General features: G+C 47.6%; 2 protein-coding genes and 1 long non-coding RNA gene across 5 annotated transcripts; all 3 read left to right on the top strand.

Moving 5' to 3' along the window:
* Positions 1-35,881: 35,881 nt before the first annotated feature.
* Positions 35,882-43,094, top strand: LOC123168402 (uncharacterized). 2 transcript variants are annotated; one of them, XM_044586273.1, is made up of 9 exons: positions 35,884-36,372; positions 37,111-37,248; positions 38,582-38,650; positions 38,725-38,796; positions 39,051-39,133; positions 39,210-39,341; positions 42,078-42,288; positions 42,527-42,658; positions 42,869-43,094. In XM_044586273.1, exons 1-8 carry the CDS (start codon positions 35,941-35,943, stop codon positions 42,569-42,571), a joined length of 1,182 nt encoding a protein of 393 aa, XP_044442208.1. In that variant the 5' UTR covers positions 35,884-35,940; the 3' UTR covers positions 42,572-42,658; positions 42,869-43,094. The 2 variants fall into 2 exon arrangements, with proteins under 2 accessions (XP_044442209.1, XP_044442208.1); XM_044586274.1 differs by lacking the exon at positions 37,111-37,248 and having other exon boundaries at positions 35,882-36,372.
* Positions 43,095-47,691: 4,597 nt separating this feature from the next.
* LOC123165419 (3-ketoacyl-CoA synthase 11) lies at positions 47,692-50,199 on the top strand. Of its 2 annotated transcripts, none has more exons than XM_044583057.1 (2): positions 47,692-47,922; positions 48,364-50,199. In XM_044583057.1, exon 2 carries the CDS (start codon positions 48,368-48,370, stop codon positions 49,931-49,933), a length of 1,566 nt encoding a protein of 521 aa, XP_044438992.1. In that variant the 5' UTR covers positions 47,692-47,922; positions 48,364-48,367; the 3' UTR covers positions 49,934-50,199. The 2 variants fall into 2 exon arrangements, with proteins under 2 accessions (XP_044438992.1, XP_044438993.1); XM_044583058.1 differs by having other exon boundaries at positions 47,700-47,922; positions 48,367-50,199.
* Positions 50,200-53,859: 3,660 nt separating this feature from the next.
* LOC123165243 (uncharacterized) lies at positions 53,860-63,419 on the top strand. The gene is made up of 4 exons (XR_006482873.1): positions 53,860-53,989; positions 55,224-55,226; positions 62,467-62,471; positions 63,406-63,419. It is a non-coding gene; the product is annotated as an uncharacterized lncRNA (long non-coding RNA).
* The last annotated feature ends 8,670 nt before the right edge of the window (positions 63,420-72,089 follow it).

The raw sequence follows: 72,089 nt of genomic DNA, 5'->3' as shown, positions 1-72,089 counted from the left end.
AGATCATGTGTTGTGAGATCGACAAGGTAAACTGATTCGAGAATGGTTAATAAAATCTAAGACCATTGCATATTAAGGTCAAAATAGTGCTAGCAATATACAAGTCTCATACGATGCCATTTCAATGATTGTACCACAAAAGCTCGAAATGTTACAAGGTTCAAATTCCAGAGTTATATGGCTCAAATTCGAAGGCTACAAGGTTCAAACCGATATTAGAAATGAAATTCACCTCATCAGCTGCAAACGCTTGCGCTGATGCGCTGAACATGGATATCAGAGTGGTTCAAACTAATATCACCGCTTCTAAGTCTGGCTTCGAAACCTCACAATTTTTGCAAAGGGGTCAGCCACTGAGAAGTCATGTATGGGGTTGACCCGATGACTTCCGATTACTCTGTCATCTGAAGTTCCAAAATGAAATTCAGCATTTTTGGAGCCTACTCCATTCTGCCGCAGGCGCCAGCGCTGATCAACAGACCATTCATTTTTGCGAAATAAATGTAGGGCAAACCAAATTTCCTTCAGCACCCTTGCTCTGAGAACAAAGAACCTGGCGAATATAATCTCCGGTAAGGTCCCTCGGTAGGAATTCAAAGTAATTTCTGAGAGATGCAGATCTAGGCATTCGACGTGATTGTTATATTGTATCACATTATCCACCACTAGGCCTAATCTTATCTGCAAAAGAAGAAAACGTGTTAGTGCCTACATGCAGTTTTGAACATTACTACAGGCTTAGCTATTTGGTTTGCAGGATTTGTAAAATGCACTAACATGCCATCTTCGATCTGACATGATTAACATGGGCATTTGATTACATTCTAGAAAAATGTAGCCTTCTTCACAAGAGGTTGGAGTGGATGAAAAGTTCCCTAAGAAAACTAGTACAGATGAATCCAAAGGAGAAATGCTTATTGAATGTAACCATATGTATCAAGCAACCAATATGGGGGGGCATGTATGTACTGAAATCCTCCAAAAGAACCTTCAGAAATCGTAGTACATTGTCATTGTAAACTTGGAAAAAGGTGTCACAAATTGAACTCCCTTATGGTTAACATTTAACAGGAAAGGAACATCACCTCGATATATAGCTTCTCCAGGCACAGAAAGCATCTCAGGAAACTGACAACTTGCTCTAGGTCGGGCCCGATAGATTCTAGTCCAAGACCTTCACTATGTGCAGTTTCAGGGTCAAGCTTGTCGGAATCATTTTCTGAATGACAGACGAACAAACATCTTCAAAATTAGAAATAATGTTAATTTGTACAAGGAGAGGTAGAAGGCGGCTGTTGTACCTGAACGGGTGTGGATCCAATAACAAGTTCGGAGTATTTGTGAGACGAGTAGCCCACCACTGTCAATTTCGGCGCAGAAATGACATTGATTCTTGTTGGACCTTCTTGATCAACTACAAGTAATCTCTCAAGTGCAGGTGTGTCCTGGACGACCATACCATGGTCCACCTTTTGTGATGTCTTCCTACCGCACCAGCAACACACATAAATAGTCCGTAGAGTCATGGAGGTGATGTGGAAGTTACTCAACCCATTGATCGCCTGAAGACGAAGGTACTCGAGTGCAGTACAGCCACGGAGCAGGCGCTCCATGTCACCCTTTGAGAGGCAGACGGCGACGAGCTCGAGGTGCTTCAGTCATGTTAGAATAAGAGCGGGTGCGTCATTAAGGGGCGGGAAATGGCAGTTCCTGAACTTGGCGACGTGCAGCATGGGCGCGAGGCGGAGTGCGGACGTTGGCAGCGACTGCATATGCCCATCATCAAAAGTGAGCTCCTCGAGCTGATCTAGGGCGGGGGATCAGAAACAGTCGTCAAGCTTGGCTTGGTCCTTGCCGTTGGAATGGAACTTGCCCGCTCTAAGGCCTTTGCTTGGGCCAAGGTGACTGCCGAGGATCTTGGAGAACGCATCCAAGCTTTTGCGATAGCCATGGCAAAGCTCGTGGGTGTCGATGAGGTCGAGAGGGCTGGAGTTCCATAGGGGGCGCCACCGCCGGGAAAGGAGGGTTGTCCGCGCCCCATATTTGATTGGGAGGAGGGAGATGATGACTCTCAACATATCATCGGGGAGGCTGCTGATTAAGTCTAGGCCTGCTGGAGTCGCTTGCAGTTCTAGCTCGCCCCGCCTCCGCCTGTTGGCAGCCCCGTTCTCCACCTCCGGAGTCTCCTTGTCAACGGCGCTTTCTGATAGAAATGGGAGTACAGGGAATATTTAGTTAAAACAGGGCAATAGAAAAGTGTATTGGTAACTAGAAGTTATTAGGTAGGAATATAGTAAGAAAAGGGAATAACAATTGGTTGCTTAAATACTACACAATTCATTTGACATTGTTGGGTAAGTCAACATAAGCAGATAGTTGAAAAGAAAACTTACTTCAAACAAAGTCTGGACGGATGATTTTGTCGGGGAAGTTAGCATATATCTCATGACCAGGCCCTTCTATGTGCAGTGCAATTTTAGTGCGAGCTTTCAGTACATAAAACTTTGCAATTTCATTTCAAAAGCCAGTGCCAAAATAGGAGTCACCATGTTCATCAAGTCTTACAGTAGAAACGATTGTAAATCCATGGTTTGTGTGCAGTATGACATTCCTGGAGCCTTGATGTATGTAAAGGGAAAAATTGTGCACTACATAATCTGTTGCATAGCGAGGGATGTCCTGCAGAAAATGGTAGGATTGTTAAAGAAAATATGGTAACATGAAAATATGGGCCCAAATTGAAAGAATTGTACAGTAGTTGAAATCGAAGGACAAAAGTCTATAATTAAACAAATAGGGTAAACATGATGTCATGGAAATATGAGAGTAATCGAAAGAACAATACATCATTAATTTGCCTAATATAGAAAGAAGAGGGGGGAAATCCCCTTTGACGTATATGGTGCATGTGGCACCTTTTATCCAAATGTAGCAATATTTAGAATATGTTCAGGAAAGTAGGCCATGCCAACCGATTTAGGGTGAGATTGAACATACCGCGCGCGTCCTCAAGTTATCTGGTATGATGAGATGGAATCTCTGGCGGCGGTCGCCAAGTCCTGAAGTGTCGTCGCACTGTACATTCTATGAATGAAAGAAAACCCTCAAATCAACTCAAATAAAAATGAATTCACGGTGATTTCCGTCGGGTGATTAAAGGAGGCAGATGAACTGGGATAAGAGATGAGATAATATCACATTAAATTAGTTACCTTGTCGTCCATGAGAAAGAACCCTCAGTACGGCAGATTCCCCAACCGAGCGGAGCTGGGTCAACCGCGAGCAGCATCGAGAAAGTCGATGGCGATAGGCGGCGGCAAGCGGAAGTGGTGAAATGCGGTGGGCTTTGCCGACAGCCTGGCGGCGGCGGCAGGCGTTGAGCTAAGTGTTTACCGCCGCGATAGGCGGTGCCATGGCATAGACGCGGAGGAGCTTGTGCAGGTGTGAATGGGGAACGTACCGGAGGGGCCGAGGGGGTGGCGGGCGGGGTGAGGGTTTTTGTGACGTGGGGATGGTGAGGGTTTCCTTTTTCTTTTTTGAATTGGGTGGTGAGGGTTTTCTGTCCCACAAAGAATTTTGGGGGCGACGGTTTGCTATAGCGAACCGTGTGTGATTGACGTAGCAGGCAAAATGAAAGTCATTGCACACGGTTCCAATTTTGGGAACCGTGTGTGATTGACGTACTACCTCCGTCCTGGTTTATTGGTCCCCCCCGTTGTAATTTTTACCAAAATTTGGAGAAATATTTAACATACTCAGACATAGATAATAAGCGTACACGTACATAAGCATAGTTCAACCATAAGTACATAGTTCAACCGTCATTAAGCATACTCAAGCGTACATAGTTCGATCCATCCCACATCTCATCTCACATGCAACCGGCACGATCCTAAAGCTTCTCCAGGTACTCGGCGTATCTGTCGTGCGCCACCCTGCGAGAATACCTCTGCTTGAAGGAGCCAATGGCCCGTCCTCTTGCATGCGCTAGAACACTTAGATACGTGTCATGAATCTTGTGGTTGCAAAATGGGCATCCATAGCCGTCGTTCCAGGTCCTAATACGCCTGTTATGCATTCCCGCATAAAGCTCCCTCAAGAGTCGCCTCTTGTACCTCCTCCAGGCATCTTCATCCTCGCTGTCCACATCCTCAGACAGCACCTATACAAATAGTAAAACAAATTTGGCATCAAATCACTGATTACATGCCGTGAAGTAGGATTAGGAATTTATGGCTATTTGTTTATACATATCCAGAGATTTGGTTCGATTTTTAAGCACAGTCGTCTATGTACAGACCAATCTTGAAGAAAATAATGGCACAAACATAGGTAGGTCATTCAAAATCAATTGTCAAGTCCTGGCTAGGAATTATTAGCACGAACACTAACCCTAGTCGGATTACTAGCAGAAATCATTTGCACAGATGAAAAAACTAATCACTTATCACCTGTACCATTCAAACAATCAATACACTACACGGATCTAACGAAACTTACTCAGATTTCGTGGATTGGGAGAACATAACCACAGAATTTCTATTCCAAAAAGGGGGAGGCAGGAGTAACCAGAGAAACCCTATGATCTATTTGACACATAAATGGGTATAGATGACTAACCAGCTGTCCGTCATCGTCGGAGTCGTCGCCGGAGTGGTCGCCGGAGTGGTCGTCGGAGTCGTCGCCGGAGTGGTCGTCGGAGTCGGTGTGGAACTCCGCCTCCGGCTGTGGAAGCTCGAAGCCGTCGACAACGTCAGGGTGCAGCGATAACTCGTCGGCGGTGACGGCAACCTCTGTCTCCATCTCCACACCATGCTCCAGTGCTTTAGCAGCCCCGGCATCGCCACTCCCTCCGATGGGGCGCTTCGGCGGCATCCTCATACACTGACGGCTTTGAGGACTGAGAGCGGCGTCGAGGATGCAAGCGGAGAGAGAGGATTGTGTGTGCGTAGCGAGGATGGGGAGTGCGGCCGCTCAGGCGCACCATTAATATGGAGTAGTGGGAGTTGTGGGAGAGAGGCGGGCGGCGGTCAAACCGATGGCTCGCCTCCCGCTGAGCCTGCGCACCGGACTGCTGGCATGCCTACCAAAGTTTCACACAGCTACTCGCACGCCTCACGATGACACTGCGCAGCGAGCACACCTCCGTCAATTCACACACATGCGCACACGCCTCCCCGTCTGCCTGCGCGGCGGACTGCTCGCATGCGTCCCGTCAACTCACGCCTGCTCGCACGCCACACGGGTCGCGCGACGGCATGTATATTGTTTTTCTATTGGATGATTAATGCTGCCGCTTTATTGCTTAACCGAAGCATGGCACGTATCCATTGTTGGTCTAACGCTCACGGTTCGAATAAATAATCTGTTTGGGATATTGGTTCCCAATTATTAATAATCTCCCGTCTGTAATTAGATAAAGATTACATCAAAACTGGTCTCAAATTTGACCCCAAAAAAGTACAATGCCACTTCGTATTGGTGTCCATATGACAACACGATAAGTTTCATGAACTTCAAATAAGTTTTGGATGTACTAGAATTTAAAAATAAAGATTCTCAATGTTTGAAATTTGTTGCACGGGGAGTAAACATGCACCCAGTGAGACACATGTGTTTTCGCAATCCATTTAGGTGCACTGTCACGTGTGCATGTAGCTCAAATTTGATTTTTGCACATTATACCCATAGAAAATCAATCAATCAATGTACTAAAATGTCTTAATGATCTCTGTGATTTTTTTTGAAATTAAAATGTCCCTCCTTTGGTAACATGTATGTTCACCGCGGGATAATTCATTTAACATGCATCATAGTTGTGGTGGATTCGCGGTGTGTGTGTGGGTGTGTGCGTCTGGGGGTGGCGGGTGGCTCGCATTACACTACGAGTTGTGAGCCACCGTGTGGGTTGGCCGTTTTGTTAGGAAGGCTGGTGCCACATCAGAGTCGTGAAATCATTATTTAAAACATTACACAACCCTTTCATACATAAATGTTTTGGCCACATGCAGTCGATGGTTGTCCTACACGACACTCGATACTCGCGTGTGACGCTTTCTGTGGGCCCGCGAGGTCATCGTCCATCACTTTGACGAACAGCCGGCAGTGAGGTTAATTTGACCAGCAAGGTAGAATCTTTTTTGTTTGTTTTATGGTGGTATATAGTACGCGTCGAAGAGGTGGGAGGGGACTAGCATATATACTATACGTATGCGTCCGTGAACAAGTACACCTCACTCAGTGTCGGGACTTTTTGGTTACCGAGGCACGTGCCACATCAAAATTGTGAAATTGGTTATTCAAACATCACACAACACCTTTTTGGGCCACATGCATATATATCCTAGCTAGGACACTCACGTGTGACGCTTCCATATGTGGGCCCACGAGGCCATCGTCGATGCATGCATGCATGCATCACTTTGACCTACATCGGGAGAGGTTAATTAATTTCACCATCAATGAGGATTCTTTTGGGTTGTACATATATTACGGCAGGAGCATATAGTATGCGGTGGAGAGGGGGAAGGGGACCATCATATGTAGTACGCTTGATATGAACCTCGCTCTGTGTGGGTACGGTTTTTGAGGCATGTGGCACATCGAAGTTGTGCATTTTGGGTATTCAACATATATATGTTTGGACCACATGCAAAGCGGTAATGGTTGTCCTCTCCACCCACTTAAGCGGTTATCAGCGATATCGATGCTTTCCATCTGTGGGCCCGCTTGGACCATCACTTCTTTTTGCCTGACAACAAGAGAGGTTAATTTGACTTAGGAGGGGATTATTATTTTTTCTCTGGGATGACATGCATGATACACTTTGAGCACACACACATGCATGTGTACGCATGAATCCCTCCCATCGAGTCGAAGTGGCTAGTACAATGACACCATCATGAACCGATCTCGCTATGTATGGGGGGCGAGTGTATGATTTTTGACACACGCGCCAGATCAATGTTGTGTATTCAAACATGCATGCACGCATCACCTCCATACATATGCATGTAGTGGTTGCCTTCGAACGATCCCTCGCGTGGTTATCGGTGACAAGCCTATATATTCGTGGGCCCGCGTGGACATCCATGATCACCTTGACCAACAACAAGATAGGTTACCATGGCGGATTCTTCATTTGGTTCGTGTTATCGTAGTATAGGCCATGGTGAGATCAGACCTAATTAAGTTTGAGCGCATATACTATGCACGCATGCATGCATATATGAATCCCCGTCGTTGGCTTGAAGTGTGGTGTAACATACATATGCATCGTCAACCTAACCCTCACTCAGTGTGGGGATTTCTAGTTCGAAATCACGGTGCCACATCAAAGTTGTTCCATTGTTACTCAAACACACCTCTCCATGCATATGTTTGGGCCACATGCATGCAGTGGTTGTCTTCGGGGACTAGCTACTTGCGTGATTATTGGCGAGCTAGCCCATCTCCAGGGTCGCATGGACGGCCATCACTTTGACCAACAACAAGAGAGAGGTTGTATGACCAAGGTGGATTATTCTTGGTCCGTTTTATGATCCATCTTGGTGAGACATATGCCTCTCTGGCCCGCCGAATGAAAGTGTGTGTGGGGGGAGGTTGCTACATCGCACTTTGCTAGGTGAACCTCGGTTCGGAGGCATGCATTCATAGCTTTGTTAGGATTCCCTTCGTGGCCACACGAGGGGCGTGGGGGGCTGCTAGCTACTTCGCACTTTGCTAGGTGAACCTCGGTTGGGGGGAGGGGGGCATGCTCATAGCTTAGGATTCCCTTCATGCCGACACGAGGGGGGCTGCTAGCTACTTCGCACTTTGCTAGGTGAACCTCGGTTGGGGGGCATGTGCATTCATAGCTTAGGATTCCCTTGGTGCCGACACGAGGGAGGGGTGGCTGCTAGCTACTTCGCACTTTGCTAGGGTGAACCTCGGTTGGGGGGAGGGCATGCATTCATATCTTAGGATTCCCTTCGTGCCGACACGAGGGAGGGGGTCTGCTAGCTACTTCACACTTTGCTAGGTGAACCTCGGTTGGGGGGCATCTGCATTCATAGCTTAGGATTCCCTTCGTGCCGACACGAGGGAGGGGTGGCTGCTAGCTACTTCGCACTTTGCTAGGGTGAACCTTGGTTAGGGGGGAGGGCATGCATTCATAGCTTAGCTAGGATTCACTTCGTGCCGACACGTGGGAGGGGGGCTGCTAGCTACTTCGCACTTTGCTAGGTGAACCTCAGTTGGGGGGCATGCATTCATAGCTTAGGAATCCCTTCGTGCCGACACAAGGGAGGGGGCTTCTAGCTCTACTTCACACTTTGCTAGGTGAACCTCGGTTGGGGGGCATGCATTCATAGCTTAGGATTCCCTTGTGCCGACACGATGGAGGGGGCTGCTAGCTACTTCGCACTTTGCTATGGTGAACCTCAGTTGGGGGGCATGCATTCATAGCTTAGGATTCCCTTCGTGCCGACACGAGGGGGAGGGGGGCTGCTTGCTACTTCGCACTTTGATAGGTGAACCTCGGTTGAGGGGGAGGGGCATGCATTCATAGCTTAGGATTCCCTTCGTGCCGACACGAGGGGGGTGGGGGCAAGCAATACCATGCGCTTTGCGAGAGAGGTGCCACATCAAAGTTGCATTTGGTATTTGAAAATAAAACCACCATTTTGATACATAAATTTGGTCCGCATGCAAGTGTGTTCGTGTTCTGACCCTCTCCCGCATCATTTTGCGCCAAATTTATGAACATTAGACAAGTCAGATGACACAACAGACACGGTTCACTCAAACTAATCGTGTGCCACGCCGGTGCACCTGTCACGCACACATCCGCACAGACACGGTTCACTTTTGGCAACTTTTTATACTATTTTTGGGACTAACATATTGATCCAGTGCCCAGTGTCAGTTCCTATTTGTTGCATGTTTTTTGTTTCGCAGAAAATCCATATCAAACGGAGTCTAAATGGGATAAAAACTGACGGAGATTATTTTTGGAATATATTTGAATTTTCGGAAGAAGAATCAACACGAGACGATGCCCGAGGGGGGCACGAGGCAGGGGGCACGCCCCAGGGGGGTGGGCGCACCCCTGACCCTCGTGGCCACTCCGTAAGGTGGTTGGTGCCCTTCTTTCGCCGCAAGAAAGCCAATATCCGAATAGAAATCGTGTCCAAATTTCAGCCCATTCGGAGTTACGGATCTCCGGGAATTTAAGAAACGGTGAAAGGGCAGAATCAGGAAACAGAGAGAGACAGAGAGACAGATCCAATCTCGGAGGGCTCTCGCCCCTCCCATGCCATGGAAGCCAAGGACCAGAGGGGAAACCCTTCTCCCATCTAGGGAGAAGGTCAAGGAAGAAGAAGAAGAAGAAGAAGAAGGGGGCTCTCTCCCCCTCTCTCCCGGTGGCGCCGGAACGCCGCCGGGGCCATCATCATCACCGCAATCTACACCAACACCTCCATCATCTTCACCAACATCTCCATCGCCTTCCCCCATCTATCTACGCAGTCCACTCTCCCACTACCCACTGTACCCTCTACTTGAACATGGTGCTTTATGCTTCATATTATTATCCAATGATGTGTTGCCATCCTATGATGTATGAGTAGATTTTCGTTGTCCTATCGGTAATTGGTGAATTTCTATGATTGGTTTAATTTGCTTGTGGTTATGTTGCTGTCCTTTGGTGCCCATCATATGAGCGCGCGCGTGGATCACACCATATGGTTAGTTGTATGTTGATAGGACTATGTATTGGAGGGCAAGAGTGACAGAAGCTTCAACCTAGCATAGAAATTGATGCATACGGGATTGAAGGGGGACCAATATATCTTAATGCTATGGTTGGGTTTTACCTTAGTGAACGTTAGTAGTTGCGTATGCTTGCTAATAGTTCCAATCATAAGTGCATAGAATTCCAAGTGAGGGATGACATGCTAGCAGTGGCCTCTCCCACATAAAACTTGCTATCGGTCTAGTAAAGTAGTCAATTGCTTAGGGACAATTTCGCAACTCCTACCACCACTTTTCCACACTCGCTATACTAACTTTATTGTGTCTTTATCTAAACATCCCCTAGATTTTATTTACGTGCTCTTTATTATCTTGCAAACCTATCCAACAACACCTACAAAGTACTTCTAGTTTCATACTTGTTCTAGGTAAAGCAAACGTTAAGCGTGTGTAGAGTTGTATCGGTGGTCGATAGAACTTGAGGGAATATTTATTCTACCTTTAGCTCCTCGTTGGGTTCGACACTCTTACTTATCGAAAGAGGCTACAATTGATCCCCTATACTTGTGGGTTATCAAGACCTTTTTCTGGCACCGTTGCCGAGGAGTTATAGCGTGGGGTGAATATTCTCGTGTGTACTTGTTTGCTTTACACTAAGTAGTTTTTATTTTGTGCTCTTGTTTTCTATCTTTAGTTATTAAATTAGTTGTACCTACTACACCAATGGTTAAAGGACCACTCAAAATCTATCACACTCCTGAAGCTTTTTACTTGGATCATCTTCGATCCCTATGTGCTCGTGCTGAAACCCCAACTAGCTTAGTTGAGGTCAAATCTTTAGATGAGCATGCTTGTTATGTGCGACACCGCTTATCTCAAAAAGGGAAACTTTTACTAGATCAAATTCATCATTTGCAATGTTATGCTTGGAATTTATGTGAAATATATGATTGTACTTGTTGTTCTGAAGACCCTAAGAAACACCTTCCCTACCAATGTGAGTTTACTAATAATGGATCGTATCTTCGTATGCTAAGGGTGTTTATAATTACTATGATGTTCAACAAATTGAAGAATTTGTTGCTTTTAAGGGTGCTTATGAAATTGCTTCTTTGATTGGAAAGTATGATGCTACTCTTTACAAATCTGAAATTTTTTCCATACTTCAATATTGTTATGATAATTATGCTTCTAATGCCTATGTTAAACCATATATTGAGGACTCCACCGCTGTCCAAGAAGAGACTAATATTTTGCAGGAGTCTATGGAAGAAGAAATTGATGAAACTGTGAGCTCATTGGATGAAAAAGATGATGAGGAGAGCGAAGAACAAAAGGAGGAAGAGCGGATTAGCTACCCGTGCCCACCTTATAATGAGAGTAACTCTTCAACTCATACATTGTTTCATTTCCCTTTGTGCTTACCGAAGGATGATTGCTATGATGATTGTTATGATCCCGTTGATTATTTTGAAATATCCCTTTTTGATGAACTTGATGCTTGCTATGCTTGTGGCCAAGATGCCAATATGAATGATGCTTATGGAGATGAACTTGCTATAGTTCCTTATGTTAAACATGAAATTGTTGCTATTGCACCCATGCATGATAGTCCTATTATCTTTTTGAATTCTCCCGACTACACTATATCAGAGAATTTTGCCCTTATTAAGGATTATATTGATGGGTTGCGTTTCACTACTACACATGATGATTTTGATAGATATAATATGCATGTGATTGCTGCTCCAACTTGCAATTATTATGACAGAGTAACTACATCTCCGCCTCTCGATGTTTTCAATATGATAAAATTGCAAGAAATTGTTTATACTATGCATTGGCCTTTACTATGTGTGCATGAATTGATCTTTTATGACATGTCGATGCATAGGAAGAGAGTTAGACTTCGTTGTTGCATGATATATGTTACTTTGTGCTCACTACTAAATCAAAAATCATTGTTAATTAAAATTGGCTTTGATATACCTTGGGATCCGGGTGGATCCATTACTTGAGCACTATATGCCTAGCTTAATGGCTTTAAAGAAAGCGCTGCCAGGGAGACAACCCGGAAGTTTTAAAGAGTCATTTATTTCTGTTGTGTGATTTTATAAAGTTTAAAAACAAAAATAATGTGCCAAGATTTGCCTTTAGGATGTTTACATTGCTTGTTGGTTTGTGCGGTGCAAGACGGAAACTTTGCTTGTAGTGCGCGATTTTACATTTTTTTTACTGGAATGTCAAACAGTTCTGAAACTTCTTGCACTGTCTTTCTATACAAATTTTTTATTTTTCCTAATTTTTTCAGAATTTTTGGAGTACCATAAGTATGGTGAATGTTCAGATTACTACAGACTGTCCTGTTTAAGACAGATTCTGTTTTTGATGCATAGTTTGCTTGTTTCGATGAAACTATCAATTTCTATCAGTGGATTAAGCCATGGAAAAGTTATATTACAGTAGCTAAAATGCTAAAACAAAATATGAATTGGTTTGCAACAGTACTTAGAGTAGTGATTTGCTTTATTATACTAACGGATCTTACCGAGCTTTCTGTTGAGTTTTGTGTGGATGAAGTGATCGAAGATTGAGGATGTCTCGATGTGAGGAGAGTAGGAGAGGAAAGAGCTCAAGCTTGGGGATGCCCAATGCACCCCAAGTAAATATTCAAGGAGACTCAAGCGTCTAAGCTTGGGGATGCCCTGGAAGGCATCCCATCTTTCTTCAACAAGTATCGGTATGTTTTCGGATTCATTTCGTTCATGCGATTTGTGCAAATCTTGGAGCGTCTTTTGCATTTAGTTTTCACTTTTCTTTTATGCACCATGCTGGTATGAGATAGTCCATGGTCGATTTATAGAATGCTCATTGCACTTCACTTATATCTTTTGAGTATGGCTTTATAGAATGCTTCATGTGCTTCACTTATATCATTTGAAGTTTGGATTGCCTGTTTCCCTACACATAGAAAACCGCCATTTGTAGAATGCTCTTTTGCTTCACTTATATTTGTTAGAGCATGGGCATATCTTTTGTAGAAAGAATTAAACTCTCTTGCTTCACTTATATCTATTTAGAGAGATGACAGGAATTGGTCATTCACATGGTTAGTCATAAAATCCTACATAGAACTTGTAGATCACTGAATATGATATGTTTGATTCCTTGCAATAGTTTTGCGATATAAAGATGATGATATTAGAGTCATGCTAGTGGGTAGTTGTGGATTGTAGAAATACTTGTGTTGAAGTTTGTGATTCCCGTAGCATGCACGTATTGATTGTCTTCCTTATGAGTGGCGGTCGGGGACGAGCGATGGTCTTTTCCTACCAATCTATCCCCCTGGGAGCATGCGTGTAGTACTTTGTTTCGATGACTAATAGATTTTTGCAATAAGTATGTGAGTTCTTTATGACTAATGATGAGTCCATGGATTATACGCACTCTCACCCTTCCATCATTGCTAGCCTCTTCGGTACCGTGCATTGCCCTTTCTCACCTCGAGAGTTGGTGCAACCTTCGCCGGTGCATCCAAACCCCGTGATACGATACGCTCTATCACACATAAGCCTCCTTATATCTTTCTCAAAACAGCCACCATACCTACCTATTATGGCATTTCCATAGCCATTCCGAGATATATTGCCATCCAACTTCCATCATCATCATATAAATGACTTGATCATTTATTGTCATATTGCTTTGCATGATTGTAAGATAGCTAGTATGATGTTTTCATGGCTTGTCCTTTTTTTGATGTCATTGCTACGCTAGATCATTGCACATCCCGGTACACCGCCGGAGGCATTCATATAGAGTCATATCTTTGTTCTAGTATCGAGTTGTAATATTGAGTTGTAAGTAAATAAAAGTGTGATGATCATCATTATTAGAACATTGTCCCATGTGAGGTTATCAAAATAAAAGTGGCCAAAGAAGCCTCTAAAAATGAGAGAAATGAGAGAAGGGACAATGTTACTATCCTTTTACCACACTTGTGCTTTAGAGTAGCACCATGTTCTTCATATAGAGAGTCTCTTGAGTTACACTTTCATATACAAGTGGGAATTTTCATTATAGAACTTGGCTTGTATATTCCAACGATGGGCTTCCTCAAATGCCCTAGGTCTTCATGAGCAAGCAAGTTGGATGCACACCCACTTAGTTTCAGTTTGAGCTTTCATACACTTATAGCTCTAGTGCATCCGTTGCATGGCAATCCCTACTCCTCAGATTGACATCAATTGATGGGCATCTCCATAGCCCGTTGATTAGCCGCGTCGATGTGAGACTTTCTTCCTTTTTGTCTTCTCCACACAACCTCCACCATCATATTCTATTCCACCTATAGTGCTATGTCCATGGCTCACGCTCATGTATTGCGTGACTGTTGAAAATGTTTGAGAACGTCAAAAGTATGAAACAATTGCTTGGCTTGTCATCGGGGTTATGCATGATTTGAATATTTTGTGTGGTGAAGATGGAGCATAGCGGGACTATATGATTTTGTAGAGATAACTTTCTTTGGCCATGTTATTTTGAAAAGACATGATTGGTTTATTAGTATGCTTGAAGTATTATTGTCAATCACTCGTGTCTTAATATTCATGCCATGATTAGATTACATGATCAAGATTATGCTAGGTAGCATTCCACATCAAAAATTATCTTTTTTATCATTTACCTACTCGAGGACGAGCAGGAATTAAGCTTGGGGATGCTGATACGTCTCCGTCGTATCTATAATTTTTTATTGTTCCATGCCAATATTATACAACTTTCATATACTTTTGGAACCTTTTTATACTATTTTTGGGACTAACATATTGATCCAGTGCCCAGTGCCAGTTCCTGTTTGTTGCATGTTTTTTATTTCACAGAAAATCCATATCAAACGAAGTTCAAACGGGATAAAAACTGACGGAGATTATTTTTGGAATATATGTGAATTTTTGGAAGAAGAATCAACGCGAGACGATGCCCGAGGGGGCCACGAGGCAGGGTGCGCGCCCCTGACCCTCGTGGCTGCTCCATAAGGCGGTTGGTGCCCTTCTTTCTCCGCAAGAAAGCCAATATCTGGATAGAAATCGTGTCCAAATTTCAGCCCATTCAGAGTTACGGATCTCCGGGAATTTAAGAAACGGTGAAAGGGCAGAATCAGGAAACACAGAAACAAAGAGAGACAAAGAGACAGATCCAATCTCGGAGGGGCTCTCGCCCCTCCCATGCCATGGAAGCCAAGGACCAGAGGGGAAACCTTTCTCCCATCTAGGGAGAAGGTCAAGGAAGAAGAAGAAGAAGAAGAAGAAGAAGAAGAAGAAGAAGGGGGCTCTCTCCCCCTCTCTCCCGATGGCGCCGGAACGCCGCCGGGCCATCATCATCACCGCAATCTACATCAACACCTCCGTCATCTTCAGCAACACCTCCATCACCTTCCCCCATCTATCTACAGCGGTCCACTCTCCCACAACCCACTGTACCCTCTACTTGAACATGGTGCTTTATGCTTCATATTATTATCCAATGATGTGTTGCCATCCTATGATGTCTTAGTAGATTTTCGTTGTCATATCGGTAATTGGTGAATTGCTATGATTGGTTTAATTTGCTTGTGGTTATGTTGTTGTCCTTTGGTGCCCATCATATGAGCGCGCGCGTGGATCACACCATAGGGTTAGTTGTATGTTGATAGGACTATGTATTGGAGGGCAAGAGTGACAGAAGCTTCAACCTAGCATACAAATTGATGCATACGGGATTGAAGGGCGACCAATATATCTTAATGCTATGGTTGGGTTTTACCTACATGAAAGTTAGTAGTTGCGGATGCTTGCTAATAGTTCCAATCATAAGTGCATAGAATTCCAAGTCAGGGATGACATGCTAGCAGTGGCCTCTCCCACATAAAACTTGCTATCGGTCTAGTAAAGTAGTCAATTGCTTAGGGACAATTTCGCAACTCCTACCACCACTTTTCCACACTCGCTATACTAACTTTATTGTGTCTTTATCTAAAAAGCCCCTAGATTTTATTTACGTGCTCTTTATTATCTTGCAAACCTATCCAACAACACCTACAAAGTACTTCTAGTTTCATACTTGTTCTAGGTAAAGCGAACCTTAAGCGTGCATAGAGTTGTATCGGTGGTCGATAGAACTTGAGCGAATATTTTTTTCTACCTTTAGCTCCTCGTTGGGTTCGACACTGTTACTTATCGAAAGAGGCTACAATTGATCCTCTATACTTGTGGGTTATCAGCGTGCGCACGCGCACACAGACACACATACACACACACCCTCCCTCGCTCGAAACCCTAGCAAAGTCCCCCCCCCGCCGCTGCCGCAAGGCCTCCATTGTCAACATCTGCCGGTTTGCCCGTGTAGCTTACCCACCGATCTCCATACTCAGGCCGCCCTGAGTTTCTTAGATGACGCCTGCCAAACGCCTCCTTTCCCACAGATCCCATCCCGATCCCCCACTCCAGAGCATCGCAGCCTAAGCCCGGTTATGCTTCTCGTGGAGCGCGAGGAGCGACTGGCCCAAAAGAGGTGTATAGCCGTCTCTTCGCCCGACGTCGCCGAGGAAGCTGCCGACCATTACAGGCGGCATGCACTCAAGCAGCGGGCTAGAGTATGCGGGCATGTCTCGTCCGCCGGCTACGACATCAAGGTCATCGACAGCGACGCCCTGAGGCGGGCTGTGTCACAGGTTAAGTGGCCCGCCCCTAACCCCTCGGGTTCAACCGCCGTCGATCTCATCCATGGCCCCGCCGCTGATCTCCTCTGGCTCGCTGTCAACAATTTGCCATTCTACATCGCCATCGAGCCCCTTTTGTCATTTCTGAAGGACACGTTCTGCGACGCTGGCTTGGGATCCACAGCTTCCAAGTCAGGCCTTATCGACGGCGACCACGAGGAGGGCACCCTCTCCGGCTCTTCCAAGGGGAAAGAGCCCATCTGCTCTTCCAAGGGGAAAGTGCCCGTCTGCGACATCAGGGAGGGCACCCTACAGCCGTCCTCTTCTAAGGGGAAGGAGCCCATCTGCGACAACATGGAGCGCATCCAGGGTCCGTGCTCTTCCCACGGGAACGAGCCCATCCGTGACAAGTGAGGAAACCCATGATTTGTTTTGCCGTGCCTCTTCACAGGGGGGAACCCATGATTTGTTCTGTCGAGTCCCTTTTGTAGTGTAGTGAGAATATGTCCAGTTTTAATTGTTGTATCTGGTTGTTTGCAGTATGCCTTGTTTCTTTCAGTTGTTCATAATGTGATGCTCTATATGTGCAATTATTTATTGTGCAGTACATTTCATCAATCCAGTTTTAAACATACCGATAGGAATGCATATATTTGCTTGTTGTTAAGCCTGTTATAGCTAGCATATGCCTCTTTTAAAGTTTTTTGATTGTTCGGTTGTTTGTAGTTAGCATATGTTCAGTTTCAAATGATATCTTTGGTTGTTCGTAGTATGCCTTGTTTATTCCAGTTATTCACAACGTGATGTTCTATATGTGCAAGCATGAACTGTGCAGTTCAATTTCATCAGTACCAGTTTCAACAATACCACTATGAATGACTACATTTGGTTGCTGCATCTTGTAGTTAACACGCCTTTCCATTTTTATTTAACCATAACCAGTATACTTAGACCGGCACAATACCAGTTTGAATGACCATGTTTGCTTGTTGTTAAATGTTTGGCCTGTTGCAGTTAGCACACCTTTCCACTTGTTTTGCTTTACTAGCGTGCTTAAACCTGCACACTGAAGCTATCTTTTGGAGATTATTTTGTCTGCCATGTGTAATTTTGGTTGATGTTTAGCCTGTTGTGCTTAACATGCTTCTTGATGTACCTACACAGGACAATTTTGGGAACGACTGCTGTTTTCTATCAAGGTTAGTTTCATCCCATGGCTTATATCTGCTCACTGTTCAGGATATTGGTAGCTGGTACCATATAAGCCGGCGGCTGATAAGGGACTAATCGATGAATCGGACTTTTAACTGAATATATCTGCAACCCATTTTTCCTTAGGTTAACTAGGGCCACATGTAATATATCTGAGGCTACATAGCAACATGCACTGTACTTAATGTCTAAATATGCAATCCTAGGCTACACAGCAACAAGGAAGAGTGTTACATTAATGTTTTAATGATGTCTAGATATACGTAGAAGAGCAGCAACAGCAACAACACAGCCCTGTTTGGATACTCAACTTAGCTAGAGGTTAGAGTTAATTTCTAGCTCATTACTAACCCTGAACTAACTCCATCCAAAGAGTTGTTTGAGTGGCAGGGTTAGATTGACAATAAATGCACTAGGAGAACTAGCTCCAATTAGCACCTCTTGGGTTGGATACTAGTTTTTTTGGGTAGGTTATAGATGCAACTAGCTCAAACTAGCCCTCATGTTTAGATATACTTTAGGGCTATTTGAGCCCGAACTAGCTCAAACTAACTGTAACCTGTGGATACAGCAGCAGATGATTTGAGAATGAACTAAACTCCTTCCGGCCCATAATATAAGATGTTAATTCATCTAATATGTGAGTATATTGGATGTTATAAGATACTCCCTCCGTTCCTAAATATTTTTCTTTTTAGAGATTTCAAATGGACTACCACATACGGATGTATATAGACATATTATAAAAGAGTGTCGTACTACATCATTGTGCAATTGCTGTTTAGCTTCTAATATTAACTTGGTGCTTTTAGGTACATATGTCATTGGTAAAGATCCGCGTTTCGACCCTTTCTGCGTATGGGGCAATGAGATATCGATGAACCAGCATCAAGTGAGGAAGCTGATAAAGATTGTTAGTAAAATGGGTCCAACAATGGCAATTAAACTATTTGTTTACACTTTATTCAAGACAACGGCGAACTGCAGGATGGTAAGTAAGAACTCTGCAGCCTTCATTTTACTGCCCATAATGAGTTGTGTTAGATGAAAATGTCTGAATCTTTTTCCTTTGCAGTGGTTGCCAAAGCAGTTTACTCAAGATTACCTCTCAAACTACATGATTGGTGGGCATGCAAAGGTTAAAGTATTTCTACCAGAACACGATGATTATCTAGATGTTTTCATGAAGACCGTGAAGGATGGGCGGTCGGCCATCACAAGGGGTTGGACTAGAGTCGTGTGTGCCTTCTGCATGGAGGAGGGCACAATATGGGCATTCCGCTTCACCTTGTTCAGCAACCAGAATATATTTTGCCTCTTTCTTTACCGTCTTTAATAGTACAAGTATACAACTATGGTTCATCATTCTTTATTTCGTTCTTATGTAATTCTTGAACATATGTACCTATGAATCGGATAATGCATTGGTTGTTTGAACCTGATGGATATGAATAAAGCTGTAGCATACATTCAAATTCAAATCCAAATCCGGTACAATTTGGAAAAGCAGCAATTAAATTACGGTGAAATTACGCTCTCCAGGTTGTTAAGGCACACACGGTTGGTAAAACACAAATGTTTGTGATATGCACCATAATGGGAGACGGTTCACAGAGAGGAAACATGTGCAAGCATGCACACAGTTGCCGTCTGCAAAGCGTGTGCGATGTCAGACAATATCACAAACGGTGTGGGCAAACTAAACATTTGTGTTAGTTGCCTTATCGTACACGATTCGCAACCATGAACTGTTTCTGATGAAGTATGCATCATAAATGTTGCACCACAAAATAGTGTGTGCAATAGTTGTCGTGTACGACGATGTTACGATGGTCCGACGTTCGTAATCCTGTCCGACACTCGTACGGCGATTAGCTAATCTTCTTAACGGTGAACCGTTTGTGATGGGTCGCGCATCATACACATTCTATAATAGTGAACCGTTTGTGATGGGTCGTGCATCGTAAACGTAGCACCACAGAATACCGACTACGATGGCAATGCGAGCAGAAACGAGTAGGAGTACTGTAAGGGCCCTATCCCCGACGGTTTCTGGGTCATGTGGGAAGGACCCCCCTATCGCCCACACTCACTAGGCGACGGTTCCAAATGCCGTCGCGGAAAGGGGTTTTAAACCGTTTGTTTAGGACCGACGCGCACCAGTGTACAATGATGCTGTTTCTGGAGAGACTTTCCTCCTCGGCCAAATTTTCGCATTCGGCGGCTTCGCACTGCGTGCCAACTCGATTGACCACCTTGAGCAGATCGACAGCTGCGCCCCTGGTCATCAGATCAGTTTCGGGAGCCTAAATTATGTCGCTGATATCCGAGAAGACTTGATCTTCGAAGGGTTCGCGGCCCCGACCACGGCTCTCGCCCTAGATCCAGAGCAAACTACTAGGTCTGAAGATGGGATTCTGGAGCCCATCGGACTCTACGCTACAAAACGCATTATCGAGGATCCGGAGGCGATCGTGTCCACGGCAAACTCGGAATCAGTCCAGGTTCCCCCTATCATTGGAAGGCTGGACTTGCTCCCATACTCTAGATCCGAACTCTCGAGGTCCGCGCCAAGCAGGCATAGCCAGGAAGCTCTCACCCTGGCCAGCCCCGCGGACCCTCGCTTCCACATCCAAACCTCGCTCTTAAATGAGGCTTCGGACTTAATGCGATCCCTCGCCATTACAGAGGAATCACTTCCGAATTGCGCCCAGCCCGGATTAGGGGCTGAGAGCGGGGAATTTTACGCCCCACCCACCACCCACTTCATAGCCACTGTCGAAGATTTAACCAACATGCTGGACTACGCCTCCGAAGACATCGACGGCATGGACGATGATGCCGGAGACAAACAAGGCCAAGACCCGCCGTTTACCGGACGTTGGACGGCCACTTCCACATATGACGTGTACATGGTGGACACACCCAAAGAGGATGACGACGACGGCAAGAAGGATCCAGTTGAGGACAAGCCTGCTGAAGCACCTCCAAAGCGTCGACATCAGCGGCGCCGCTCAAAATCACGTCGCGAGAAAGATAGTAATACCGGCACCGGAGACAATAACACTCCGGAGAATGCCGAAGACCCCGAAGCCCCTATCGAGCCAACATCCGAATAGGATTATTGGGAGGATGGGCAAGTTAACCCCGACGATCAGGTCGGGAACGAGGACTCAGAGGATAGTAACTATCTACCGTTCTTTGAGGAGGATGTGAGCCTTGGCAACAAAGACTTCATCGTGCTGGAGGAACCCCTCGAACAAGAGCGCTTTAAGCGCCGGCTAATCGCCACGACGAGAAGCCTAAAAAAGAAGCAGCAGCGGCTTCAAGCTGAACAGGATACGCTCAATGACAGATGGACTAAAGTCCTGGCAGCCGAGGAATACGGCCTTGAACACCCAACTAAGAGTTACCCGAAGCGCAAGCTCTACTACCACAATTTGACGACGAGGCCCTTGAGCCAATACCGCCAAAGTATAAACCTGCTGACGAACCTGACCGACCACCACGTGGACGGGACAGACTGGCTACTTACGCCGAACACCAGCCGGCGCCACCCCGCCGTCGAGGCAAGGAGGCAGCGGCCCCGGGCTATACCTAAGACCTGGACAATAGAGCCGATCAGACAAGATCAATCTATGGATCAAGGGGGCATGCTCCAACGCGAGAGGACGACCATCAGACCTGGCGCGACAGGCACAACCTCACCCGGGCCGAAAACCGCATACGGACTTCATCCGAACTGCGCCGCAACATCGCCCGATACAGAGGCGCTGCACACCCCCTATGCTTCACCGATGAGGTGATGGAACACTAGTTCCCAGAAGGGTTTAAACCCGTGAACATTGAATCATACGATGGTACGACGGATCCCGCAGTATGGATCGAAGATTTTCTTCTCCATGTTCACATGGCTCGCGGCGACGACCTCCATGCCATCAAGTACCTTACCCTAAAACTCAAGGGACCAGCACGGCACTGGTTAAACAGCCTCCCAGAAAACTCTATTGGTAGCTGGGAAGACTTGGAGAATGCCTTTAGGGACAACTTCCAAGGTACCTATGTTCGGCCTCCAGACGCTGATGACCTTAGTCACACAGTCCAGCAACCCGGAGAATCAGCCCGGAAACTCTGGACCAGGTTCTTAATTAAAAAGAACCAAATTGTGGATTGTCTGGACGCCGAAGCCCTCGCAGCCTTTAAACACAGCGTCCGAGACGAGTGGCTCGCCCGACACCTCGGCCAAGAAAAACCGAAGTCCATGGCAGCCCTTACCGCACTTATGACCCGCTTTTGTGCGGGAGAAGATAGCTGGCTAGCTCGTAGAAGCAATAGCACCAGCGACCCTGGCACCTCCGAAGCCAGGGATGGCAATGGCAAGCCACGACACAACAAACACAAGCGTCGAAGCAATAACGAAGATACCGAAGACACGACGGTCAAGGCCGGATTCAGTGGCTCTAAACCCAGTCAGCGGAAGAAGCCATTCAAAGGAAACAAGGATGGTCCATCTAGTTTGGACAGAATACTCGATCGACCTTGCCAGATTCATGGCACCCCTGACAAGCCTGCCAATCATACCAACATAAACTGTTGGGTCTTCAAACAGGCCGACAGGCTAAACGCCGAACATAAGGGGAAGGGGCCGCCCAGCGAGGACGATGATGAAGAGCCTCGCCCACCGAACACATGGGGATAGAAGAAATTTCCCCCGAGGTAAAAATGGTGAATATGATATATGCTACACATATCCCCAAAAGAGAGCGCAAGCGTGCACTAAGGGACGTCTATGCCATAGAGCCAGTCGCCCCAAAATTCAACCCATGGTCAGCCTGTCCGATCACATTCGATCGCAGAGACCACCCGACCAGTATCCATCATGGAGGTTCGGCAGCATTGGTCCTCGACCCAATTATCGACGGATTCCATCTCACGCGCGACCTCATGGATGGCGGTAGCAGCCTTAATCTGCTTTATCAGGACACTGTCCGCAAGATGGGTATCGATTCATCAAGAATCAAGCCCACTAAAACTACCTTTAAAGGAGTAATACCCGGCATAGAGGCCTGTTGCACAGGGTACATAACGCTGGAGGTAGTCTTCGGTTCGCCGGATAATTTTCGTAGCGAAGACTTGATCTTCGATATCGTCCCTTTCCGCAGCGGCTATCACGCACTGCTCGGGAGAACCTCCTTCGCCCGCTTCAATGCGGTCCCGCACTACGCTTACTTAAAGCTCAAATTTCCTGGACCCCGCGGCGTTACTATAGTTAATGGAAACATGGAGCGCTCCCTCCGTACTGAGGAGCATACCGCGGCCCTCGCAGCCGAAGCACAAGGTGGCCTCATTAAGCCGAATACTACATCGGCAGTCAAGCCCCCGGACACTGTAAAACGAGTCCGGTCTACCATGCAGAATGGAAGTCCGGTTCATTCAGAGCTAGACTAGCAATTCAGCCTCCGTCAAAGCCCCAACGTGATAGCGGCATATGTACCGCGCGTACATAACTACGCACTAAAAATACCATGGGCAAGAGCGGAGGCCTACTAGAAATAAGGTCCACAATATGGTTCGACCCTATCCGGACCCTCATATTCTTCTTCTTTTCTTCTTATTTTTATTTTCAGGTTCTCTACAACCCACATCACCTTTCGATGGTACCAAGGACCCTTTTCCCAGACCCCTTATGTACGCTCGATCGTTTATCCTCCTAAAGGATCACACACCAAGGCGAAAAGCAGCGCAGACGTGCGGCAGAGTATCCAAAGGATCTTCAAGATCATCTTTCCCTTTTTAGGACCTGTATACTACTTTCCCTTGTGCCCGGCATGTAAAATAGCCTCGATGCTTATCGCATCCTCTGTAAAAATATGTTTTGACGTATCAATCGGACTATAATGGAAGCAGTTTCACCCAACCCTTTTCGGTATTGGCTTATTCCTTAATCTGTTTTCCCCCTTTATGTCATATTAGCATATACACCTCGGTACGACTTCAATCGCCAGGGGCTTTATTCAGCCGTATACATTTTCGAAAACAAAAAGTCCGAACACTTTTATAGTATGCTTCAGCGTGCCGAATATGGCATTGTATGCATCGGCTCCGAATCATGTCTTTGGTCAATAGTTGGGTTGCCCGGCTCCTGTGATTACCACCTTACGTTTCGCTTGTTCGGCTAAGGTAGTAAAGGAAGAACTACTACGATTGTGTTTCTGATTCTTCCGATCAAACACCTCAGTAGAGAAAGCCGAAAACTGACTGTCATGATGCGGCGAGAGCTGGTCAGCCATTCGGTGACTTCACCTTTTGCGATTTTTTCCGTACTACATGAAGGACTGGCTTCGGCCCGGTCACGCGCCTAAAGGCATCCCTGCACGGACAGCCGCACGCACACCAGGGGCTAACCCCACTGTCAAACCCCTATGGCTAAGTGAAAGTGCTAAAGCCGCATAGTCTGATTTCCTGGTTCACTACGTAAATCACCTCCTTTACGGACCAAGACGTTGGGTCAAGAGTGATTACACGTTATTCCGAACACCCCCGTAGTATCTACGTGGGGGCTGAAGCCGACGACTGGCAGACTTTCAAAGTAACAACACACGGCCACATAGGAGGAACGTATTTCAGATAAAAGCATAAATATTACACATCCTCGGTTTATAAATACATGGTCTGGGTAGCCAAAATACATTTATTCGAACATAATGTCCTTTGAGCATTGACCCTCTATCAAATGGGCACCCTTGAGGACATTTTCGAAATAGCGCTCCGGCTTGCGGTGGTCCTTGCCTCCGGGCGGACCCTCAACCACCACAACGGCGGCCTTCATCTTCACCCAGTGCATCTTGACATGGGCAAAGGCCATCCGCGCACCTTCTATGCACGCCGAGCGCTTCACTGCATCTACTGGGGGCAAGGCGTCGCCGAGCCGCTTGACCAGGCTGAAGTAGCTGCTCGGAATGGGTCCGGCCGGCCACAGCCAGACTATGATGGCCTTCATGGCCAAACCGGACATCCTATGCAACTCCGCCAGCTGCATCATCTGATTGTTTAGCAGCGCTGGCCGCTCCGGTGCCAAGTATTGTGACCAGAAGAGCTTCTCCGTCGCGTTCCCTTCTTGGGCCCGGAAATACTGGGCGGCGTCGGCAGCACTCCTAGGGAGATCCGCAAAGGCGTCTGGAGCACTCCACGGTCGATTTAGCAAAGCATATCTCCGACCGCTGAATATACTCTGTGAAAGAAAAGGCTTACCAGCCGCTATCTGTTCGGCTTGCTTGATCTCCTCGCGGGCCACCCGAGACACGGACCTTCGCCTCTTGAAGAGCCTTGGTGAGTTCGGCCGCTTGGGCTTTATTACTCTCCTCCAAGGAATCACACTTGTTGGCGGCATCCTGTAGTGCTTGCTCCACTTCGATCACCCTCTCCTCATACTGGCGGCGAGTGGCCTTTTCGGCCTCTAAACCCGCAGCCGCTTTGTCTGCGGCTGCTTTGCTCGCCCTCGCCTCCTCCTTAGCCTCGGCAAGGGCACTCTTGAGGGCCTCGACCTCGGTCGCGTTGCCTACAATCATATAAATAGTAGCACATGAGCTTAAACTATGAGTTTGCATTTTAATTTAGGCCTGCAAGGGTCTTTTACAAGTGTACCTTGGGCCTCATCGAACCTCTAGTTAATACGGTCGATTTCATCATCAGCCAGCTTCAGTTTTCGCTGGAGTTCGGAAACTTCGGCGTCCTTGGCTGAAGCCACCAACAGTGAAGCATGTTTATCAAAATAGATAAACGCATTATCTCCGGCGAATATTTGATCCTCTGTCTGGCTCTTTTTCTCAAAAGAGCCGAACAGAGTCTCGGGGGCTACTATCTATATACAGGCATATTCTTCCAATGCGAAAGGCGGCTAAACATATTATATCACATACCTCAAAGCCTGTTAACAGGCTAGTGAAAGCTTCGTTCAGTTCGCTTTTTACGGACTGAACCTTCTCAACTACTATACCCATCAAGGTATGGTGCTCTTCCACGACGGAAGCACGTTGAAGTGCTTCCCTCAACATATCCGGCGCCTCCGGATTGATAGAGATCGTTGGTGGAGTTGGCACTCCCCCCTCCCTTAAAGGGGGCTGCTCGCTCGACTCCGGAGCCATGTGGGTCTCCGGAGTTGTATTCGGCTGGGAGCCAGACTGATCCAGGCCCCCGTCGTCAGTTTTCATGGGGAATGTACCCCCCCCCATGTTTTCGGCAGCCGAGGCATTACCCTCTGGCGCCGTTTCCGCGGCCTTTCGCACCTCTCCCTGGCCTGGAGAGGTCCTTTGGGACAACACCTCGGTGTCATCCGTGGTATGTGGTGGAGAGGCTCGCGGAGGCGTTTCGCTCTCCATCATCTCCGACGCCAACGAGTTCCCCGAAGACGACGATTGTTGGGGGAGATCACGGGCCGGACTAAAATATATAAAATGATATGTTATCCTACAATTTGTAAAAGGCCAGATATATGTATAGTATCTTCGAATACTTACGATTCGGCCTGAGGCGCCGCTCGGGGATGACTTCGGTGTCTGAATCCGAATCGCCCAAAAGGGAGATCTTCCCCTTCTTGGACGCCTCCGCCTCCAGGTCCGCGGACGCCGCCCTTTTCTTCTCCCCCCCTTAAGGGGAGAATTGCTCTCCTCCTCTTCCTCTTTGTCTTCATCTCCCTCGTGGGAGGAGAGAGCTTCGGTGTCTTCGGACGCAATGTCCAAAGTACCTTTACGGCGAAGGCCACTTCTGGCCTCCTTGCCTTTCTTTTTGGCCTTCTTCTCCGGCGCCTGGTACGGCGCCGGAACCAGCATCTTTGTTAGCAGAGGAATAGCTGGGTCTTCGGGCAGCGGAGCCGGACACTTGATCTGCTCCGCCTTCTTCATCTAGCCCTGAAGGAGAAGGGGAAGGCTTAGCATACTCCTCGAATCTACAAGTGGAGGTTATGTTTGGAAATCTGTAAACTTACAGGAGTGGCCGGGTGAGCGCAGTCGAGGCCGCGGTCTTCGATCGTTCCCGACCATGGCTTCTGGGCCTTGAAAAGCAGCTTCCAGATTTCTTCGTGCGTCATGCTGAAGAATCGCTGCAGGGTCCGAGGGCCGGCCGGATTGAACTCCCACATATGAAGAGTCCGGTGCTGGCAGGGAGAATCCAAAGAAAAAGCATCACTTGGATCACATCGGCAAGACTGGTGTTCTTCTCTACCATGCCCATGACGCGCTTCTGCAGCGTCATCACCTCGTCGGACGATGCCCAGTCCAGGCCCTTTTTAACCCACGATGTGAGCCGCACTGGAGGCCCGGATTTGAACTCAGGAGTGGCGGACCATGTGGCGTCGCGAGGTTCCGTGATATAGAACCACTCTTGTTGCCATCCCTTCATGGTCTCCATGAAGGCCCCCTTGGTCCAAGTGACATTGGGGAGCTTGCTCACCATGGCGCCGCCGCACTCCGCATGTTGACCGTCGACCACTTTCGGCTTCACATTGAAGACCTTGAGCCATAATCTAAAGTGGGGGGGGGATGCGGAGGAACGCCTCACACACGACAATGAACGCCGAGATGTGGAGGAAGGAATTTGGGGCTAGATCGTGGAAGTCTAGCTCGTAATAGAACATGAGCCCGCAGACAAAAGGGTGCAGAGGAAACCCTAGTCCGCGAAGAAAGTGGGGGATGAACACTACCCTCTCATTAGGCTCCGGGGTGGGGATGATCTTTTTTTGGCAGGGAGCCGGTGGGCGATGTCAGCGGCCAAGTACCCCGCTTCTCGGAGTTCCTTGATGTTCTCCTCCGTGACGGAGGAGGCCATCCACTTGCCCTGCGCGCCCAGATCCAGACATGGCTGGAGTGTTTGGTGGGGACAGAAAATATCGGAACTTGGGCGCTAGAGCTCGAGGGCGGATGGGCTGAGGAAGGAGAAGCCGCGGGGTGAAGAGAAGGATTCTTATCCTCTTATAAAGGCAGTGAATATTGAGCGCCCCCTCATGAGCCTTAAAATTTGCCTATTCTCAAGGGGTCGTGCAAACGACATAGTTGGATTACCCAAACCATATTGATGAGAATCCCGCAATAAGGGGACATGATCTCTACCTTGACAAGACGTGCCAATGAAGACCGCGCCTCAAAACGCGAAGCGGGAGGCTGAAAAATGGTTCGAAATAATAATAAGGCCAAAACATAACGTCTCGCCGAAAAAGCTGTCAGTACACATGAATTATTTTGTTTAAGTATTTCACCCTCGTGGTTCAAGGTTGTAACTACTATACAGAGCCGAATATAGTTCTTTTGTTCAACTGGTTTGGAGTATTCGGAGGAGGAACTCGCCTTGCAATGCCAAAGACAATTTGCACGCCGGACACATCGTCATTGAAGCCTGGTTCAGGGGCTACTGAGGGAGTCCTGGATTAGGGGGTCCCCGGGCGTCCGGGCTATGTGACATGGGTCGGACTGATGCGCTGTGAAGATACAAGATAGAATGCCTTCCCTCGTGTCCAGATGGGACTCTCCTTTGCGTGGATGGCAAGCTTGGCGTTCGAATGTGAAGATTCCTTTCTCTGTAAACCGTCTCTGTACAACCCTAGGCCCCTCCGGTGTCCATATAAACCGGAGGGTTTAGTCCGTAGAGGCAATCATAATCATACAGGCTAGACATCTAGGGTTTAGCCATTACGATCTCGAGGTAGATCAACTCTTGTAACCCCTATACTCATCAAAGTCAATCAAGTAGGAAGTAGGGTATTACCTCCATTAAGAGGGCCCGAACCTGGTTAACATCATGTCCCCTGCCTCCTGTTACCTTCGATCCTCAGACGCACAGTTCGGGACCCCCTACCCAAGATCGGCCGGTTTTGACACCGACACCCGTGGCCCAAATTTTAACACGGCATGCAAAAACAAACCATCGAGAAAAACAGAGGGCAAAACAGAAAACCAAAGCGTGGAGAGAGGAACTCTCAACATGGTTCCAAACGGCACCAATGGCCACACGCTTCTCCTCCCGCCTCCTCAACCATTTACCGGTGCCCACCGCTGTCGTCACCACAACTTCTCCCCGGCTACTAAAACCCGCCGCAGCATTCATTGAATCCTACCGGAGGCGCAACCCATGCCTCGCCGTCTTGGCAGCTGCTCTTGGACCCCTGCTGAGGGGTCTGGCGGATTTCAGCATCGTCACATACTGGTTTTTGGACCGGCACACACCTTGAGGCCTACTGTCTATATATCTCAGTAGAGAATAAATTGCACCAATAAAAATTCCTTGAAAAATCGGCTTGGTGGAAAAACTTTTTTCTGCGGAGGCCGACCATCCGCGTCAACATCTCAAGACTGAGGTGATGCGCACCACTTCGAAAGTAGTCCAACATGGAGGCCAGCTGTGAGCGACTGGCTGCACAGGAGACCTTTTCGGCATGCAGCTCGACTGTACTCCTTCAACATTTTTAAAGATCGAGGCGGTTTTACTCACCTCGGATGCAGTCCACCATCGGAGCTTTGCTGCAAGAAGACATTGTTTGAAGGGTTCTCGTTGAACCAATTTCAAGATCGGCGACCAAACTAGACGTGCAGCTCAGATAAGGCGAGGTGCAATCAGACTCAAAGATTGGTTCAGGGCTACTGATGGTGTCCCGGCTAGGGAGGCCGCTCACCATGTCAACTCCCGACCTAGTGGGCTAGGCTGAGGACCCCCTTTGTTGGTTTTGTCTGGGGCCACTTTTAAGCGGCCCATGGCGATCTACAAGGGAAGTGAAGAAGCGTTGTCATTCATGACAAGGACTCCTTATCCATGGAGGACTCTCCTCCACCAACGTACCCAACTAGGACTCTTGTCATCCTAGGCCTCCAGTATCCTATATAAACCAAGGCTAGGCTAGTCGATAGAACGTTTTACATTAGACACAACAATCCCAGGGTATAACTTCTTTACTTTGTAATCAATCCAAAGCAATAAACACAAGCATGACGTATGATATTATCTCCTTGAAGAGCCCGAACCTGGGTAAAACCTCGTGTCCTTGTTGCCATCGTGCTGACACGGTTAGCTTGGAATCCCTACCCTGAGATCTGGCAGATTTAGCTCCGTCGGAGTGGGTTTCTCAGTCGTCGTGCCTATTTAATGTCGACAGACGGACCGATGGGCATCCCTTTTGAATGCGGTGGATATCCGTTCAGTCATGTTGATCCGACATTGAACTCGCGCGGAGACAGGTACACGATGCGGGGACGCTCTCGGACGGCACGCTGCTTCAATGCCGCTCTAGTAAGAGGTCACGTTCGTATTCGCTCTGGGACGGCATGCATGCGGCGCGAACAAGGGCACTCGAGAGGTTTTCGGATGGGTTCGGGGTGTCCGAGACATACGTGGCAGCCGTCCGGACGCCTGCAAAGCTCCCGAGTTTGTCTCCGATTTACAGGTAAACAGACATCTGGACCGTTTTGTAGATCGATGAGCTACCGTGTTAAATGGCAAATTCCGTTCGGACCGAACGGTTTAAGAGTCCGTGTGGTGACCAATTATCAGTTCTAATTGTCTTCACATGCCAAACAAGGGAATGAGATTTAAAATCAATTTCCCATGACTAATTCCTAGGCAAACTTCCATCCCTAAACTCCTATTCCCTCTCCCTATGGTGTCAAACACGCTGTAGCTTTCAGAAATTTGATTGATACATCTAGGAGGGGAAATAATCCCATGGCCCAAATTTTAACACGGCGCGCAAAAACAAACCATCGAGAAAAATAGAGGGCGAAACGGAAAACTAAAGCGTGGAGAGAGGAACTCCCAACACAGTTCCAAACGGCACCAAAGGGGTAAGGCACCCTCACAAAATGCCAGGCTGGCCGGACACGGATCACTATCAGAGCAAGAAACAGGCACATCCGAGGTGTAGATGTTGCCTCGGCACTCCTCATGAAGCAGCCGCACAAGCTAGCCGTAGGCAGAACCAATTTGTATGCGCGCCACAGGCAAACCACATCAATCACTGAACACTATTTATACTTACATCTGTACGAAATCTTCACGTCAGTGCACTGGCACCGCATACATCTCAACATCGATACGAAATGTTTGCAACGACTGTTGACGCACGGAGACAGCCTCCAGCAGCCCTCCACGGACACGACACGACCACTACGGCTTGATGTCATGGTCGACACAGCCGCGAAGAGCAGGTTGACGACGTCCTCGGCGGAGCCACCTAAACGGCACGAAGATGAAGGCGTCGCACGGGAGATAGGTGATGTCCTCCGCGCCACCACGAACAGGGCAAGACGACGACCTGAGGCCCCCACGCCCACGAAGGTGCGGAAGATGGCATCCTCGCCTGGCGCTGCAACACCGGATCCGTGTGGACGGAGGTCGCGGGAGGTCCGTCCTCGCTGGATCTCGCGGGAGGTTGATGCCGCGCCGGCTGCCGTAGCCACAAGAAACTGACCCAGCACATTGAGTGGACGCGTGGCCAGCGAAGATGAGCTACCGGCAATCATGGTCGGCACGGTGAACAGCGGGGATTCTTCGGATCAGCCTTCGATTAATTGTACATTTTCATTATGTGTTTGGGCCTTATAAAATTTAATTACCTGATTGACATTCTAGCTGATTTGAATATGTCAAATGCCAAAAAAATGGGTTTTTCATAACTATAAAGGATTTTGAAACGTCTGAGAAGCTACAATTGTTAACAACTTGATCGGCTATATGAGCAGCAACACGAAAGATGCTTCACCAAGATGTGTTGCAATCTTTTATGAGCATGGTAAATCATATGGTAGCTGGATTAAATTTGCATGTGGAGACCCACAAAAAAAATTGCATGTGGAGAACGGGACTATCGTTGGGCGCAGCGGAGCACCCCATTCCATATTAGTGCTGTTAATGGAGAGTGGATGGTCTCCATAATTTTTGCACTATGCCCGGTTGCATGCCGGTGATCTTCTAGAGTACGGCCAGCTGACACCAAGCACGGCGAGATCTCCATGTGGGGCGCGAACATGCCAATATCAAGATTTAAGAACTTGGAGCTTTGGCCAGGAGGACGGCTTCGACATGGCATGGCTACAGTGAACGGGCTTCACCCCATGGACACGTAATTTCTGGATGTATTAGCGAAAGGGGGTTTCAAGGATATCCATGTATTACGGATTGGATAAGGTATTTCTTGATTTCTCTGCTAGCAGTAAAAAAACATGGGAGACCCCTGCTGTTCCTTTTGGCATTGGTCCAGCAATTTCTCAGATGAAGAAAGCTAAGATGGCTTCTTAACGTCCAAAATCCAGACTCCAAAAAGTAATAATCAATGTAACCTTATTATCTACGTTCATCAGAACTGAATGTAAAAAAATCAAGGGTAATAGCAAATGGATTAGGTTTTGCAAGTTTTTATGCCTGTTGCAATGCATGGACATTTGTACTAGTACAAATCAAAGCTCCAGCCCATCACCGGGAGACTTGGGCGCGGCTGCCCCCATCAGGGACGCCTAGGGGTGTAGGGGGGCGAGCCCCCCCCCCCCCCCCCCATGGGACCCCCAGATCTGCACGAAGCCACGCCAGAGACTTTGATCTTGCCACCCAACTTGCGGCTGGCGACGATCCCACCCATCACCTTGTCGGGCGTCAGGTCCTCCGGCTCGCTGCAGTTGGTCTTGACGAGCGCCACACTCCTCCTACCATCGGCCATCACGTTGTACAATGACTGGCCAATGAGCACCAGTCTGTTGCCGAGGTTGAGCTTCGCCAGGAACATGCGGTCCACGGTGGCGGTGCCGACCGTGGTCACCCAAGGCGCCACATTGGTGACCGTCAACGGCCGCGGGCCACTGTTGCCGCAAGGGGCAACGACGAAGATGCCACGTTGCTCCGCACGAACGAGGGCCACGACGACCACGTCGTGGTGCAACGGCCGCTCGATCGTGTCCTTGCCGAGGGCCATGCAGAGCACGTCGACCAGCAGCTTGGTGTCATCGGAAAGGGCGTCCAGACACTCCCAAGATCGAAGACGCTGCGGGGCTCCTCCGAAGTGGGCAAGCAAACTGTCACCAAGACCTAACACGTAGAACTAGTTCTTGTGCCAAGCCCACATCGACTGAGGAGGTCAACTGGGAAGGACTTGTTGGAAGGCCGCAGCTGAAGGGTCACCCCGCCAAGGTCGAGGATGGCGTTACCATTCATCTATGGCCTGATACAGAAGAGATGGCAGAACAAATCAAAGGGGGGCGGTCCCCAGATAACACTCACAAAAAGTGATGAAATTGGCGATATGAAGGATTCCGGTGGGATTCAAGTGATGGAGTTGGCAACCAAAGAAGAAAAGGAACCCCCTCCCCCGCACAAAAGGATGCAAGTGAAGCCAAGCCCGCGGCCGAAGTAATCAAAATGGAGCACGCGCCGGAGGAACTTCTCCGGCTGGAGGAATCCGATATCTCAGGGTCAAAGAGAATGACGCCTCCGCCTTCAGCCTCCTGACCTCCACGTCTGAGAAAGTGGAAGGAAACCACTTGACCGTGATGTCATTGGCTATCTTCCGTGGCTCGTCTGCGACGGCAGCTTCCCTCTTCCGCTTCCGCTCGGTGTCCTTGGTGGCCTGAGCGGCGTCACTGCCACGATCGCAGGATGAGCCGATCTTCGACTTCAACATTCTCTCTGGCTTGGGAGAGGAATCTAGGGGAGTGAGGATCATATAAGTCACAATGGAGGAAATGAAGAACTGAGGGCTCGGTGGAAATATGAGGAAGAAGATGGAGGCAGAGTGGGGAATCTTACCCCTCTCCCACCTTTCTTATGGCAACCACAGTAAACTCCGGAAATCCAGCCATCATGGCGTGACACGCGTCCCACGTCCTCTGCGGTTACCACTGCTTGATACATGGGCGCGGGAATCCAGATGCCCTCATCATGATGGGGAAAACTAAACGGGCTCTTGATCCATGTTGACAAGATGACGTCGGGCATGACTCTTCGGGAGGCGTGGAGACAAGTCGTGGCTCCCCTTTAGCTCTTGAAGAGCATGCCATGGGGTATGGGTGAGATGGGGGCCTCGTGAAAATAGACCCTCTGCCGACCAAAAAACCAGGAGGTCAGTGGAAATAAAGCAGATCCACGAAGGAAGGCACTACGGAGAAAAGGAGCCAGCCAGAGGTCTCAAAGACTATCTCCTGCGACCTCCGTTGCGCTCGGGGGCTACTGGCGGTTTCATGCACCGGGGAGTGGCTTAGCGAGGGGAGCCCGACAGAAGGCTTGCCTGGGGGTCCACGAGGCCCGGCAACAAAAGGAATCCCTAGAAGATAGGGTGGATGTCGTAGACCGGCTTGTTTCCCAAGCCATGGGAGGCGGCACCCTAGATCGCATATGCCCACTTGTAAAGCCCTAGCCTTCACCGCGTATATAAGGGGAGGCTAGATGGCTCGCATTCTCATCTGCTCTCGGATGGAAAACTCTCGGTAGCAATCTCATACATCATTGTAACCCCTCGCACGAGGTATCCCTCCATCATGAATGATAGAAACAAGCAGGACAAATGGGTATTACTCTCTGGAGGTCCGAACCTGGGTAAAACCCTCATGTGACCTCTCATCTGTGACTTCCAGCTGCGCTCAGACCCCTACTGGGGGGGGGGGGGTCTGGTGGATTTCAGCACCGTCACATACCGGTTTTTGGACCAGCACACACCTTGAGGGCTACTTGCTATATATCTCAGCAGAGAATAAATTGCACCAATAAAAAATCCCTGGAAAATCGGCTCATAGAAACCGGCTTGGTGGAGAAACTTTTTTCCGCGGAGGCCTACCATCCGCGTCAACATCTCAAGACTGAGGTGATGCACACCACTTCGAAGGTAGTCCAACATGGAGGCCGGCTATGAGCGACTGGATGCACGGGAGAGCTTTTTGGCATGGAGCTCGATCGTACTCCTTCAACATTTTCAAAGATCGAGGAGGTTTTACTCACCTCGGATGCAGCCCACCATTGGAGCTTGGCTGCAAGAAGAGACTGTTCAAAGGGTTCTCGTTGAACCCATTTCAAGACCGGCAGCCAAACTAGATGTGCAGCTCACATAAGGCGAGGTGCAATCAAACTCAAAGATTGGTTCAGGGGCTACTGATGGTGTCCCGGCTAGGGAGGCCTCTCACCATGTCAACTCCCGACCTAGTGGGCTAGGCTGAGGACCCCCTTTGTCGGTTTTGCCTTGGCCACTTTTAAGCGGCCCATGGCGATCTACAAGGAAAGTCAAGAAGCATTGTCGTTCATGACAAGGACTCCTTATCCATGGAGGACTCTCCTCCACCAACGTATCCAATTAGGACTCTTGTAATCCTAGGCCTCCGGTATCCTATATAAAGCAATGCTATGCTAGTCGATAGAACATCTTACATTAGACACAAGAATCTCAGGGTAGAACTTCTTTACTTTGTAATCAATCCAACGCAATAAACACAAGCAGGACGTATGGTATTATCTCCTTGACAAGCCCGAACCTGGGTAAAACGTCGTGTCCTTGTTACCATCATGGTCACACGGTTAGCTTGGAATCCCTACCCCGAGATCTGCCAGATTTAGCTCCGTCAGAGTGGGTTTCTCGGCCGTCGTGCCTATTTAAAGTCGACAGACGGACGGATGGGCATCCCTTTTGAATGCGGTGGATATCCGTCCAGTTACGTTGCTCCGACATTGAGCATGCGCGGAGACAGGGACACGATGCGGTGATGCTCTCGGCCGGCGCGCCGCTTCAATGCCGCTTTAGTGAGAGGTCGTGTTCGCTCTGAGCCGGCATGAATGCGGTGCGAGCGAGAGCACTAGAAAGGTTTTCAGATGGGTCCGGAGTGTTCGAGACGTATGTGGCAGCCGTCCGGACGCCTACAAAGCTTCCTAGTTTTTCTCCGATTTACAGGTAAACGGACATCTGGCCGTTTTGCACATCGATGAGCTACCGTGTTGAATGGGAAATTCCGTTCGGGCCGCTCAGTCCGGACGGTTTAGGAGTCAGTGGGGTGACCAATTATCATTTCTAGTTGTCCTCACATGCCAAACAAAGGAATGAGATTCAAAATCAATCTCCCATGACTAATTCCTAGGCAAACTTTCATCCCTAAACTCCCATTCCCTCTCTCTATGGTGTCAAACACGCTGTAGCTTTCAGAAATTTGATTGATACTTCTGGGAGGAGAAATAATCCCGTGGCCCAAATTTTAACACGGCGCGTAAAAACAAACCATCGAGAAAAACAGAGTGCAAAACGGAAAACCAAAGCGTGGAGAGAGGAACTCCCAACACAGTTCCAAACGGCACCAATGGCCACACGCCTCTCCTCCCGCCTCCTCATCCATTTACCGGCGCCCACCGCCGCCGCCGTCCCCACCACTTCTCCCAGGCTACGGAAAACCGCCGCAGCACTCACCGCGTCCTACCGGAGGCACAGGCCACGCCTCGCCGTCTTGGCAGGGGCGGCGCCGAGCGGCGGCGCGGTCGCCCCGGCGGCACCGGCCGGAGAGAACAGGGGCGCCGGGCTGACGCCGGCCGAGGCGCAGCGGCTGGAGGAGTTCCTGAAGGCCGACCTGCCGCACCTGTTCGACGACGTGGGCATCGACCGCTCCGCGTACGACGACCGCGTCCGCTTCCGCGACCCCATCACCCGCTACGACGACATCGACGGCTACCTCGCCAACATCCGCCTCCTCAAGGTCATCTTCCGGCCCGACTTCTACCTGCACGACGTCAAGCAGGTCAGCGTCTCTTCCGGCTCGACCGATGCTCACAGTTTGCAGCGAGAATGCGCGTGTGCATTGCAAATCCGTGACAGTCTCTGTGAACTAGTGGTTGGGGCGCCACCCTGCGCCGCTTGAGAGGAAGCTATGCATATGTTACGGCTTTATTACATTCATAGAAAGAAGATAAAAGAGTCCTGTCCTTCGTGTAAAAAAACATCTCAGAAAAAAATCCTCACCTTCATCTAAAAAAAGAAAAAGAAACTACCACTGCAGCCTACCAGCGAGCGCAGCTTTGCATAAACCTCCATTTAAAAAATACCAGATGTCCTCACCTCCATCTAAAAAGAAAAAAAATACATTTAAAAGATAATCCTCACCTTCATCTAAATTTTTTTCAAAAGATTTCTCACCGCGGCGAACCAGCTTGCGCCACGTGGCATAGCTGGTTGGTCGCCCTTCACGTGACGCTTAGAGCATGGTTATATACACATGTCTTGTCATCAAGAGTTAGCAATATTAATTAATCATATAATAGCATTGGCTATAAGCCCACAACTTTTTTTTCATTTTCTCCCTATCTCTTTCTTCTCATTAAATGCTTTTACCTCGGAGCAGGCATAGAGCCTGGCTCTTGCATGAGAGCCCGCTCCTTTCTTTTTTCTTATATCTCTCCTCCACATAGGCAAAAGTGCCATGTAAGCGGGCTTACAGCCCACTATTGTACTTGCTCTTAATGGGTTTAATTTGGTTTAGACAGGGCCGTATGAGATTACCACGAGGTGGACCATGGTCATGAAGTTCTCTCTCCTGCCGTGGAAGCCGGAGCTGGTCTTCACCGGGTTGTCGATCATGGGCGTCAACCCACAGAATCTCAAGTTCTGCAGCCATGTGGTTAGCACTCATTCTGGCTTTCACCACACCTTGGAACGTATGTTTTCATTTGAATGCGCAATGGATTCTCCTGCGAGGGAATATATCAGTATTGTGGTCGTTGTGGATATACTTAGTTCTATGAAGTCTAGTTTGGACTTGCAGTCATAGGTCTCGAGCACTGGCGGAGCTAGGGAAGAAGTTTAGGGGGGCAAATGCTAAATTTATCCTTATCTAAACCCTCAAAAAAAGTTTCCTTCACACTTTTTGCTAAGGCTGGGGGGGGGGGGGGGGGGGGCACTGCCCCCCAGGAGCACACATAGCTCCGTAAATTCAAGGCCTTCAAGATGAAGTAAATATTTTAAGTATGCTTAATTAGAAGTTCGAGTTAACACGGTAACATCAATATCATTAGCTAGTGCATTTGTGTGACCAGCAGATCCAACTGAAGCAGACAATGGATTGTTTGACCAAGTTCATCTCTGAGAAACTGTCAGCCAATTTTCCACTTATCAGTCTTCGTATATAGTTCAACGCTTCAGGTTCAACCTGACTGCCTGGGACAAAGCTCTGGACTTAACTCTCCATACTTGATCTTGCTGCCCTCTGCATTGTCATTTGTTATGATATGTCATAGCATTCTTTTTTACTTTTACTTTTTTTCTTTTGGTCTAGTGCTTTTCTATGAACCTAAAATCTGAGATACGGCGCTTTCTGAGCCTGCTGCACTATTTCGAAACTGCAGTGGTATGTAAGTAGAACAGAGTGTTGTACATGTTCTGCGGTTCTTCCTAGTACTCTTGTACCATCTACAATATGTGCCTGAGAAAAACTAGTACTGTCATACTTCCACAATCAAGCAATCAATTGGATCCCCCTCGTAGGTTTCCAAACGGACATGGAATAGGAAAAACATAGGGTCTCTGGATGTCATGGCATGTTGAATAAAATAACAATTGGAAGCACATGAACATGCAACAGAAGTTATTTGGCTGCACTACAGGAAAGACACACGGACCGTTTTTCAAGGATTAAGTGCTTGCCATAGTGCTAACAGAAACAATCAAACAAAGGAAAATTTCTATGATTTCACCTTTGGAATTGCATGCCAAGTACTCCATAGGAAAAATTCCTATGGTTACCACCCATACAAGTCAAACAAGCCCTATAGGAAAAATTCCTAAGGAATAGGATTCTCTAAAATTCATATTATATTCGTTTTTTCTCAAATATGCACCTAAGTGCGCATTATTTTGTATTAGAAATATTGAATGCTCCATTCATTTGAATCAAGAGATGTTTACCCAACTCATCATTAAATGTTATTCTACTTATCTGATATGCTCAAGTGCAGGATATTTGGGATTCAATACAGAACAATGAATACTTCTCCTTTGAAGGATTGGTGGAAGTTTTCAAGCAGGTAATTTTCCATCAGTATATTTCCTTTTTATATGCCGATCAAGTATTTGAAGTTGAGCTATTGATTTTACACAGCTACGATACTACAAGACCCCAGATATAGAAACACCAAGTTACCTCGTTCTGAAAAAGGCTGCAAATTATGAGGTATTATTTCGTTGTGTATACTTTATGAAGAACCCAGTTCATTGCAGATTTGGAGTAGCAACACTGCTATGGCATCATAATCCATCATTCATATTAAGTCACGGCATTGACAAGTTTCCCAGTTATATTATGCGACTTATGTTCATTATCAATCTTGCCAATATGATCTCATGTAGTAGGACACAGCTAATTTGTAATATTGCATCTTAACAGATTTTGTTGAGGTAAACTATGAGTATGAATATCTTTTGCAGGTCAGGAAGTATCCACCATTTGCAGTAGCCGAAGCGAAAGGAGAAAAACTAACAGGATCATCAGGTTTTAATAATGTTACTGGGTGAGTTATTTTTTTAATCATTACTATATATATTTAACACCATGTGTCGTAATGCTGAAAGGGCCTGTATCTGTAGGTATATATTTGGCAAGAATGCTTCATCCGAAAAGATTGCAATGACTACACCTGTCTTCACTCAGGCTTCTGATGACAAACTCTCAGATGTATCCATACAGATAGCTCTGCCAATGAACAAAGACTTGAACAGGTATCTTGTGCAATGCGTGATTTGAACTACTGACAAGCTGAACATCAGCTCATAGATAAAGGAAATACTCTCTCGCAAAAAAAAAGGAAATACTCCCTCCGTTTCTAAATATAAGTCCTTTTAGAGATTTCAACATAGACTATGTTATGGCCGGTTTATCTAGGCCCACCGGGCAATCTTAGCCCACAAGTTATCTTAGGTTAATTCTTATGCAAGTTATCTTAGGTTAATTCTTATGCAAGTTATCTAGGTTATAAATATAGGCTGTAAGACTCTTTTTGGAAGGAAGCAATATGCCCGGCTCCCAGAGGAGCCGGAACCCTAGCCGCCTCTAACCCTAGCCGCCGCCATCGTCCTCCTACGCGCCGGCGCCCAGCCGGCGCACCCGCTCATCGTCTCGCCTCACTCCATCCTTCCCCTACAACCTACGGAGCAGGTCCGGTAGGATCCCTGGTTCTACCAATTTGGTAATCAGAGACTTGGTTGTGATCATGTCGTCATCAACACCCACGCCGCCGCTGCCCATCATCACCACCGCCCCGATGACCACTGCCGGGTCCCCAACGCCGTCGGCCCCGATCACCTCCGCGCCGCCGGCCCCCGTCACTTCCGCGCCGCCGACAACCTCTGTCTTCACGCCGGAGGAGATGACCAGCACCCTGCGGGACCTCGTGACGGCCGTCCAGGGCATCTCCCTGTACTTGGCCGGCCCGCACACCACCCCGCCGGCTGCGCTCCCCACCTACAGCCACCCGGCGACGCACTGGCCGATCCAGAACGCGTCGGGCCCGAGCGGGACGCCCCTGCTGCCGTTCCAGGCGGGATACACCGGCGGGCCCCCGCCGCTGCTGCATCTGCCCTGGTACTCGGTACCCGCGGCGATCGCCGGGGCCCATCCATCGCTCCAGCCGCCGCCCGCCCCCAGCGCCGTCATGGCCGCAGTGGCCCGCGCCGGTTCTCGCGGCTCCACCCGCGCCTTCCGCGCCCGCCCCAGCGCCGTAGTGGCCGCACTGGCCCGCGCCGGCCCCACCCGCGCCACCCGCGCCGGTCCAGCTCCCACCGCCGCCGCCCAGCTCCAGACTGGGCCAGTCCACACCGGGAGGCCTTCCGATCCAGCAGGTCCGGTTTTCGCCGTCCCCGTCCCCGATCCTGGCCTGGCTAACCGGGACGTCGCCACCGCCAGTTTACACAGAGGCCGGGGACCCACCGGTACCCACGCTGCAGTCTGGGGCCTCGTCCGGCTCCGCGGGGGCCTACGACGGCCTCCCCACCGTTGACCGGGCGCCGTCGTCATCGCTGCTCCGCACCGCCGAGCCGGTCGGCCATGGCGCGCCGACCTAGACGCCGCCACGGTTCGCCAAGATCGACTTCGCCACCTATGACGGCACGGAGGACCCCCTCAACTGGCTCAACCAGTGCGACCAGTTCTTTCGCGGGCAGCGCACCCTCGCATTGGAGCGTACCTGGCTCGCCTCGTACCACCTCCGCGGCGCGGCACAGACCTGGTATTATGCCCTCGAGCAGGACGAGGGCGCCATGCCCCCTTGGGAGCACTTCCGCGAGCTCTGCCTCCTTCGCTTTGGGCCTCCGGTTCGCGGGAGCCGCCTGGCGGAGCTCGGCCGCCTTCCCTTCACCTCCACGGTGCAGGACTACGCCGACCGTTTCCAGGCCCTGGCATGCCATGCGTCGGGTGTGACGGCGCAGCAGCGGGCCGACCTCTTTGTCGGTGGACTTCCGGATCACATCCGCGTGGACGTGGAGCTTCGGGGACCCCAGGATCTCCAGTCGGCCATGTACTACGCCCGCGCGTTCGAGCGCCGCGCGGTGGCCATCCAGCAGGAATCACCGTCCCGGACCGCTGGGTCGCTACCCGGGCCGGATTCCGCGCAGGGTCGGCCTGCGCAGGCTTCTGCGGCACCCCTCGCCGCGACCGCGGCACACCCGTTCCGCCGGCTCACCTCAGCCGAGCTACTCGAGCGTCGCCGCCAAGGGTTGTGCTTCAACTGCGACGAGCCCTACACACCCGGCCATGCCTGCCCGCGACTCTTCTACCTGGAGGTTGCAGACTACATTCCGGAGGACGCCGTTGCCGCCGACCTGGCCGCCCCAGCTGTCGAGAAGGTGTTTGACGCTGGTTGATCGCCTCGAGGAGTTCCGCAAGCGCTTCCCCACCTTACAGCTCGAGGACGAGCTGTTTGTGCAGGCGGGGAGAAGTGTTATGGCCGGTTTAGCTAGGCCCACCGGCCAATCTTAGCCCACAAGTTATCTTAGGTTAATTCTTATGCAAGTTATCTTAGGTTAATTCTTATGCAAGTTATCTAGGTTATAAATATAGGCTGTAAGACTCTTTTTGGAAGGAAGCAATAAGAATATTATTATCCCTATTGCCCGGCTCCCAGAGGAGCCGGAACCCTAGCCGCCTCTAACCCTAGCCGCCGCCGCCATCCTCCTCCTACGCGACGGCGCCCAGCCGCCGGCGCGCCCGCTCATCGTCTCGCCTCACTCCATCCTTCCCCTACAACCTACGGAGCAGGTCCGGTAGGATCTCTGGTTCTACCAGACTACATATGGATGTATATAGACATATTTTAGAGTGTAGATTCACTCATTTTGCTCCGTATGTAATCTCTATTGGAATCTCTAAAAGGACTTATATTAGAAACGGAGGGAGTAGTATATTCTGCAGTAGTTTCTATGGTTTTACTTCTGCTGCCAATAATAGTCTTGTTCAATCAGTTTACCAGCTCCAAATACAGAAGCGGTTACCTTGCGAAAGGTTGAAGGAGGCATTGCTGCAGTGAAAATATTCAGTGGGCGACCAGAAGAGGAAATTGTGGCCAAGAAAGAGAAGGAGCTACGCTCCCAGCTACTCAAAGATGGGTTGAAGCCTCAACAAGGCTGTATGCTTGCACGTTACAATGATCCTAGCACAAAGGACTTTGTGAAGGTGTGTTTCCTTCTGCTCTGTACCTTTTTAGTTAAGCTGAGGCTGAGGTTTGAAACTTTGCACTATCAATTAGGAGATCAAGTGTAGCAAATTGCATACTTTATCCATCTTTCCTAAATGCTGACCTTTCCGAGAAGATGCCACGATCTTCTGAGTTGTACTTTCAATCATGACTGAAACACTTCTTTTCTTTCTTAACCTCATTACTGAAACTCTGTTTGATTTTCATGATCCAAAGAGGAACGAGGTGCTTATATGGCTAAATGATTTCACACTGGAGTAGTAGTCTTCACTCTTCACTGTACATTGCACAGTATATTTCTGCAACAACAGACACTGTATGTTGGAGCTTACAGAGCATCATAGAAAGGTAATTTTGTTCTTCACAAACCATTAACTGAATACTATTGCCTTAAGTTACACTTTAGTTCATTGAAACTGATTATACTTACATGTACAAGCACAAGTAATATAAAATATTAAAATTTATATTCCTGAACAAATATTTAAATGTATACCGCATTTTTCTTGTTTCTCTTTCTCACTTAGCTTTTGCCGTTTTGTTTGGATGCCATTGCAGGAGAGATTACGAGCAGATGCAATCTATGTATAGAAGATGTAAATTCCAAAAGGTAAAATAGGCCAGATACTAAAAATGTAGGTCATATGATTCTCTTTGTAAGCCAAACCAGAATTGAGTTTTAGGATAATATGTAAGAAGCTCTTTTCTTATACATCTGCGCTACTATTTTCTTCTCGGGCTTTCACAACTGGGGTATTGAGTTGGCTGTTGTATTCTGGGTCCACCAGTCTGTTATGGGCCAAAATTCTCCCAAGATAACCTGAACCCAAAACCAAATGCAGTCTCAAGTCTAACCAGAATATAGCACTTGCTTCATTCAACTCAGGTGATTAATTGTACTAGCAACGCACAGTTGGAAAGTATGCACAACAAACGGTTCCTTTTTTAGGTAAAATACAGGCACAATTCCCTTGTTTCAGCTCTGACTGATCACCAAACTCATTGTCGAAACCTGATCAATCAATGATTGGTCCATGCAAGTCCACAAGTGCATTTAGATCCAGTCTGTGCTCAACAGATGCAAGAGGCGCCCAATTAAGGTCGGTTGGTCCGTGTCTCCGTTAACCTGTCCTGGCATGCATTCTATTAGTAATGGTTGGTCAGGCCTAACGATGTCTCTAGAACCAGTCATGATTCATTCCATTCAAACTTGCTGGTGAACCAAAGGGTTTCAGAAAACCTGAGGGGTATGGCTGGACGGATGTGGGGTTTAAGAGAACCTTGATCATGCTTCAGTTTGATACTTAAAGCTATACATATAGTGAAGCTAGAGACCACCACTGGATAGTGGAGTACAGCCAAGTCATAACCAATCTTATATCTTGGATGGAAAATATGAGCGGACAACATGGTCCACATTAATTGGTGAGTACCATAAAAAGAGCTCTATTATAAACTATTAAGAGGAAGGGTATACCTGAATAATCATATAGCCTACTTCATATGCTTCTCCAAACAAATGTGGTGTGGAAAAAAGGAGTTTCTAGAAGATGTGATAAATGGGAGTAAGATGGAAAGGGAATCTAAAAATAACTTTTTCATTATCGATATAGTTTTTCATTTTATTCTTAAAAAATAATTGAACAAAATGAGAGGAAGAAAACAACCTTATACTATGTGATAACTAACATCTTGGTATAGTCACAGGTCGCATACTTGGTGAAATGGGCTAGTGTTACAAATTCACCATGGGACATTTTTTTTTTGCGGGGTTCCATGGGAGAATTTCAATCCTCCAAATATAGTAGATTTAGCATATCATGTGTTCCATAGCCAGGCAAATTTTCTAATACCATGAACAAGATTTGCGATAACCAGTGTGAATCTTTTGGCGGTTGTATCTTGCAAATAAGATCAATACTGACATTGCAGTTTTGTATAGTCATATATAACATACCCTCTCGTCTATGCATATACATTTAGAATTGCTCTAAATTCCACACCTGACTTTTGCGCATTCGCAGCATATCACCCATTTTTGCATTCCAATTGTTCAATCATTTTTGTCCTCCTTTTGAAGAAATGTGGGAAACAAGTGTTTCTTTTCTAGGATACACTTCACCTTACTAAATGATACATACATCCTTGATAATAGTGCAATCTGTTTTGCCCTTTTTTGAAGAGATATGTGAAAAAGTATTAAACGTGTGGCACTTCTAAAATAAATAAAAACTACTCCCTCTGTAAAGAAATATAAGAGCGTTTAGATCACTAAAGTAGTGATCTGAACAAATGGTCAAGGCTAGATATGCAAAGTTCTAGAAATAAACAAAAACATTTCTTTAGGGAGTAGTATGCAAGATATGCAAAGTTCTAGAAATGAACAACAAAAATATTTAAATTACACACATGTTGCACATTTTGAATAAATAAATGATCAAGGCTGCCTTACATCATCAAATCATCTGATTGCAGTTCACTCCATGACTCGTGCTATGCCAATGGGCTACTTCACATCACGTAATCTATATGTGAAAAAAAAACTTGTAAAAGAAGCCAGAAGTACAACATGGAAATCTTCCACGAAAGTGTTTGGAACTTGCATTTGTTCATTGCTTGATTAGTCAAATGTTACACCTGAAAATGCTAGAGTGTACGGATCAGATTGTTTGATTCTTTTAGTCATAACTAAGATTTCAGTTCAAGCTAGTAGTACATAATTAATTTGTTTCTCACAAGTCAAGAGCAGGAAAAGGAGAGCAATCCACTTCACAGTGTCTAGTACACAAGAAAGCTAGGTGGAATGGTACTTCACAATGCCAAGTACACAAGAAAGCTAAGGTGGCAACAGGTGTTCTTTTCATAATATTGCAGTCATTGGTATTGCAGTCCTTTTTTTCCCTTCTTTTTGAAGAGATATGAAAAAAAATGTTAATGTGTGATGCTTCTAGGAGAAAACTAGTATGCAAGATACGCAAAATTCTCGAAAAAAACAACAAAAGGTTTTAATTACACTCATGCCGCACGTTGTTGAATAATGAAATGGTCAAGGTTGCCTTACATCATCAGATCATCTGATTGTAGTTAACTCAACGACTCGTGGTATGGCGTAATCTATATATGAAATGACATGAAAACTTGCAATAGAAGCCAGAAGCACAGCATGGGAATGGGAGTCTTCTATGGAAGTGTGTGGAACTTCCCTTCATTCTTTGCTTGATTAGTCAATGGTTCAGTTGATAATGTTATGCGTATAGATCAGGTTCTCTGATTAGTTTAGTCCTAACTGCGATTTCAGTTCAAGCCACTACCTAATTAGATTAGTGTATCCCAAGTCAATAGTCGGAAGAAGAGGCCAATCCACTAATAATGTCAGGTACACAAGAAAGCTAAGGTGGCAGATGTACGTCGGTTGCGTGATGGCAATTATGAGTTTATATGACTTCAAGTCTGAGACAACCTGGTTAGCGTGTACAGTTTTGTGTCAAAAGAAATATTTCTGTTGGATGTTTAAATTTCTTTTTTTCCGGTAAAGAGAGATTTTACTGGCCCTTAACAACACATCTATGTGCTACGACCATAAGGAGTTCACGTTCGATCTCTGCATAACAAGATGCACAAAGATCATACCAAACACTCAAAGTTTGAGAATTAAACATAGTTCGACAAAAACAAAGACAACTCAAGGAGACAGAGGATTGATCCAAATAATAAACTACCATCCATGCAGGGAAAATACCTCCTTGGCCCCGATCCACCTTGTCATATTTACTCTAGTAGGAACCAAGGGGCTGTTTGGCAATCCTCCCGCTCCGTGAAATCTCGGGATCTATGGAGCACCTCCATCCCCACTCCGCGATTTTGAACTGCTGCTCCACCAGCTCTGGGAGTGGAGTCGAACTTTGGCAAATTCACCCCCCCCCCTAAATGTTTGTGGACGTGCCGGGACGCGGCCCTCGGCAGTGCTGGACGGCCCCTCGAAAGTCCTGCCGGACAACCACACTCATCATATCAAAACCTTCAAATCCATGTAAATCCAAGCACGTCCATCATATAAGACAAATTCATCATAATTCAACAATGCAACAAAGCAAAATAAATCACAATTCAATAATTCGGACATGCCAAAATGAAATTCAACGTCCAGGCCACAGCTGGCCAACGTGATAAATCATTCGCGGGCCGCCATCTGTGCCGCGTCCGCTGCAATAGTCGCTCTCACCCCCTCATACTCCCTCCGCAGGTTGATCTCCTTCCTCCCCTCAATCCATTTTTTGCCTTCCGGATCCAAGAGGCAAAAAATGGACGCGGCACGACCCATTTTATTTTGGCTTTTGATTTTTATCTTTCATATCTTTTGAACCAAAAGTCTAAATTAAATTCCGTTTGCATATTTGTGTTTCTGATGATGAGCAAATGAGATCCATTTTAAATACATTTTGATGAGCTTTTTTAAGTTTCAACTTCTGAAACTTGATACATGCGACACACAAAATCATAAGCTTTAGAACATGGATCGACAAAATCGTAAGTTTTAAGTTTTAACTCTGAAACTTGATACGTGCGACCGGCAAAATCGTAAGTTTTGGATCCCACGACCGACAAAATCGTAAGTTCTAAACTTCAACTCTGAAACTTGGCACGTGTGACCGGCAAAATCGTAAGTTTTGGATCCCGCGACCGACAAAATCGTAAGTTCTAAACTTCAACTCTGAAACTTGGCACGTGCGACCGGCAGAATCGTAAGTTTTGGAACCTGCGACCGACAAAATCGTAAGTTCTGCGTAGCCGAATTTCGAGCTTTTAGGCATGTTTTTGGGACGCGCGGTCATTCAAGGTTGTTGGGTTCTACATCACTCGTGTTTCCTTTTGAAGGACTCTTCGGTTAAAAGAAGGACCCCTCTAGCTAGCGACGGTCCGCCAGCTAGGGGTGGCATTTGCGAACTGCCTGGATGGCAGTTTTAGCGTTTGGGGATGTCAGTTTTACAAAAAGCATGGCATTTTGTTTATTTTAGTGCATTTTTCATCTAGAAACTGCCACCATCAGATCTTGATCGTGTGGCAACCAGAGGGGTCGCTGGAAGGGCGTTCCTGGCGACTGTTCGTCCGGTAACATTATTACCGTAAAAGAAACTCTAGAAATTTTAAAGGATTAAAAAAGAAAACCAACAGTTGACGGTCAAATATTGCAGTGTCAAAGTCCAACACTGAAACCGAGAGGAGGGAGGACGTCATGGATACTTCGAGGAAAGCCAGGCGAGGTCACGCAGAGCCGCCGCGGACTCGGAGGTTGGAACTAACCGAAACAAAACAGAGAAGAAAAGGCGACGTGACTTTCCTTCTCCTGCGTGTCTCTCCCAGCTGCTGCTTGGCTTGTTTCCCGTGCCGTTTTCTCCTCTGCCTCTCCTCTCCTCTCTCCCCTATTAAAGACACGCGAGGCCGAGCTGCCTGCCACCACGCGCTGCTCGCGGCCGGATTGGTGCCACGCACAGGCACAGAGAGAGAAGCGAGGCGGGGCGGCGGAGTGGCTCGAGTCGTCTTCCGCTCCTCCTCGTCCTCCTCCCACGCGCAACGGATCGGGGGATTCGGCCGCTTCTACCGGCGTTGCCTGGGTACGTCTCAAAACCTCCCCTGTCTCCGAGCTGTGCCGGCGGTCTAGTCTCGATTTGATTTGACGCATTGTTCGAGCTCTGCGTTGTGGATTGGCGGTGGCTGCCGGAGTGGCTGCCGTCGCGCGGCTGTTCTTGGTCCCCGGGAGTTCTGTGGCGGTCTCTGATCTCTCAGTGGTCGCTGAATTGTTTTCCCCTGAGCTGGTGCGGTCGTTGGCTCGTCGCACTGGTAGAAGAAATAATCTTGTTTCAGTCTTGTTACATCTCGGAGGAAAACTGTTTTTCTTTCAGTACTTTCCGTGCTCGCTCGTTGCATGTGTAATCCGTGCGGGGTTTTGGGATCGCTGCCCGGGAACGCGATAGATTTGCATCTCGGATTCCAGAATTCTTGTCGTAGGATTCCTGAAATTCGTTTTAACTGTTGTTTTCTGTTTTGTTTGTCAGTAGAATGGATTCTCCGGCGCCCAATGCCGCCAACCCGCCGCCGGCGGCGGCTGAGCCAGCAACGCAGCCGCGGCGGCTGCCAGACTTCCTCCAGTCGGTGCGGCTCAAGTACGTGAAGCTGGGGTACCACCACCTCATCTCCCACGGCACGTACCTGCTGCTGTCGCCGCTCATGGCCCTGGTGGCCGTGCAGCTCTCCACCGTGTCCCCGGGCGACCTCGCCGACCTGTGGGAGCAGCTCCGGTTCAACCTCGTCTCCGTGCTCGTCTGCTCCACCCTCCTCGTCTTCCTCTCCACCGTCTACTTCCTCACCCGCCCCCGCCCCGTCTACCTCGTCGACTTCGCCTGCTACAAGCCGGAGCCGGAGCGCCGGTGCACGCGCCAGACCTTCATGCGCTGCTCCGAGGCCACCGGGTCCTTCACCGACGCCAACCTCGACTTCCAGCGCAAGATCCTCGAGCGGTCGGGGCTGGGCGAGGACACCTACCTGCCCCCCGCCGTGCTGCGGGTGCCCCCCAACCCGTGCATGGACGAGGCGCGCAAGGAGGCCAGCACCGTCATGTTCGGCGCCATCGACCAGCTGCTGGAGAAGACCGGGGTGAGGCCCAAGGACATCGGCATCCTGGTCGTCAACTGCAGCCTGTTCAACCCGACGCCGTCGCTGTCGGCCATGGTGGTGAACCATTACAGGCTGAGGGGCAACGTCGTGAGCTACAACCTGGGCGGGATGGGCTGCAGCGCCGGGCTGCTGTCAATCGACCTCGCCAAGGACCTGCTGCAGGTGCACCCCAACTCGTACGCGCTGGTGATCAGCATGGAGAACATCACCCTCAACTGGTACTTCGGGAACGACCGGTCCATGCTGGTGTCCAACTGCCTGTTCCGGATGGGCGGCGCGGCGATCCTGCTCTCCAACCGGCGGGCCGACCGGCGGCGGTCCAAGTACGAGCTGGTGCACACGGTGCGCACCCACAAGGGCGCGGACGACAGGTGCTTCGGCTGCGTGACGCAGCAGGAGGACTCGGCCGGCAAGGTGGGCGTGTCGCTCTCCAAGGACCTGATGGCGGTGGCTGGCGACGCGCTCAAGACCAACATCACGACCCTCGGCCCGCTGGTGCTCCCGCTGTCGGAGCAGCTGCTGTTCATGGCCACCTTGGTCGCCAAGAAGGCGTTCAAGGTGAAGATCAAGCCCTACATCCCGGACTTCAAGCTGGCGTTCGAGCACTTCTGCATCCACGCGGGCGGGCGCGCCGTGCTGAACGAGCTGGAGAAGAACCTGGGGCTGACGGAGTGGCACATGGAGCCGTCGCGGATGACGCTGTACCGGTTCGGCAACACGTCGAGCAGCTCGCTGTGGTACGAGCTGGCCTACAGCGAGGCCAAGGGCCGCATCGGGCGGCGCGACAGGGTCTGGCAGATCGCCTTCGGCTCCGGGTTCAAGTGCAACAGCGCCGTGTGGAGGGCGCTGCGCGCGGTGGCGCCGGAGGCGGAGGCGAGCAACCCGTGGGCGGACGAGATCGACCGCTTCCCCGTCGAGGTTCCCAGGGTCTCCAGGGTTGGCAACGCATGATCTTGTCCGGGCTGGCAACCTTAATTGATTGGGTGATCGCCATTGCCATCTCCTGGTTCAATACCCTTGGGCGGCCTTGGCAACGTGCATGATTGGGCTGTTGTTTTGAGTTGTAGTGGCAAGCATCTGTGGTGGGGGGCGCCTAGGATAAACTTTAGGTGATTCGATGATCAGGCGGGAGTGGTGATTGGATGGGGAAAGAAATCCGCGTTTCATGTGAGATTCCGTTTGTTTTAACGTGATTAGGATCCATCATTTCTGGGTCAGTCCAAGCTTTCTTCTCACTTACGTTGTCCACTCCAGGCCGGAACGGATTGATTCCATCAGTCTATCATCATGCGGGTGTGGGGGTGCAGCATTATATGCCCTCTGCGTACGTGCTGGTGCTGGATTTGCTCGACTGCTCGCTCCTCGCCTCCTGGCCGTCTGTCTTATCTGTCGCGTAATGCGATGGTGCCAATGTTTAAGCTGCCTGCCCGCCCTGGATCATTCCAAGCCGCCGGTGGTTAAGCCTGGCTAGCTCCCGGTTGCTGCACCCTCAAGCTTCTAATAACAACAACCAAAAGGTGCCATTACGGATAAAGATGTGGATTGTGCTTCCGTCCCCAGTGTGGTCGTTGTTACTGCCACTTGTATCTTTTCATTGTACTTTGTATCATATTTTACTTTTATTAACGAAAATACCATAGAACAATAGTTCTATGGTCAGGGCTAAAAAAAAGACACTTTGACAGGGTTCAGAAATGCGTTCCGGACTACGAACCCACCCAGACAGTGGTTGTTGGGTCATGTTTCTACCATAATTTATTGCTCCGGCGATCTAAACGCTCTTATATTTCTTTACGGACCTGGCTTACATTGTTACGGCTTCGACAAACAAACGTGATTAATAATAATAATAATAATAATAATGCAAGGAGTGCGACCTTTCATATTCTATGTGATTTCAGCATGAAGCAATGATGAAAAGGCAAAAGCGTGAGTGGTTTCTTCCCAGAGCTTCTCTTCTCACGGAGACAGTGTGCCTTGTTGAACATATGGTTTATGCATGTATATTGTATACCTCGGCCCACCTCCTAGTCATTGTATAGTTGAGGTTGAGGCCCACTTTGTACTTCATATATACGTGCGCTATGCACCGATCAATACATCGTGTAGCATTGTCAAAACTCTCATTTCCAACATGGTATCATATCTCCGATCCTAAAAACCCTAACCCTTTGCCGCCGCCGCCGCATCACGCCGCCGCTGCCACCACCTGCCGCCGCGTCCCTATGTCGCCGCGCCGCCGCCCACGTGTCCAGCCGCCGCCTCTTCTCCACGCTTCCGCCCTCCCCAAGCCGCGCCGTCCTCCCCCCGTGCCGCCGCACCACCTCCCCTCCCGGACTCATGGCCTCCCCCGGTTCCTCTGGCACAACCTGCAGCCGCCGCACCAACCTGTTCGACGGTCCCGACCCCGTCGTCATCCGCGATCTCAACATCCTCGCTCGGGTTCCCGTCGTCCTCGATCATCCCACCTCCACCTACTATGCCTGGAAGACGTACTTCTCCCTTGTGTTCCGTGAGTACAACCTCCGGGATCACATCGATGGCTCCGTGGATTCCCGCTTCATGGAGGACGATGAGGAGTGGACGTCCATCGACGCCACTCTCATCCGTTGGTTCTACACCACCATCTCGAAGGACCTCTTCCACACGGTGGTCTCCGCCGACGACGACGCTCATGCCGTTTGGACCAAGCTCAACGGCCTCTTCACCGACAACGCGCTCCAATGCAAGGTTTTCTTGCACGGCGAGTTCTTTGGGTGCCAGCAGCTCAACTCGTCCGTTGATGACTATTGCATGCGCCTCAAGAAGCTTGTTGACGAGCTCCGTGACCTCGGTGAGAAGGTCTCCGATGAGCTTCTTCTTAGCACACTCATCGCCGGCCTGAACGACGACTTCGAGAACGCCGCCTCCAACATCCCCCTCATCACCAACCCGACTTTCCCCAAGATCGTCGCGTACCTGAAGCTGGAGGAGAGGAGGATGCGGATGTCGCGTACACGGGCCACCCACACGGCCCTCACCGCCGGTACCTGCGGCGGCGCGGCGCCCACCGCCCCGGTTCCTCCGCCATGGCCTGCACCGGGTCCCTTCCAGGCGCCGCCGCCGCCCGGGTTCCCCTACCCGCAGCCGCCGCAGGCTCCCCCGCCGCCCCCGCCGAGCAGCAGCAGCGCCGCGGTGGCCGACGTGGCCGCAGCAGCCACAGCAGCAGTCGGCCGCCCAAGGCGGGGCGCCGCGCCACCTGCAGCAGCCGCTCCCGCCGACGCCCTGGCAGGTGCTATCTCTTGAGCATGTGTTGGTTTTCCCTTGAAGAGGAAAGGGTGATGCAGCAAAGTAGCGTAAGTATTTCCTTCAGTTTTGAGAACCAAGGTATCAGTCCCGTAGGAGATAACGCACAAGTCACCTAATACCTGCACAAATAATCAAGAACCTTGCAACCAACGCGATAAAGGGGTTCTCAATCCCTTCACGGTCACTCGCAAAAGTGAGACCTAATAAAGATACCAAAGTAAATATTTTTGGTATTTTTTTGTATAGATTGGAAAGTAAAGATTGCAAAATAGTAAACGAGATGCGATGTAAATAAAAGAGATGCAATATAATAAGAAAGAGACCCGGGGGCCATAGGTTTCACTAGTGGCTTCTCTAAAGATAGCATGTATAACGGTGCGTGAACAAATTACTGTCGAGCAATTGATAGAAAGGCGCATAGTTATGAAGATATCTAAAGCAATGATCATGAATATAGGCATCACATCCGTGTCAAGTAGACCGAAACGATTCTGCATCTACTACTATTACTCCACACATCGACCGCTATCCAGCATGCATCTAGAGTATTAAGTTCATAAGAACAGAGTAACGCATTAAGCAAGATGACATGATGTAGAGGGATAAACTCAAGCAATATGATATAAACCCCATCTTTTTATCCTCGATGGCAACAATACAATACGTGCCTTGCTGCCCCTACTGTCACTGGGAAAGGACACCTCAAGATTGAACCCAAAGCTAAGCACTTCTCCCATTGCAAGAAAGATCAATCTAGTAGGCCAAACTAAACCGATAATTCGAAGAGACTTGCAAAGATATCAAATCATGCATATAAGAATTCAGAGAAGAACCAAATAATATTCATAGATAATCTTGTTCATAAATCCACAATTCATCGGATCTCGGCAAACACACCGCAAAAGAGTATTACATCGAATAGACCTCCAAGAACATCGAGGAGAACTTTGTATTGAGAATCAAAGAGAGGGAAGAAGTCATCTAGCTAAGAACTATGGACCCTAAGGTCTGTGGTAAACTACTCATGCTTCATCGGAGAGGCAATGGCATTGATGTAGAAGCCCTCCGTGATCGATTCCCCCTCCGGGAGATCGCCGGAAAAGGCCCCAAGATGGGATCTCACGGGTACAGAAGGTTGCGGTAGTGGAAAAGTGGTTTCGTGGCTCTCCTTGATCGATCTAGGGTATAAGAGTATATATAGGCGAAAGAAGTACGTCGGTGGAGCTACGAGGGGCCCACGAGGGTGGGGGCGCGCCCTTCTGCCTCGTGGTCGCCTCGTGGCATTCCAGACTTCAACTCGAAGTCTTATGGATTGCTTTTGGTCCAAGAAAGACCATCGCGAAGGTTTCATTCCGTTTGGACTCCGTTTGGTATTCCTTTTCCGCGAAACTCTAAAATAGGCACACAAAAAACAGAAACTGGCACTGGGCCTCTGGTTAATAGGTTAGTCCGAAAAATAATATAAAAGAGCATATTAAAGCCCATTAAACATCCAAAACAGATAATATAATAGCATGGAACAATCAAAAATTATAGATACGTTGGAGACGTATCAAGCATCCCCAAGCTTAATTCCTGCTCGACTCCACTGCTGCCCCCCGTGGGAGTCCGGGTCGTGTCTCAGTCCCAGTGTGGCTGATCATCCGAAAAGACCAGCTAAGCATCATTGGCTTGGTCAGCCTTTACCTGACCAACTACCTAATACTACGCAGGCTCATCGTCCTCGAGTAGGTAAATGATAAAAATAGAATTTTTGATGTGGAATGCTACCTAACATAATTATCAATGTAATTTTCTTTATTGTGGCATGAATGTTCAGATCCGAAAGATTCAAAACAAAAGTTTAATATTGACATAAAAAATAATAATACTTCAAGCATACTAATAAAGCAATCATGTCTTCTCAAAATAACATGGCCGAAGAAAGCTATCCCTCCAAAATCATATAGTCTGGCTATGCTCTATCTTCATCACACAAAATATTTAAATCATGCACAACCCCGATGACAAGCCAAGCAATTGTTTCATACTTTTGATGTTCTCAAACTTTTTCAATATTCACGCAATACATGAGCGTGAGCCATGGACATAGCACTATAGGTGGAATAGAATGGTGGTTGTGGAGAAGACAAAAAGGAAGAAGATAGTCTCACATCAACTAGGCGTATCAACGGGCTATGGAGATGCCCATCAATAGATATCAATGTGAGTGAGTAGGGATTGCCATGCAACGGATGCACTAGAGCTATAAGTGTATGAAAGCTCAAAAAGAAACTAAGTGGGTGTGCATCCAACTCGCTTGCTCACGAAGACCTAGGGCATTTTGAGGAAGCCCGTCATTGGAATATACAAGCCAAGTTCTATAATGAAAGATTCCCGCTAGTATATGAAAGCGACGACATAGGAGACTCTCTATCATGAAGATCATGGTGCTACTTTAAAGCACAAGTGTGGAAAAAGGATAGTAGCATTGCCCCTTCTCTCTTTTTTTATTTGGGCCTTTCTCCTTTTTTTCTTTTTATGGCCTCTTTTTCTCTTTTTATTTTTTTCGTCTGGAGTCTCATCTCGACTTGTGGGGGAATCATAGTCTCCATCATCGTTTCTTCACTGGGACAATGCTCCAATAATGAAGATCATCACACTTTTATTTACTTACAACTCAATACTTAGAACAAAATATGACTCTATGTGAATGCCTCCGGCGGTGTACCGGGATTGTGCAATGAATCAAGAGTGACGTGTATGAAAGAATTTATGAAGGTGGCTTTGCCACAAATACGATGTCAACTACATGATCATGCAAAGCAATATGACAATGATGAAGCATGTCATAATAAACGGAACGGTGGAAAGTTGCATGGCAATATATCTCGGAATGGCTATGAAAATGCCATAATAGGTAGGTACGGTGGCTGTTTTGAGGAAGGTAAATGGTGGGTTTATGGTACCGGAGAAAGTTGCGCGGTACTAGAGAGGCTAGCAACGGTGGAAGGGTGAGAGTGTGTATAATGCATGGACTCAACATTAGTCATAAAGAACTCACATACTTATTGCAAAAATCTATTAGTTATCGAAACAAAGTACTACGCGCATGCTCCTAGGGGGATAGATTGGTAGGAAAAGACCATCGCTCGTCCCTGACCGCCACTCATAAGGAAGACAATCAAAAAAATAAATCATGCTCCGACTTCATCACATAACGGTTCACTATACGTGCATGCTACGGGAATCACAAACTTTAACACAAGTATCTCTCAAATTCATAACTACTCAACTAGCATGACTCTAATATCACCATCTTCATATCTCAAAACAATCATAAGGAGTCAAACTTCTCATAGTATTCAATGCACTTTATATGAAAGTTTTTATTATACCCATCTTGGATGCCCATCATATTAGGACTAATTTTATAACCAAAGCAAATTACCATGCTGTTCTAAAAGACTCTCAAAATAATATAAGTGAAGCATGAGAGATCAATAATTTCTATAAAATAAAACCACCACTGTGCTCTAAAAAGATATAAGTGAAGCACTAGAGCAAAATTATCTAGCTCAAAAAATATAAGTGAAGCACATAGAGTATTCTAATAAATTCCGATTCATGCGTGTCTCTCCCAAAAGGTGTGTACAGCAAGGATGATTGTGGAAAACTAAAAAGCAAAGACTCAAATCATACAAGACGCTCCAAGCAAAACACATATCATGTGGTGAATAAATATATAGCCTCAAGTAAAGTTACCGATAAACGAAGACGAAAGAGGGGATGCTCCCCAAGCTTAGGCTTTTGGTTGTCCTTGAATTTTACCTTGGGGTGCCTTGGCATCCCCAAGCTTAGGCTCTTGCCACTCCTTATTCCAAAATCGATCAAATCTTTACCCAAAAACTTGAAAACTTCACAACACAAAACTTCAACAGAAAATCTCATAAGCTCCGTTAGTGTAAGAAAATAAACCACCACTTTAAGGTACTGTAATGAACTCATTCTTTATTTATATTGGTGTTAAACCTACTGTATTCCAACTTCTCTATGGTTCATACCCCGATACTACTCATAGATTCATCAAAATAAGCAAACAACACACGAAAAAACAGAATCTGTCAAAACAGAACAGTGTGTAGCAATCTGATTTGTTCGAATACTTATGGAACTCCAAAAATTCTGAAAAACTAGAACAACCTGGATAATTTGTATATTAATCTTCTGCAAAAAGAATTAGAATTTTATCACGTTCTGGTGAATTTTAACAATTATTTTCGTGAGCACAAAGTTTATGTCTTCTTCAGCAAGATCAAACAACTATCACCCAAGAAGATCCTATCGGTTCTACTTGGCACAAACTCTTATTAAAACACAAAAAACACAATCATAACAGAAACTAGATGAATTATTTATTACTAAACAGGAATAAAAAGCAAAGAATAAAAATAAAACTGGGTTGCCTCCCAACAAGCGCTATCGTTTAACGCCCCTAGCTAGGCATAAAAGCAAGAATAGATTTAGGTATTGCCATCTTTGGTACTGGGGAAGAAAAGAGAAAATTTCTTATCTATAGCATTTATCTTTCTGTTTTGTGAGCGTACGTGGCCATTAATGGTAGAAGAAAGATTAAGCACACTACGGAAATTTGCATCTAAGCTAGCCTTCATCTCTTTGATAATTTCATTCTGATAAAAACACAAAAGAGAGGTGGAATCAACCTTTTCACTCATGGGGTGCCCAAATATAGCTTTCATCTTTTCATAGGTATCAATGGCATCCCCCTCAAGAAAACCTTCTTCAAAAATAGAATCCAAAACTTGTTTGAAAGAAGAAGGTAAGCCAACATAAAAACTTTTTAAGTAAATCTCAATTTGATATTGGGGCACATAGCTGGCTCGGATCCTTAATAGCCTATCCCAAGCATCTTTCAAAGATTCATCAAGCAAATAACGAAAAAATCCGGGGTCATCTTCATCAAAATTATTCAAACTCTCATCGATAATCCCGGTAGGTCTTTCCATAGCATCATTATTTATGAGCTTAGAAAGGACAGAGGGACTATCAAAAGTATTAAAACCCGGGAGGAAACCCTTAGCCCCTTTTGGTTCGGCCATGGCGATAGAAAGGCAAAGGTTTTCGAAAATCATTTTAGAAGTGGGGGAGAGGAAAACGAGAGGCGAATGACAAATAATGTAATGCAAGGGAGAAGAGTTTATGATGGGTACTTGGTATGTCTTGACTTGGCGTAGATCTCCCCGGCAACGGTGCCAGAAATTCTTCTTGCTACCTCTTGAGCATGCGTTGGTTTTCCCTTGAAGAGGAAAGGGTGATGCACCAAAGTAGCGTAAGTATTTCCCTCAGTTTTGAGAACCAAGATATCAATCCAGTAGGAGACAACGCACAAGTCACCTAATACCTGCACAAACAATCAAGAACCTTGCAACCAACGCGATAAAGGGGTTCTCAATCCCTTCACGGTCACTCGCAAAAGTGAGATCTAATAAAGATAGTAGTAAATATTTTTTGTATTTTGGTTGTATAGATTGGAAAGTAAACATTGCAAAATAGTAAACGAGATGCGATGTAAATAAAAGAGATGCAACATAATAAGAAAGAGACCCGGGGGCCATAGGTTTCACTAGTGGCTTCTCTCAAGATAGCATGTATTACGGTGGGTGAAAAAATTACTATCGAGCAATTGATAGAAAAGCGCATAGTTATGAAGATATCTAAGGCAATGATCATGAATATAGGCATCACGTCCGTGTCAAGTAGACCGAAACGATTCTGCATCTACTACTATTACTCCACACATCGACCGTTATCCAGCATGCATCTAGAGTATTGAGTTCATAAGAACAGAGTAACGCATTAAGCAAGATGACATGATGTAGAGGGATAAACTCAAGGAGTATGATATAAACCCCATCGTTTTATCCTCGATGGCAACAATACAATATGTGCCTTGCTGCCCCTACTGTCACTGGGAAAGGACACCGCAAGATTGAACCCAAAGCTAAGCATTTCTCCCATTGCAAGAAAGATCAATCTAGTAGGCCAAACTAAACCGATAATTCGAAGAGACTTGCAAAGATATCAAATCATGCATATAAGAATTCAGAGAAGAACCAAATAATATTCATAGATAATCTTGTTCATAAATCCACAATTCATCGGATCTCGGCAAACACACCGCAAAAGAGTATTACATTGAATAGATCTCCAAGAACATCGAGGAGAACTTTGTATTGAGAATCAAAGAGAGAGAAGAAGCCATCTAGCTAATAACTATGGACCCGAAGGTCTGTGGTAAACTACTCACGCTTCATCGGAGAGGCAATGGTGTTGATGTAGATGTCCTCCGTGATCGATTCCCCCTCCGGCAGATCGCCAGAAAAGGCCCCAAGATGGGATCTCACGGGTACAGAAGGTTGCGGCGGTGGAAAAGTGGTTTCGTGGCTCTCCCTGATCGATCTAGGGTATAAGAGTATATATAGGCGAAAGAAGTACGTCGGTGGAGCTACGAGGGACCCACGAGGGTGGGGGGCGCGCCTACCCCCCTGGGCGCGCCCTCCTGCCTCGTGGCCGCCTCGTGGCGTTCCAGACTTCAACTCCAAGTCTTCTGGATTGCTTTCGGTCCAAGAAAGATCATCGCGAAGGTTTTATTCCGTTTGGACTCCGTTTGGTATTGCTTTTCTGTGAAACTCTAAAATAGGCAAAAAAAAACAGAAACTGGCACTAGACCACCGGTTAATAGGTTAGTCCCAAAAATAATATAAAAGAGCATATTAAAGCCCATAAAACATCCAAAACAGATAATATAATAGCATGGAACAATCAAAAATTATAGATACGTTGGAGACGTATCAGCAGGCCGGCCAGAACCCCTGGACGGGGGTCGTTCACGTGTACTCCATGCCCGTACCGCGCGCCCCCGTCCCCGGCTTCTTCGGCGCCCGCCCCGCCATTCATCAGGCGTTTCACGTGGCTCCTCTGCCGTACGCGCCTGCGCTGCCCTATGGCCCCTCGGCGGCCTATGGGCTGCCTTCGGCCGGTGGGATCGCGGCGCCGCCTCCACAGCCGTTGTCGTCGGCCCGGGCCCTCCCGCCGGCGCCTTGGGACCCCGCGCTGCTAGCGGCCTCCACACCGCCCCCACGCCGCAGCAGTACACTGGCGGTGGCGACTGGTATATGGACACCGGCGCCATGGCTCACATGGCCGCCAACCCCGGTAACCTTCTTACCGCTCACCCCGTTCACACCGCTGCTCGAATTACCGTGGGCGACGGGTCCTCCATGCCTATTCCTCATGTGGTCATGCCGCTTTTCCTTCTAACTCCATGCCATTATATCTTTCTAACGTACTTGTCTCTCCTGACATCATTGTAGGATCGAAAGTATGTCTAGAGGGGGTGATTAGACTACTTGACCAAATAAAAATCTTGCATTTTCCCAATTTTAGTTCTTGGCAGATTTTAGCAACTTTGCACAAGTCAAGCAATCAACCTACACATGCAATTCTAAGAGTATAGCAGCGGAATGTAAAATAATTGCATATGAAGGTAAAGGAGGAGTTTGAGGGAGCAAACGCAGTGTTGACACGGAGATTTTTTATCCGTGGTTCCGATAGGTGGTGCTATCGTACATCCACGTTGATGGAGACTTCAACCCACGAAGGGTAACGGTTGCGCGAGTCCACGGAGGGCTCCACCCACGAAGGGTCCACGAAGAAGCAACCTTGTCTATCCCACCATGGCCGTCGCCCACGAAGGACTTGCCTCACTAGGGTAGATCTTCACGAAGTAGGCGATCTCCTTGCCCTTACAAACTCCTTGGTTCAACTCCACAATCTTGACGGAGGCTCCCAAGTGACACCTAGCCAATCTAGGAGACACCACTCTCCAAGAAGTAACAAATGGTGTGTTGATGATGAACTCCTTGCTCTTGTGCTTCAAATGATAGTCTCCCCAACACTCAACTCTCTCTCACAGGATTTGGATTTGGTGGAAAGAAGATTTGAGTGGAAAGCAACTTGGGGAAGGCTAGAGATCAAGATTTATGTGGTTGGAATGGATATCTTGACCTCAACACAAGTGTAGGTGGTTCTCTCTCAGAAAATATGTGTTGGAAGTGTAGGCATGTTCTGATGGCTCTCTCCACGAATGAAGAGTGGGTGGAGGGGTATATATAGCCTCCACACAAAATCTAACCGTTACACACAAATCACCAAACTCGGTGGGACCGATTCAGAGAACTCGGTCAGACCGATTTGGTTCATAATGTGACCGTTAGGCATTTCGGTGGGACCGACATGTCAACTCGGTGGGACCGATTTCATTAGGGTTAGGGCATAACGTAATCTCGGTGAGACCGATTACACAAACTCGGTGAGACCGATTTTGGTAATAGACTAACAGAGAGTTGGTCAGGCAAACTCGGTGGGACCGATTCGCTCATCTCGGTTGGACCGAAACGTTACGAAAAGGAAACAGAGTGTTTGCATTGCAATCTCGGTGGGACCGATCGCTCATCTCGGTTTGACCGAAACGTTACGAAGGGAAACAGAGAGATTACAATCCCATCTCGGTGAGACCGAGATCCCTATCGGTGAGACCGAAAAGACTAGGGTTTCTGGCAGTGGCTATGTCAACTGAACTCGGTGGCTCCGGATATGAAATTTCGGTGGGGCCGAGTTGGACTTTTTGGTTTGGGACATATGTGGATGTGAGAAAGTAGTGGAGGGTTTTGGAGCATATCACTAAGCATTTTGAGCAAGAACCTCATTAAGCAACACCTCATCCCTTCTTAATAGTATTGGCTTTTCCTATAGACTCAATGTGATCTTGGATCACTAAAATAGAAAATGTAGAGTCTTGTGCTTTGAGCTTGAGCCAATCTTTTGTCCTTAGCATTTTGAAGGGTCCACTTTCTAATCCATGCCATGCCAATCATTGAGCTTTCCTGAAATATTTATCTTGAAATAGCATTAGCTCAATGAGCTATATGTTGTTAGGAATTACCAAAACCACCCAGGGATAGTTGCACTTTCAATCTCCCCCTTTTTGGTAATTGATGACAACATATAGATCAAAGCTTCGACAAATGATAATAAGATTGAAAAACATCGTCGCTTTGAGAAGTATGTGATAAGCAAGAGCTCCCCCTAAATTTGTGCATTATTTTAAAATTTGCTTTTGAATGCAAATGCACAATCGATTAGGATCATGGGTTACTCTTCCATGTCACATACATCTTGGTGGAGCGCTCAAAATGATAGAAATTAAAAACATGCACTCATCACCAAGCAAATTGAATGATCATAGAGGATATGAAAGATAATATCATCCAACAAGCATTAAGGTAGCATATGATCAAACACATGATCAAACAAGTATCTCACAAGGACATAAAGTATCTCACACAAGCACACAATAAAAGTTTCAACCAAAATAGCAAGAGAGATAAAAAGGCAACACTCTCTCTCGAAGCCTATGATCTATACATTTTTCTCCCCCTTTGGCAACAAGTTACCAAAAAGTTCAAAAATGCATAGTGCTAAACGACTCTCAGGCTTGCTCTTCGGTAGGAGGTGTTGAGAGAACTCCAAGGACGAAGGCTTCAGATGAAGTAGCTGGAGCTGGTGGAGTAGCTGCTGGAGGTGGAACTGGAGCTGTAGCTGCTGGTGCTGATGCTGTAGCTCTAGTGTCTGTCACTGGCACTGCAGCAGATCTCTGTCCTCTGGGCACTCTACAAAAGCATCTGTGGTAGACTTGCCCTTCTTCTCCTCTGCTTCCTCCTGGAGCTGCTCAACTGCAGTTTGGATCTCTGTTACTTTGACATCAAGGTCATAGAATTTCTGCTCAATGATCCTCTCCAAACTCTCCTGGTTCTTGGTCAGGGTGGCCAAGCCCTTCTCAATCCTCAGGGTGGATTGGATCAGATATCCAAGCTGGTCTTGCTTGCTCTTCAAGAATACCTGAGATGCCTCTTCTACAGTTGGCATCTTTGCAGCTTTCTCGGCTTTAGCCTTCTCTCTCTTCTCATGTGCTTGAGCTGAAGATGGTTCATTCTCATTCATCACCACTGTGTTGTCTTCAAATTCAGGGTATATGGCCAGATGCTCCTTATCCAAAAGATATGTGCTTGTGCCCATCTTTGAGTTGATGAGCTCCTGAATTCGTGGAGCATACCCACAGCTTCTCTTCTGGTCAGCAGCAGTCCTCTTGATTGTCTCAACAATCAAACTCATGACCTTGAACTTCTGTGGGACATCAAATATATGCAGCAAGTTTATAGCATGTCCTCTGATCATCTTGTGATCACCTGACTTGGGTAGCAGAGTGTGCCTTAGAATCCAGTTTATGGTAGGTAGACCAGATAGCAAGAAGTGGACAGATCCAAACTTATGTGTATCCAAAGCAGCATCTGGGATCTCTTTGTACATGTTAGCCATTGTATTGTGGTCTTTCTTCTTCTCTGCATAAACATCCAAGTCATCCTCATGTTCATCAGGAGCATTGATAAGCTTGGCCCACTCATCAACTGTAGACTGGTATCTAGTACCCTCAGACATGCATACTATCCTTCCATCTAGATAGAAGTGGGCAGTGGAGTAAAACTGCATGATGAGCTCATCATTCCACTTAGTGAGCTTCTGGGCAACAAAGTGTCAACTCCACATGCCTTGAAGCTATCAAGCACACCAGGGAAGTGATCCTCATTCTCCTTGATGAACTCCCAGTCAACCCATCTCATGTCACACACTATGGGCTTCTTATCAAGCAGAATTGTCTCATAGAAGTCCTGTTTTTCCTTAGTGTGAAATCTGTAGTCCACAACAGTTCTTCTCCTGATAGCATATGGATCAGACTGTCTCCATAGTCTCAATCCTGTATCCTTCCTGATTTTCATGTTTTCTGCAACTGGGTGTGCATCATTGTGGTCAGGGATCTTGGGTTTCAGCTTCCTCAACACAACAGAGTCATCATCTTCTTCTTCAGCAGCTTCAGGCACCGGGGCCTTGTTCTTCTCTTCGGCAGGGATGTTTCTAGTGCTTCTCTTGGGTTTAGGCTTTGGAGCTGGAGCAGCAGTCTTGGGAGCAGATTTGGGCTTAGATGGAGCAGCCCCTGATCTAATTGCATCTCCCATGAGCTTTTGAGTTTTGGGTGCTGGTGCGGCATCCTCTTCTGAATCTTTCCTCATTGAGGGCTTGCCAAGAACTCTGGCAGTAGTGGTTCTGGCCCTCATCTTCTTCTTATCCTCACCAGCTGCTTATTCTTTAGATTCAATGGTGAACTTCATGGTTTCACCTGTGGCAACTTTTCTTGGCTTAGACATGGGTTGTCTTCTTGCTGGAGCCTTTGTTTTCAGTCCAGGCTTTGTTGCAGCAGCTGTGCCATACTCTTTCTTCAGCACCTTTTTCCTTTGAAGTGGCTTCATCTTCAACAGCCACATAGTCCCCATGTTCTGAATCAGAAGTCCTCTTCTTCCTTGTCCTGGTGGCAGCCTTTGGCAAGTTGCTGGGAGTGCTCCTGCTGCCTTCATCATAGCTGCTAGAGGGATCTGAACCCTCACTCATCTGCACCTGTTACTCAAACCTGTTCTGACTGTCACTTTGATCAGACATCTCTGCAAACACTCTGACAGCAGACCCTGTGAATAGGTTATAGATGAGGTAGGGTAGATGAGCATCACAAAGTACAGGAGTTTAGCAAAACAGATGACTTAAAAAACTTAGTTTTAGTTCTTCACAGAACGCATTTCGGATCTACCGATTTGTAAACTCGGTGATACCGAAGCAGCTTTTGGAACCTAAACTAGTGAACTCGGTCAGACCGAGTCACGGTTCGGTGGTACCGAGACTGCTAGGGTTTCACAGAGAATCAAACTCGGTCACACCGATTTGCAATTTTCGGTCAGACCGAAAACGCATGTGCTCTGGCGTAAGCCAAATCGGTGAGACCGATTTCTACAACTCGGTCGGTCCGAGATGAATTCGGCGGAGACCTAACCCTAAATTTTTCAAATCAAAACTAATCTACGGGACGTTTTCGCTGGACAGGATGATTTCAATCGTGGCAAGAATCATGGCAAAGCAATGTGCTAAGAATCAGAGGTATAGATTAGCACAAATATCAAGTTCGTACCCTAGTTCGGCGACGAACTTGCTACGGCGGGGCAGATTGCCGTTGACGGCGGCGGAGACCAACGGCGGGAGGTCGCTGGCGACGAGAGGACGATCCGGAGACCCGAGGAGGCAGAGCAGGTTACGCGCGGGCGAGGAGGTTCGGAAAAAATTTCCAAAATTTGGCCCGTCAGTATATATAACCTGACCCTGTCGGTGTGACCGAGTGGAACGACTCGGTGGCACCGAGATGCAAAACTGCAAGCAATAACTGCAACTCGGTGTGACCGAAAGGTTCTAATCGGTTGCACCGAGATTGAAAACCCTAGATCAACTTAGTGATCTCGGTAGGACCAAAAGGGATGAATCGGTCAGACCGAAATACACAAAGAGGTTTTGGAACTTTAAGTCTATGACGAATCGGGAACTCTGAGTGCTCCTCGCACAGAGTGGTTCGAATCTGACTTGATCAAACTTTGTGATGTAGCATGAATAGAGTTTGAGACGAGAAAAGCATAGATAGCTAGAGGGAGTTCTTAGGCATTCTTGTCCATCCATTTGGCAAAAGAGAAAGAGCCAAACAATCAAAGCAACAAATGGATGTCCTCGAATGAGTAAAATATGCATCCAACATGCTCACACAATTAAAATGGCAAATGAAATATGTGACAAAGCATGCACAAACACTCTAGCATCTATCAAACAATTGGCGATGACTAGGTCATCTATATATGAGTATATTGACTTAGGAGTCCAATGAGAACATTTGATCATAGGTCACTCATCGTTTAAGCACAAGTGGGGTTACCACTTTTACATAAAGCATTGTTGTGTTCACACCATTAGAGTTGCTTTACCTCAATTGATTAGAGTAAAGCTCCCCCTAGATGTGATATCCCCCCTAAGAGGGATGAACTAACCTTGGGTTTTGTCGATGATGACTTCATGTAGGTGTTGAAGATGTAGATGCTCAATGTTGATGTAGATCATTCGGAGCAATCCTTTGGAGTGAGTTGCACTTTCAATACCTACACGGGTTAGTCCCACAAGGAACAAGCAAGGATATCCATAGACATAGAGTGATGTATACACAATATGTTGTCCATGAAAGCATTAGGTTACCTTGTCCCTTGTCTTACCAACAAGAGGGTTTGTGACTCCTTGAACTAGTGCAAGATATGGAAGTTGTTTGCACTTGTCCTCGCCAAAATGATAAGAGTGAAGTATGTTGGCGGAGTCACCCTCAAGAACTCTCTAGTTCTTCTTCTTCGGGATCCACACCATCTTGATGGGAATCCTTGGAGTTGTCGTACTTGATGAAGTAGAACTTGATGTAGTCTTGGGAACCCACTTGACCAAGGCCTTAGGTGCTTCTTCAAATGCATCAATTTCCTCTTGAAGCTTGTCCTTGCCTTTTTGCTTGTGGTCTTGTGGTGGAAGATCATCTTGAGCTTGTGTCCCTTTGAAAGAAGTAGGATCATACTTCTCTTGTTGAGGAACAAACTTCGTCTTGGGGTATTGATCTTCTTCCCACTCAACTCCATTGGCATTGAACTTTCGTTCAAAACCAACACCTTGATTCTTCCGGTGTCTTCCTTGCTTGCGTACAATTTCCTCAAATTGCTTACTTCCGGCAAGGCTCTTGTAAACACCTTTCTCTATAATTCCCTTCAATAAGCTATTTTCTTGCTCAAGTGTAACTTGGCTAAGAGAATCATTAGTGGAATCAAGAGAACTACTAGAAGCAACAACATTGGATTTAGCATGATTGTTGTTACTACTAGATGAAGAATCTTTCTTGCTCTTGTTGCTAGATTTAACTTGTGGCATGTAAGTAGACAAGAGTAAACGCTTGGCAATGTAAGAAGAACTTTTCTTGCGAAGATCATCATTGATTGCCTTTAAAAACTCATGTTCTTGCTCAAGGTTGAGCTTTTCAAAGCGTAGCTTATCATGAGTCTTTAAAAGTTCTCGATGATCTTCCAAGGTAGTTTCATGAGCTAACTTAAGAGTGTTTAGTTCTTTAGTTAGACGCTCAATCTCCTTCTTATCATCGTCATTCGTTTTATCTTGATTAGCATGATTAATTGACGTTTCATCATAGTTTTCATCACTAGAGTTGTCAACAAGTAAATCATCATCACCTAGCAAATCATCTTCATCACTATTGAAATCAACATACTCGGGGTGTGTTACCTTTGGACCTTTAGCCATGAAGCATCTTCCAATTCCTTCATTTGGTGAGTCAAATATGTCGTAGGAGTTGGTTGTCACAAGTGCTAGTCCGGCAACACCTTCATCTTGAGTATATTCGGAGTCGGAGTGATAACTTCTTTCGGAGTGATGGTCGGAGTCGGAACCGGATACCCATTCACCAACATGAGCTTGATGTCTTCTTTTTGTGTAGCTCCTTGATGACTTGTCCTTCCTTTCCGAATCCTTGCTTCTCCGAGAGGGTCTTCGTTCATAACGATCATCTCTACTCCTTCTTTCTCTTGGTGGTGATTCTTCTCTTCTACTTCTTCTTTTGGGAGAATCTTCTCTTCTTTTGTAGGGAGCCGTACACTCATTGGAGTAGTGTCCGGGTCTTCCACAATTGTAGCAATTACGCTCACGACTAGAAGATCTTTTGTCATTGTAGGACCTTGACTTGGAACTTCTTTCCTTGCTTCTACTCTTGTAGAACTTGTTGAAGTTCTTCACCATTAGACTCAATTCTTCATTGAAGGTTTGCTTCTCACTTGATGATGTGGGAGCATCACACGAGGCTTTGTAAGCACCACTTGACTTGTTGTGAAGCTCTTCCTTATCCTTGAGTGACATCTCATGAGCAACAATTCTTCCAATGACTTCCGTTGGCTTGAGATCTTTGTAGTTGGGCATCATTTGGATCAATGTGCACACGGTATCATATTTTCCATCCAAGGCTCTTAGGATCTTCTTGATGATGAATCTATCGGTCATCTCTTCACTTCCTAAGCCGGCAATCTCATTTGTGATGAGAGCAAGCCTAGAGTACATTTCAGCGACACCTTCACCATCCTTCATTTTGAACTTGTCAAGTTGACTTTGAAGCACATCCAATTTGGATTCCTTGACGGAGTCGGTACCTTCGTGCATATCAATCAAAGTATCCCAAATTTCCTTTGCATTCTCAAGACGGCTGATTTTGTTGAATTCTTCGGGGCACAATCCATTGAAGAGAATATCACAAGCTTGAGCATTGTATTGTAGCATCTTCAACTCTTCCGCGGTAGCTTCACGGTTTGGTTCTCTCCCATCAAAGAATTCACCTTGCAAGCCAATACACACAATAGCCCAAACGGCGGGGTTATGTCCAAGAATATGCATTTTCATCTTATGCTTCCAACTAGCAAAATTTGTACCATCAAAGTAAGGACCTCTACGGTGGTAATTTCCCTCGCTAGACGCCATACTCTCCTAGGTTGTGAAACCAAGGCTATGACCACCAAAAGCTATGGAAATCAAAGCAAATGGAGACCAAAGCTCTGATACCACTTGTAGGATCGAAAGTATGTCTAGAGGGGGGTGATTAGACTACTTGACCAAATAAAAATCTAGCCTTTTCCCAATTTTAGTTCTTGGCAGATTTTAGCAACTTAGCACAAGTCAAGCAATCAACCTACACATGCAATTCTAAGAGTATAGCAGCGGAATGTAAAACAATTGCATATGAAGGTAAAGGGAGGAGTTTGAGGGAGCAAACGCAATGTTGACACGGAGATTTTTTATCCGTGGTTCCGATAGGTGGTGCTATCGTACATCCACGTTGATGGAGACTTCAACCCACGAAGGGTAACGGTTGCGCGAGTCCACGGAGGGCTCCACCCACGAAGGGTCCACGAAGAAGCAACCTTGTCTATCCCACCATGGCCGTCGCCCACGAAGGACTTGCCTCACTAGGGTAGATCTTCACGAAGTAGGCGATCTCCTTGCCCTTACAAACTCCTTGGTTCAACTCCACAATCTTGACGGAGGCTCCCAAGTGACACCTAGCCAATCTAGGAGACACCACTCTCCAAGAAGTAACAAATGGTGTGTTGATGATGAACTCCTTGCTCTTGTGCTTCAAATGATAGTCTCCCCAACACTCAACTCTCTCTCACAGGATTTGGATTTGGTGGAAAGAAGATTTGAGTGGAAAGCAACTTGGGAAGGCTAGAGATCAAGATTTATGTGGTTGGAATGGGATATCTTGACCTCAACACAAGTGTAGGTGGTTCTCTCTCAGAAAATATGTGTTGGAAGTGTAGGCACGTTCTGATGGCTCTCTCCACGAATGAAGAGTGGGTGGAGGGGTATATATAGCCTCCACACAAAATCTAACCGTTACACACAAATCACCAAACTCGGTGGGACCGATTCAGAGAACTCGGTCAGACCGATTTGGTTCATAATGTGACCGTTAGGCATTTCGGTGGGACCGACATGTCAACTCGGTGGGACCGATTTCATTAGGGTTAGGGCATAACGTAATCTCGGTGAGACCGATTACACAAACTCGGTGAGACCAATTTTGGTAATAGACAAACAGAGAGTTGGTCAGGCAAACTCGGTGGGACCGATTCGCTCATCTCGGTTGGACCGAAGCGTTACGAAAAGGAAACAGAGTGTTTGCATTGCAATCTCGGTGGGACCGATCGCTCATCTCGGTTTGACCGAAACGTTACGAAGGGAAACAGAGAGATTACAATCCCATCTCGGTGAGACCGAGGTCCCTATCGGTGAGACCGAAAAGACTAGGGTTTTTGGCAGTGGCTATGTCAACTGAACTCGGTGGCTCTGGATATGAAATTTCGGTGGGGCCGAGTTGGACTTTTTGGTTTGGGACATATGTGGATGTGAGAAAGTAGTGGAGGGTTTTGGAGCATATCACTAAGCATTTTGAGCAAGAACCTCATTAAGCAACACCTCATCCCTTCTTAATAGTATTGGCTTTTCCTATAGACTCAATGTGATCTTGGATCACTAAAATAGAAAATGTAGAGTCTTGTGCTTTGAGCTTGAGCCAATCTTTTGTCCTTAGCATTTTGAAGGGTCCACTTTCTAATCCATGCCATGCCAAACATTGAGCTTTCCTGAAATATTTATCTTGAAATAGTATTAGCTCAATGAGCTATATGTTGTTAGGAATTACCAAAACCACCCAGGGATAGTTGCACTTTCAATCATTAAGAACCTTGTTTCGGTTCGTTCTCTTACACGTGAAAATCCTGTCACCGTTGAATTTGACATGTTTGGCTTTTCTGTTAAGGATGCACGTACCCGGATGGTGCTCCACCGATGTGACAGCCCCGACGAGCTCTACCTGGTCCACTCATCCACCTCCTCCGTCGTTGCACCCATGGCGCTTTCCGCCGGAGTGGACCTTTGGCATGCTCGTCTCGGTCATCCCAACACTGCCACCCTTCGTCATATTCTTCAGAGTTTTTCATTCACGTGTAATAGGATCGACAATCACACTTGTCATGCTTGTCGTCTCGGCAAACATGTTCGTCTTCCTTTTAGCACTTCCTCGCATGTTGCATCATACCCGTTTGAGTTAATTCATAGTGATGTTTGGACCTCTCCTATTGCAAGTAACACAGGCTATTTTTATTATCTTGTCATACTTGATGATTTTTCGCACTATGTGTGGACCTTCCCGTTGCGGCGAAAGTCGGATGCTGTTGCCACCCTCACCGCTTTCTACTCCTATGTCTCCACGCAGTTTGGACGTCCCATCCATGCGTTGCAAACAGACAACGGGAAGGAGTTTGATAATCTTGCGATCCGCAACCTTCTCGCAGCACACAACACGATTTTTCGTCTCACTTGCCCGTACACTTCAAAACAGAATGGCCGCGCTGAGCGCGTGCTTCGCACTCTTAATGACTGCGTCCGCACCCTCCTTTTTCACGCCAACGTGCCACCACGTTTTTTGGCCCGACGCGCTTGCCACCGCTTCACTACTCATCAACATTCGTCCCTGTCGCACTCACGGGAATTTTGCACCTCATCACCTTTTGTTCGGCACGCCACCCTCCTATGCTGAGCTTCGCATCTTCGGTTGCCTGTGCTACCCTAGCATCGCTTCCAGTACTCCTCATAAGCTCGCACCTCGGTTCGTGGCCTGCATCTTTCTCGGCTATCCCCCCAACACCAAAGGCTACCGCTGCTATGATCCTATCTCACATCGGGTGATCACTTCCTGACACGTTTACTTTGATGAGATGGTTTTTCCGTTTCAGCAGGTACCTTCGGATGTTGCTGCTTTGCCCGCTCCTGGTGACGGCCGCCCGCGTGCTTCTCTTGGGCCGCCTCCCGGCTTTGAGGGTGCCCCCTGCGCCACGGGTCGAGTTTCTCCCCAGCTGGCTGCCTCAGGGACCGCACCCCTCCCCCCCCCCCCCGGCGCCCGCGACGCCCTTGGCGTCCCCGGCCCCGACCACGCCGTCGGCATCCCCGGCGGCCGCGCCGCCGTCGGCCTCCCCGGTGGCCGTGACGCCTCATGCGTCCCCCGCGCCCCTCTCGGCGTCCCCCGCGGCCTCGGCGGTGGCGGGCTCTTCTTCGTCATCGCCCGCCGCTGCCCCGGACTCGTTGCCCCGCCCGATGACTCGCTCTAGGGCTGGCACTCTCCACCCGAGCACGCGGTACACCAGCGATGAGTACCTTCTCGCCGCTTCCGTCTCTGCGCCGTCCCCTCTCCCATCGTCAGCTCGAGCCGCCCTCCGGGATCCTCATTGGCTCGCTGCGATGTAGGAAGAGTTCGACGCTCTCCAGCAGAACCGCACCTGGCAGCTTGTCCCTCGGCCGCCTCGTGCCAAGATCATCACGGGCAAGTGGTCTTTCGGCACAAGACTCGTCTGGATGGCACTCTCGAGCGCTACAAAGCTCGCTAGGTGGTTCGGGGCTTTCGGCAACGTGCGGGCGTGGACTTCACCGACACCTTTGCCCCGGTTGTTAAACCGGGCACGATCCGCACCGTGCTTCAGCTAGCCGTCTCCCGAGCTTTTCCTGTGCATCAGTTGGACGTTTCCAATGTCTTCTTGCACGGCCACCTCGCTGAGCAGGTGTTCTGTGAGCAGCCCACTGGCTTCGTCGACGCCACGCATGCAGACCATGTGTGCTTGCTCTCCCGTTCCTTTTATGGTTTGAAGCAGGCGCCTCGGGCCTGGTACCAGCGCATCGCTGCATTCCTGCAGACGCTCGGGTTTACATTCACTCGCTCCGATGCGTCCCTCTTCGTGTACCATCACGGAGCTGACACGGCCTACTTGCTGCTATATGTCGACGACATCATACTGACGGCATCCACTGCCACGCTCCTTCAGCGGCTCACTGCTCGTCTTCGCGATGAGTTTGCCCTCAAGGACTTGGGGGCCCTGCACTACTTCCTTGGCATCGAGGTGGTTCGACGGCCAGATGGGTTCTTCCTGCACCAGCAGCGATATGCTCATGAGCTTCTTGACCGCGTCGGCGTGCTTAACTGCAAGCCCGCTCCCACGCCCGTCGACACCAAGGCCAAGGTTTCTGCTCTGGAGGGTTCTCCCGCATCCGATGCGGCATTCTATCGTTCTATTGTGGGCGCTCTGCAGTACTTGACTCTGACGCGCCCCGATCTGCAGTATGTTGTTCAGCAGGTCTGTCTTCACATGCATGCTCCGCGTGACTCTCACTGGACCCTGGTGAAGCGTATCCTCCGTTACATACG

Source organism: Triticum aestivum, chromosome 7D, assembly GCF_018294505.1.
Source record: "Triticum aestivum cultivar Chinese Spring chromosome 7D, IWGSC CS RefSeq v2.1, whole genome shotgun sequence".
Lineage (NCBI taxonomy): Eukaryota > Viridiplantae > Streptophyta > Magnoliopsida > Poales > Poaceae > Triticum > Triticum aestivum.
The sequence above is the reverse complement of the archived record's forward strand: the minus strand, read 5'-3'. Positions and strand labels throughout refer to the sequence as shown.

What these genes read in the sequence shown, in the direction of transcription:
- LOC123168402 (XM_044586273.1), top strand. Translation starts at nt 35,941, where the DNA reads ATGGCCACACGCCTCTCCTCCCGCCTCCTCATCCATTTACCGGCGCCC. An exon ending in ACCTGCACGACGTCAAGCAG is followed by an intron (nt 36,373 to 37,110) that starts GTCAGCGTCTCT and finishes AATTTGGTTTAG; the next exon opens with ACAGGGCCGTATGAGATTAC. An exon ending in ATGAACAAAGACTTGAACAG is followed by an intron (nt 39,342 to 42,077) that starts GTATCTTGTGCA and finishes TTGTTCAATCAG; the next exon opens with TTTACCAGCTCCAAATACAG.
- LOC123165419 (XM_044583057.1), top strand. Translation starts at nt 48,368, where the DNA reads ATGGATTCTCCGGCGCCCAATGCCGCCAACCCGCCGCCGGCGGCGGCT.